Source organism: Nicotiana tomentosiformis, chromosome 9 (genome assembly GCF_000390325.3).
Source record: "Nicotiana tomentosiformis chromosome 9, ASM39032v3, whole genome shotgun sequence".
In the NCBI taxonomy this organism is placed as follows: Eukaryota; Viridiplantae; Streptophyta; class Magnoliopsida; order Solanales; family Solanaceae; genus Nicotiana; species Nicotiana tomentosiformis.
The window spans coordinates 23,685,549-23,757,637 of NC_090820.1; the positions used below are offsets into that span (position 1 = coordinate 23,685,549).

Sequence of the window (72,089 nt, forward strand, 5' to 3'; positions counted from 1 at the left end):
GGCTGCACGTCGCAGCAGTCTTTATTGATTTATGCTATGATTGGCTTATATTAGCGCTTGGGCAGGATCCGCCCCCTCCGGAGATGGCACACCGGCAGTGAGCGCATGTACCTACTGAGTGCGAGTGCCGAGTGCCGAGTGCGAGTGCCGAGAGCGAGTACCGAGTAATTTGGAGGACTGAGTGAATTGATACTCTGAGAGTATGCATATGGTTTTATCACTATGTTGCATTGCATTCAACATGCACACTTGACATACAAGTGTAAAGATGCATTTTTCTCATGTTGTACGGTATTGCGTCATTCATGACTTTACATACACATTGACATGTAGGCATAGAGATGTACTTTTCTCATGCCATTTGATAATGAATCTTACCTATTGTTGAAAGTTTTTGAGAAAAATTATAGTTTTTCAGATTCACTCATACTTGGTAATTTCAATAAAAGATTTGGATTTTCACTGATATACTTGAAAATCATGCCTACTTTCTGGAACTGTGAACGAACTGAGCATTATATCTTTGAGTTTTTTCTTGTACCACTTCTATTATATTGTTATGAGCTGTTGCTGGCTATTGGTGTTGGCCTCTGACCTTTGTCCTAGCTTGTCACTACTTGCAACCTAAGGTTAGATTTGTTACTTATTGAGTTCATGGGGTCGGTTGTACTCATACTACACTTCTGCACCTTGCATGCAGATTTTGGATGCTGACGTTGCTATGTATGGCGGGAGTTGACATTGAAGATATACATGCGTTCCGGTCATTGCTGCCTCTTGTTCTAGGTAGCTTTAGAATAATTAATCTATTCATGTATATTTCAAATAGATGATATATTTTATTTCATACCAGTTTTATAAATTCTAAATTTTAGAAACTCATGATATTTACTACCAGCCCTTGGGAATATTTGGTATAAAGTTCTATTATATTATCATTTCTTCTCTTAATGTATCTCATTTGAATTGGTTTATTGATATCTAGCTTACCTAGCGGGTTGGGTTAGGTGCCATCACGTCTAGTTGGATTTTGGGTCATGACTCTATCTCGATGCAAGCATTAGTGGCTGCTTCCATGGCTCGAACCGTCACCTATAGGTCATATAGAGATAACTTTACCGTTGCTCCAAACTTCCTCTTACCGAAAGCATTAATGGTGTAATAGAAAAGTGAACAAGTTATACTATTAATGTATACTAGAATAGTACCCGTTTTAAAAAATACAATGGAAAATGCAATTCCATTTCATTCTATGTAACGATCTGACCTGTCGTTTTGAGCTCTAGCACGTCGTTCGGCGGTTTGAGGCCTCGAGTAGCTTCACTTCATGTTTTATGACTTTTACGCGTGGTCGAGATTGAATTTCTGGAATTTCGGAGTGGTTTCGGAAGGAAAATTCTAAATTTGGATGCTTTAAGTTGGAAGAGTTGACTAAGGTTTGACTTTTGAGTAAACGACCTCGGAATCGGGATTTGAAGGTTCCAATAGGTTCGTATAATGATTTCGGACTTGAGCGTATGTTCAGGTTGAGTATAGGGTGGTCCGAAAATATTTCAGCGTCTATTATGGAAGGTTGGCATTTTGGAAGTGTAAGCATTTCTTTAGTTTGATTTGAAATGAATTTTGGTATTATTGATGTTCGTTTAAAGTTCCAAGCCTTGGAATAAGTTCATATCGTGATTTGTTACTTGCACGCAAAAGTTGGCATCATTCCAGGATGTTTAAGTATAATTCGGACGAGTTCGGGGAAGTGTGAAGATTGGAAACTTGAAAAAAGGTTTTGGCCATCGATTTGTAATTTTGATGTTATGTGACGTGATTTGAGGCTTCGACTAAGTTCATATCGTATTTTGGGATGTGTTGGTATGTTTGGATGGGGTCCCGGGGGCCTCGGGTTTGAAACGGATTGAAGACGGATTGAAATTTGAAATTGAGGAAATGCTGGTTTTGGCCGATTGTTGGTGCGACCGCATCTGCGGAAATTTGGGCACAAGTGCGGAGCCGCTGAGGCGGACTGCTCAATGCACAAGCGGGATAGGGGTGTGTGGGGAAAGTTCGCATAAGCGACGTTTGGACCGCACCTGCGATGGCGCAAGTGTGGCTTCTTAGAGCGCAGAAGCGAGGGAGCTTGTCGCACCCGCAATGTCGCAGGAGCGGGGCCATTTCTGCGGGTGCGAAGGCCGGGCTCCAGTGCTTCTCCGCAGAAGCGGAGTTTTGGTCACGCAAGAGACGCCGCAGGTGCGGCTACTATTCCGCATGTTGATCTTGTCCAAGTCATACCTCTATTTGAGGGTATGAAACGGTCGATGCAATAGTAATACCCAACAGAGAGTCGGGGTCAAATTCCACAGGGAGCTATATGAATTGTATTTAGAGGTATATATTGTGGTGAATGAGCTTAAACTATCTTAAATTACACTTCCACAAGGTTTGGTTGATTCTAGGTCTAGTTTAAACTAAGATTACAAGATAAATAATTAAAACTAAGAAATTATTTTTGTTGTTGTTTTTAAATAAAGTAAAAGGCCTAGGGCTATGACCTTCACCTAGGTATTTGCCTAATGTGTTATAAATTGTAAAGCTTGTTTCGTTGGTCGAGACGTATTATAGCTATCAACACTCAAGTACCCACTCAATACCTCTCGGTTAGAGAGTGATTTTGCCCAATTTGGCTTTCTCAAGTCCAAATGGGTATTGAACAAAACAGTTGATAAAATGCGCAAGTCGGATTTTACTATCTCTAGGTTCAACCCTTTAATTGGGACTATCAATCTCTTGATTTTATCCCAAATTCCTGTTAACCAAGTTTTCCTAGACTAAGTTTCTCTTTCTCAAGAAGAGACCAAGTCAAATAGGCATGAACTAATGTTTGCAACCATTAATTCTACAATCAAAAGCAAGAACAAGGCTAAATAATAAACTCCCAACCATAAACAAGACATAAATTAAACATCCATTAGGTTTACACACTAGGGTTGGGTCACAACCCTAGTTAGAAATCTAGTTACTCATAATGGGTATAGAAGAAAATAAAGAAAAAAAGATGATAAAACTCATATTGCAAGATTAAAAGATAAAAATCCAATGTTAAATCATCAAAGTAAGATAAAGTTGCCTAAAGAGGCAATTAAAAACGGCTACAGGGCTTTCAATATTCCAAACTTAACCTAATTTCGTGAAACTAGTCTATTTATACAAAGCTGAAATTTTCAGACAAAAATGCCCTTTTGGATGTTCTGCGGCCGCACAATTCCATGTGCGGTCGGTACTTCTCTTTAGTCTTGACAGGAGTTGACTCTGCGGCCGCACAATTCTGGATTGCGGCCACATCTCTCATATTCTGCGGTCCGTATAATTCTTGGTGTGGCCGCATAGGGCTCTTCTGCGGACTGCACATTTCTGAGTGTGGCCGCACAATTATTGTGCGTTCCGCATTTCTTTTTGAGCATGAAATGAGACTCTCTGAACTTTAGCTCTTGTATAGCTTCTGCGGCCGCACAGTAATTGTGCGGTCCGCACTTTGCACTTGGAATCTGTTAAATTTCCTTCACATTCTGCGGCCGCAGATGAAAACCTGCGGTCTGCACTTGAGCTTCTGTGCCTGATTTTTGTCCTTGAGTTCAGATCACTCCTTCTTGAGTTGGCTTTCATCTTAGTGGCTCATTTTCCATTACTCTTGCAATTAAGCATATTTCATCAGTTTTTGAGAATATTATTAAGCACTTTTGGACTACAACGAAAGCTAAAAGGCGCTAATAAGTAGTCAAAATTCCCACTTATCAACTCCCCCAAACTTAAGCTTTTGCTTGTCCTCAAGAAAATAAGATAATTCCCACCTCCACAAGATAAGAGCTATTTCAGCTAATCTAAGGTGTATCAAACACACATCAATTGGGACCAACAATTACCCACAACACTTATGAATTATCAACAAGGCAATGATTTGAAGTTTTAAGCACAAATAGTTCTAATATAACACTTGAGCATCAAGAGTTGACTTTATTCATCAAGGAAGGTCGCTCTTTCATGTAGGTCATTGTGGATCCCAAACTCCTACTCTTCTACACTCCGTTTGCACCTCACTTATGAATGTAGCACTCAATTTAATATTTTGTGAAAGGTTCGCTCATCTCTCTCAAAAGAATGTCGCAAGTACGACTTTAAGTACCATAGGTTTGCCCCTCATGTAAATCACCACTAATGTAAGCTCACTCGGCTTGAAATCAGGTAGGGCTTTTTGGGAATGTAATGAAGGCTTTTGGACTAAGGTTGGACATACTAGGATAGAACGGGTTCGTCTTTCCTTAAGCACTCTATTTTCTCTTATCGGCTCATGTTATGCCACTTTGAAGAGGCATTTTCTTTCCCATGGGGGGGTTAGAGAGACTTAGCATCACTCTTTCTTGGTCATGTTATTCATCTTCTCCTTTTTTGTTTTCTCCATGCTTTGAATCATTACCATTCTTTGAAATCCCTTCAATTTTTCAACTTATTCACTTTCTTTTTGCATCTTTTCTTTTTGTTCTTCTTTCTTTTTCTTGCCTTCCCTCTTTTTTTTTCCATTTCTTTTCTCTTTTTCTGCCTCGATGCCTTTGTCAAACTCCTCGTCTCTCCCCCAAATATATGTTTTAACCAATTTTTTCTCAAGAGTGTTAAAGAAAGCTCGGGTGCCAAGAGAGGGTCACTACATAACGGGTAAAGTCTTTTAACATAGTTAGCAAATGAGAAAGGTTTTAGGCTCAAATGGGTTGACTAGGGATAACAATTTTGGTGGGTCATGAAAAATTTCAAGCGGGTCAAGGAGAGCCTACAATCACTTCTCAAGCCAAGCAAAACTTAAAATGTCGCCTAGAAACACATTCGGGGAAAGTTTTAGACCATTTGCATGGGTACTTGGACTTACAACAAAATCATCTCACCTCTCACGCAGCTGGAATGTTAAAAAAGGATACAGTCGAGGGCCCATAACGACTATATTCAAGATTAAAAATTACTATGGCTCGACTAAACCATTCGATGATTGCCTAAGTCAACACAAGAGTTACAAGGTCGCTAATTAGAGCTACTTCTTTCCCGAGAAACCTGTTTTTAACCATAAACACGTAGTTAAGTGTGCTGGTACCAAGTGAAGCATGTTTGACTCTTTTATTCATTACTACTACTATTTTTACCTAAACATAAAAAACAGACTCAATCCCTTAATAAGGTTATCACGCCATCCATCGTTGGGAAGAATCACCTGATTCACACAAAAACTACCTTTGGAAAGCACCGTGGCATTAAGAAAACCAAAGGCTTATTAACTACTAAAAACATAAAAAGAAGCTACAAAATTAAACATAGACTAATAAGAAAATAAAATAAAGAAGCTACAAAGAAAGCTACTAAAGACATAAATGAATGTACATACTGAGAGGGGAAAATATAGAATATATACATCAATAAAGAAAGAGGAAAGAATATATATATCAATAGAGAAAGAGGAAAGAATATAAACAAAAATAAAAGGAAACAGGAAAATATTATCAGTTATTACAAACCAAATGTCAAATATCCAAATATCAAATAAACTCCACCCCCTGAATTAAAATAAGCATTGTCCCCAATGCTTAACAAAATAAGAATAAGGAAAGGTAAGAGTAAAGAGGACTCCCTATGTGGTCTTGGACATTTCTGTGTCCATAGCAGCGTCACCGCCCTCAGTCTCCTCTAACTGATCTCATCATCCCCAGCTCTGGGAGTAACTGGGTTGGTAAATATCTGGCGCACCGCCTCAGCAGTGTAGGCAGCCATGTCTGGCTCCTCAGACTGGCTAGTTGGTGCTGATGGTGCGACTGGATCTACTGGTGTTGTTGGGTCTGTCCCCATAAGTATGTCAAATGGAAGGTCACCAGCTGCTGCTATCTTAGTCACCTCTCTCATCAGTCTGTCAACTGATTTCTTGGACACCTGGGATTTATTTATTTTCTTTACCTGCTTCCCGAGCTCCTCAATCACTATGCCATGTGCTACCAGGGTGTTCATGATGGTGGTCTTGTTCTCCAAGATCTTCTTCAATGTGTCCTCCACTGTCGAAGGAATCTAGGGTGCCAAGATGGATGACTGTGCTGCAACAGCACTGGATATGCCAGTCAGCTTTGTAGTGGCTGTCTACATCCAGTTATTGGGGCTCGCCAGTGTTTGAGAGACTCGCATCGCAGATAGTGGATGAGCGGGCATGGGCACCGGCTTTAAAACCGATGTGGAAGGCACTGATGCTGAAGGACCTGAAGAAAAAGGTAGAGGAATAGCTGCTGCACTATCAGAAGGATCTACTGAAGTAGATGGCATGTCAACTGTCCTAGCATCTACCTCAGCAGGCTCATCAGACTGGCCTGCAGTAGTAGAGGACTGACCCTTCTTCTTTGGGTTTCCACCATCCATCAACGAATACCACGAGAAAGGCTTCTTCGCCTTCACCTTGGTGTCAAAATCCCTTAGTTCCACCCTCGCATATGTGAGGTACTCAGTGATAGTGTTAGGATATGGGTAGGAGGTGTCACCTTGCCTGAGAACCAAGGACATGTTGACCGACATCACGACACCCACATTGATTGGGTACCCGGCCATAATCGAGGCGACTAGCACTGCTCGCGGGATTGGTAGATTTGTTTCATTCCGGCATGGGTCTATTCTGCTACACACAAACGTCTGCCATCCCTTTGCCTCAAAATTCAGGGTGTTCCACTGAATTGGAATTCCTGCTGTAATACGTGATAGTGGTGGTCCCGGAGCTGCCAGAAGCTCAGCTAGCCATGGGCGACCTGCATCGCCCACTGCCAGCTTTTCCAAATTTGCACTGGCTCCACATCTTCCAACCTTAGGTATGTGTTCAGCGTGGTTTTGTCAAACCTAACTTTCAAGTTCCTCACTTTCGCTACTTTAGTCCCCTTCTTGATGTGTACTACGTTGGCATAAAATTCCCGGATCAAGTGCTCTTTGGCATCCACTACACTTTGAGTGAACCATTTCCACCCTTTTCTTTTCCGAAATTATCTTAACACATTTGGGTTGTATTTATCTAGATCTTTCAACACAAATTGCCGCTCAAGAGTGAGCGATCTCTGCGGCCACCACTCTCAGAATTTGTTTAATGCAGTCAGGCTCACAAACCTATCTTCCCAAACTTCCTTCTTCTTTGACCTCTCCAGGCCTGCAACTCTAGTATCCCCCCCCCAGCCATCATCCGGGATCTCATCCACTTCCATTGTAGAAGCTGGTGTGTCGGGAGCATGTGTAGATGAAGGCTCCGAAGCTTGGCTGTTTTCTTTCGACCCCTCAGAAGTACTCTCAGAAGAAGTAGGCTCATTTCTCAGTCAGTATCTATCTAGGGGCAGCTGTGGCTGTGATTGCACAGCAGACTGCCTTTGCATTGAGTCGCCCTCCGATGCTTCTCTAAACGGGACATATGAATTTGATTCGGAGGGCTGTAGCTCCGCCGTTGCCTTTTTACTGATCACTTTTTGGAGGGCGAGGGGTAAGGTGCTTTTGCCTCTGCCTCTGGAAGGTTACCCCTCCCCTTTGATGTATCACTACGACCACGTGATCTAACCATATTCTGCAAAAAATAGCAGTAAGAGTCAGTTCTAGTTAAGTGCAGGTAAGTAGAAAATTTGCAGAACAAAACATGTTGTAGGTTGTGGAAGTGCGGACCGCACATTTTTTAGTGCGGCCGCAGATGGGGTTGTACGGACCACACAATTTGAAACTGCGGCCACCGTGATGATTCTGCTCTCCGCACAATTTTAAGTGCGGACGTACATCTGAAGTGCGGTCCGCACAATTTTGGGTGCAGCCGCACATTGAAACTTCAAAAATGACAACTCTCTGAAGACAGAGAATTGCTTGATCTGCGGTCGCACACACTTTTCTGCGGCTGCGGTTCAATTTTTGCGGATCGCACAATTTCAAGTGCGGTCCGCACAATCATTTTACACCATATGCCCTAGCCTACTGATCTGCGGACCGCACAATTCCTTGTACGACCGCACAATTCAAAAACAATCGGCAGTAAACTTAGTGTTTCTAATTCACGCACAATTTAGATATGGTAGTAGCAATTTAGACATGATATACAGTTTATCCATCTGCCAAATAGCAAATAGGAAGTTACCCACACAAATTTAAGCTCATATGATGATGAATTTGACATTAGGCCTACAAATAACTAAACTAATTATGAGCAAAATTAAGAAAATTAAAAAATTTAAAGATGAATTGAACATACCAGTAATGTAGTGATGCTAAGGAAGAATCAAAGATGATGAAGTGAGTGTTAGATGCGTGAATCCGTTGAGTGCACTGTGTTTGCCTTGTGTTAATTGTTCAGAGTTCATAAAGTCTCAACAGTAGTGAGAAGGCTACTAGTTATAGTTGACCGGTTAGGGCAAGAGTTCAAGAGATGAGTGCGGCAGCACAATTTCATGTGCGGTCCGTGCTCCTTTACTTGTTACACATTTACCCTTTGTTGATCTGCGGTCCGCACATTTTTGAGTGCCACTACAAAAAAAGGCTTAAATTGCGGCGATTTAATAGCGGGGGTTAGTTCCAACCCCCGCAAATTTTATTAAATAGCAGGGATTTAGTTAACCGACACAATATAAACAAATAGCGGCGGCTCAAAACCTACGACGTCTTGAAAAGAAATTAGCGCTAATATTTCCCACACTTTTTTTTGCTTTGCTCATTTTTTTGGCTGAACAAAATACAAATATAATAAAACTTCAAAAACTCCGCCACTTCTCACTAACATTTTTCCACAACTCAAGGTAATGGTCTCAATTTTGAGAGATTAACTGAAATTTTATGCTTCTTTCTACTTTAATTTTCTTAAAATCAAAAGTTTTGTGTGAATTTCTCATTCTGTTTATAAGATTTGAACTCAATCCTCATTTTCCAATCTTTTTTCTTCGATTTTCCTCACTTTCTTTCCCTATAGCCGTGGCATATGCATCTCTATCACTCGCTCTGGCATAGCAATCGACATGTATCTTTAATTATAGTAAGTTCTTCTACCTTATTTTTGGATTTGTGTAATGTTATTTCTACATATGAGTCTTTTATCTTCCCCATTTTTGGGTTTGTAAAATTTGTAATTTTTGTGTATTTTTCAATTGCATGTGGCATTAATTTTGTTTTTGCTGCTGTTTTGGGCACTTTCTGTTAGATTTGGGTTTTCTCTATTTATTTGAAATTTTTTTGTTGAATTAGTAGGAAATATAACTGTTCTGCACCATGTTGTATGAGGATTTATACAGGTGTATGGTGATTCTAAGGTTTGGTATTAGAGCAAAAATTTAGTAAATTGTCTTTCCCAATTGTTTTCTTTTCACTTATTTTATCACTTTGGTTTTTCCTTCCAGTTGAACCTATCAATTCTACTCTCTGCTCGTTGAACTTTTTTCCTTCTACTGCTGACCCACACTAAACCCATTGAATTATTTCGGCATTTGAAAATTGTAAGTCCTTAAAAACAAAAGCAAAAAAGGACTTGAAAAAGAGGGGCATAAAAAAAGGTAAAAAATCTTTCATTCCATGGTTAGTTGACACCCCTGCGGATCCTAAGCCATGTTAATGTGTGAGAATATGTTGGAGAATATACTTATTTTACATCATATAAGAGTTACCAAAATGGTTTCTAAGAATTTGAGTTTCTCTCTCAATTCAAGCAATCGAGTCTGCTTGTTTACTCTATTGTATATTCTCGCCTCTCCCCTCGCTGTTGAAATTTACTCTATTTCGTAACCTAAAATCGTCTAAAACAAATTAGAAGAATAAAGAGACTAAAATAGATAGAAGAATTGCAAATTTATTTACTTTATTTCTCTATCTCAAATCTGCGAGTACTTAATGAAATTTACAATAATCTTTTCATAAGATATTTGGTTATGTATGTTCTTTGTTAGAATTCATTAATTTTTTCATTTTCTGTTCTATTCACATATTCTAATAGGCTACTCATTTTCTTCCTCATAAAATCTTATAGGTGACATTGTCGCACACTAATCTAATTTGACGTGTGAAGAACGTATTATGGTTGATTTTGATTACTTGGATGAACCATTTGGAGATGCGCACAACCTACTTTTAGGCTTTTGTGGAATTTTAGGGTGTGGCTGCGCTTTATTTCCAATCCATTATGAGAAATGGTCAAGTTTACCTATGTCATACTTCAACCGCGTCTTCGATCAAATTATAAAGGTATAAGCTCTATATTCTTACAACTATATCACTATTTATTTTGGAGAAGGTCAACTATATCTCTATTTTGCTTTTGAACTTTATATTTGCATGTAATAGATATGCTAACAAATATTTTATTCTTGAAGTCCAAGTTCTTCTTTAAGATAACTGCGTCAGTTGTGCGGAAACATGTTTATAAATCTATTGGAAAGAAATGGGTTGCAAATAAGCTTAACTTGTGGAGTGCATCTGAAGACCCACTTAAAAGTAGAGCTGAGATTACTGATAATGTGCCGGATGGAATTCCGCGGGATCAATAGATTTCTTTTGTTGATTACCAGTATAAAGATTCAACAAAGGTACTTAAGTAACTGCTTCTACTAGTCATCGTAATTATATTTTTATTTGTTCTTATATACTTTCAAGTATATTTTAATAAGGAAATGCGTAAAAGAAATATCGAAAAAAAAAAAAAATAGACGATTCCACACACAGGTGGCTCCAAAGCCAACACTACGAGAAGGGCTGAAATGGTGAGTAAATTAACTTACTATGTAATTAATTCTATGTATTAAATAATTCTGATTTGATTTTTTATTTATAGATGGCTCAGACTGGACAAAGATCTGGACAAGCATAAGTATACATTGCTACTCATAAGAATCAAGATGGAGTATATGTTAATGAAGAAGCAAAAGAAATATGTGTAAGTTTCTGTGAATTCTTCGCTCATCTCAAGAAAGAAATCGCGAGGAATAAGGAGTAAGGTAGATAATTGAAGCAGGTTAATACTGGTCTTTGTATCTAAAAATCTTATCATTTGAGATCACAAATGTATTGAAAGACTTATTTCATGTCTTATAGTGACTTGTCATCACCCTAAACAAGTGAATTAGCTAACTCTGTCCATTTCCTATATCACTTCTTCTATTTCATATCAGTCATAGGAAATTCAGTACCCTGCTTTTCCATTCTTGCTCATGGTGATTCTCATTGTTCGTCAACTATCAATTTGAACTCTAACTGCCAACTTACTCAAACAAGTTTAAGGAAAAGGGAGCCAAGAAATGTCTCTTTGCAAATTTCATGCTTCACAAATTGGACCCAAACTAAAAATGTACTAAAACAATTTCTCAAGAATCAGTTGGCATATCATCAGTCAAGGACTATTTAAGTGGGAGTAGCTTTTTCTTTTTTAATTCTGTAGAACATCAAAATATTACGAGAAAGAAATGCATTCCTAGACAAATGCATTCCTATTGGTTTAATTGTAACAATGAGTTTTGTATGTGTAGGAAGAAATTAAGTGTTTACCCTAAAAATTAAGTAATAATTAAACTTATTTTATGGTTTTAAGGATATGTGATTTAAACCAGTACCAATTGATAAATAACGAATTAAATAGATAAATTGGATAATAAAATAAATCAAATCGGTCTGCAAACAACGCCTTGACCTCGATTCGAGATAGTCTCGAGGTTAGTTAGTAAGAACAGTAGAGGATGGAACAAACATCAATGAACAGTAAGCAAAACAAAGAAGGTAGCGTGTGTGTATATTCGTATCAATGAAAAAAAATATTCTCCCCTACAAGTGAATGGGATCCCTTTTTATATAATAGAGGAATTCTAAATAAGGTACAACTCTAATAATGGAAGTAGATCCCATTATTGGCACTAATAACCGCTTTGATTTGATCTATTCCGAAATTTCCGCCGTGATCTTTGATCGATTACTGATATCTCGCCATTCCGTTATTACGCCTTAATCGAAGTCAGTCATGCTTGATCTTGATTGTTGTTGGCCTCGATCTCAATGAACAGTTCGATCTCCAGACTTGATGTTCTATCTTTGAGCTCTAGCCAGATCTATTATGAGGTTACCCTCGAGGCAACTCCCCTGCCAACGAAATCGAGTATGTCCGATTTTGACTGTATACAGATAGTCCCCTCATTTTTGGAGTGTAACGAGAAAAAACGAATTTGAGACTTCGATTTAATACCTCGATCAATTAAGACGACAACATGGTGAAGTAAGCGACATAAGCGATTGTAGCATCGCTTCTACACAATTTCCAAGGTCATTAATTAACGGCAGTTGATGGCCGGCCACCAAAGCTTTCAAATAATCAAACTGGGTATTATAAATAGACCACCTTCATAATCTTCTCAAACTTTACTTTCAAACTTCTTCTAATCTTCAAAAGATCTTCTATTTTCTTCAAGTTCATCAACTTTGTCGGTTTCCGTTTGCCAATCTCTTATTAAAACCCAAATTCTGCCTTCTTCTTCCTTAAACCTCATATAGAAATGACAAAAACATCAAAGATCGTTCCTCAAGAAGAAAAGGCCTCCCCATCGTGGCTGGCCGGTGACAAAACACCGGTGGATCCACATATCAAAGAGTGCATCCCCGGGCCATGTGAACTAACTTCCGACTTTAACGTCGAAAAACCCTCTTCGGTTCCTGGCCAATGCGAGCCCATGTCTAGATATATCTTTTCGATATCCAAAGGCGATCTCGAGCAGGTGAAAAAAGAATGCCACTGGGAGAATAAAGAGGTGGTGATTCCTACCCCCGAGGAGGACATCACCACTCATGTGAAAGGGTTCTTAAGTGTGTATACTTACCCTTTCACACTGGGTTCCATCGATCCTATCATAATCGGCTTCTGCCGCCAATACCGAGTAAACCTAGGCCAGATCTACCCCTCTTTTTGGCGCATTGTCATTTTGCTTAGATTCTTCTCGAGCAAGGTCGAGGGGATGTCTTTCACTCTCGATCATCTCATTAGGCTATACAGCCCCCGTCTTTAACGGGGCGGACTGATAAGGCTTGAGTGTCGGGCCACGAAGGTGCTGTTCTCGAGCATAGACTAAGACAAGGACCGAGGATGAATTGGCCGGTTTGTCCGAGTCAGGACCTCCGACTTAATCCCCATCGAGAAGATGCCATTCCCCGAAGAATGGAACATGAAGCGTAAGTAGAACCTCACCGATAATGTTTGATTACTTGTTATGTTTCCTTTACCTCTTCTCATATATATTCTTCTTTATGGTGCAGCTCCCCCTGGTTTCCTGGTGCAGTCTCGGACCTTGCAGGTTGGGTTTGACAACTGGTTTCAACCTTTTCGTATGCTGAGCGCTCGTGGCGCGATTTGGCCAAGGGTCAATGGGAGGCCAAAAATCATGGTAAGTTCCCCTGTCCGTGTTTGATGCTTTCCTGTGAAATACGGTCGAGGAGGTTCAGCCGCAGACCAAGGTGATCTCGGAGGAAGGTCCGAGCAGAGTTCCCAAGTCATCGGGTGTTGATGATGCATCCTGCTGTGATGAGCAACTGGCGGATGTGCCCGAAGGGTCTATTTCTGAGGCCCTTCAAAGAGAAGAGAATGACCCGAGTGACTCGCTCGGGAAAATTAACATTGATGATTCGCTGCCCAGCCCACATTTTATGAGGGGCAGTTTTGGGATGCCCGGTCAATGGGGACCCCCAATGTGGGGACGGCCCCCGAAGGGGTTGATATATTTCGCGGCTGCTTCGCGGGGGTCGATGATGTTCCCGACCTGGATGCATCACTCATTTTTTATAAGGCTCAGCGGCTTCTGAACCAAGTGAGATTTAGCCCATGTTACCATGCTTGCGTTTATTCTTATTTCTCTAAGTCTGATTTTCTTTCTTTCTATACAGGCTACGACGCTCCATCGAGAAATGTCCTCCAAATACCAAGCTGAGCTGGACCGATGTGAGGCTGATCTCAAAAAGCTTACGGAGGAGAGAGACGCCCTCAAACTCCTCTATGTGCAAAAAGAAGAGTAGATCATGAGCATTCGAGCGGAGCTGACAAGAGCTCATCAAGATCAGACCAAGCTCATTGAACGGGTAATGTAAATTTTTGGGAGCTTGTTATATATTAACTTGATATTGGTGACTAACACTTTGATCCTGCAGGTTCAGCAGAAGGCCGAATTGGTTGAGCAGCTTCGTGAGGAGGCCAAGATGAAAGAGGCAGAGACTTTGGGGTGGAAGCATAACATTGACCATCTCGCCTCGGAGAAAGATGCGGTTCGGGCCTAACTGTCTTTGGTTGGGCATACACTCTAAGGTGTGAAGGGGGAGAACTTAACTCGAGCCTAGAAGGTTGAAGAGCTCGAGACTCGGTTGGCCACTAAGCTTGCAAGGGCCACATCCGAGGCATAGGCGCTCGTGGCCTCCTATCGAACCGACACTGAAGCCTCTAACACACGGGCAAAGGAAATATCTGACATTGCTAAGGTTAGATTGTCCCATGTTGCCGAGCATGCTAGGCACTAGTCTTGAAGAGAGACTCTTGAGGAGGTGCATGCTCGTGGCTTCGACTTCACGACTGATATCGAGAGTGCGAAGATTTTGGAGGACGAGACCGGAGCTTTGCTTTCCAATGATGAAGACTCTACGAGTGGATCCAAGAGCATAGGAGATGAAGATGAAGCTCTCGAAGATGCGACTCCCGAGGCGGACTAGGCACTTAGAATTTTTGTCTCCTTTTGTTTTTTGTGTAAGATCCTGTGTGGTCTTTGTAAATACTTTGCATATATGAAAGACTCCTTTTCTTTCCGTTTCGCCTCCGATTTCTGATTTATGCTAAATTCTGTTTTGCAGGCCTTGTGAAAACTTTGTGGCAATCGGGTTGTTGTAGCCTCTGTAATCGAGTGAGCAATAGCTCGAACTCAGAGTAGAACAAACCCTTAGGTTTTTTAGTTAAACAAGGGCGAGTCCCCGAGCCCAACAATATGTTCGAGATTTTGATTTCGGATGGCTTGATTGAAGCCGTAATTGTACTGTTTTTATAGCTGAGTATGTTTCGAACTCACAGTAACAGACTCCTTAAGGTTTTATTTCAAATAATGATGATTCCTCGAGCTATATTCAAGGCAGTTTTATGTGAGCTCGGAATAGTGGAACCTTTAGATCCGAATTTTGTGAGAACAAAATCTCGAACTCTAAGTATATTGGCCCTTAGGCTCTTTAGATTGGGCCAATATGTCTCTTAAAGATGGCTATTTTTTCCCTTTTTCGGCTTAGAAGACTTAGTAAAAAATTTCTTTATGCCTTAACACGTATTCTTTACCCATTGTGTTTTTTGAGGGTTCGATGTCGATTGAAACCCCTTTATTTTTGTGCCTGAGTACGTTTGTGTTAAGATAATTTGATACCTCTTAAGGTTTTTCGAGAGCTGATTTTATCGAAGCCCTTTTGATTACTTGCCGAGGGTAGCCTATTTTAATCAATTTTTTAAAGAATTCGAAGGCCTATTTTTATTGCGGGATTTGGACGTCTCCGAGCCGCCTTAATTTGGCCGAAGCCTTTGGGTATGCCTCTTGGGCTTACTTCCCAATAACACTTCGAACTTGTTTGAAGTGTTAGTCCCTGAGAATGATGGCCTAGGCCTATAGAACGAGGGGTGCCTCTTTGAGGTCTTATGAATTTGAGTTTAGATTACTGGAATACGTCGATGGTCGACGGCAATCCCCGAGTGCACGAGGTATATTTGCACTTGTCCCTTGAGCCATTTCTCACAAAATCATAAGTATGGAGCTTGTATAGTAGAAGATTTTCTTTGAGACACAAGATGTTTGATATAGAAAGAATGCTTCTTTGTATAATTTATACATGCATACATGTTTTGCCATCGGGGCTCGATTAATCTATACGGACACGGTTCATTCGACCGTTTGGCCCATTACAAAGTTTGTCTATCGAGACCCTTTGACACGGAGTATTTTCCTTGAAAGTGTAACATCCGAGGGTGATGCCCCCCCAGTATTCGAGGTTGACTATAAAGAAGCCTTTGATACTGTTGAATTGTCCTCAGGTAGCACATAATTGTTGACTCGTTAAAATCCTCGCCGAAAAACCCACTTGGGACAAAAATCAATCTAAGGGAAAAAGAGTGCAACGCGTGCTTTAAAACCTGAGGTCTCGATGTCTTCGATCGAACACCTGCAGTGAGTTAGTGTTGAATATATAAATGAAAAAGGGGGTAAAGTCATACCTTAGCAATAATACCGTTTGAGAAGCGATATTTTCCAATTATTTGGCAGTTGTTTGCCGTCCATCGTGCCGAGCTTATAAGATCCCTTTCTGACAATGTCGAGAACTTGGTAGGGTTCCTCCCAAATTGGGCCGAGCTTTCCTTCATTAGGATCTCGAGTGTTGATGGTGACATTCTTCAGGACTAAGTCCCTGACTCTGAAGTGGCAAAGGTTGGTTCTCCTATTGTAGTATCTTTCGATTCGTTGCTTTTGTGCGGTCATTCGAACGGGTGCGGCTTCTCGTTTTTCATCCAATAATTCGAGGCTAGTATTTATAGCCTCGTGATTTGACTCTTCTGTTGTATGTCGAAACCTGGCACTGGGTTCCCCGACTTCGACTGGAATCAAGGCTTCGGAGCCATATACTAAGGAGAACGGGGTTGCCCCCGTACTGGACTTTGATGTTGTTTGATATGCCCAAAGGACTTCGGGTAGAATTTCTTTCCATTTCCCCTTAGCATCGTTTAACCTTTTCTTTAGGTTTTGAATGATAGTCTTGTTCGTCAATTCGGCCTATTCGTTCCCACTAGGGTGATACGGCATTGATAATATTCTTTTTATTTTGTGGTCTTCGAGGAATTTTTTACTTTGCTGCCGATAAATTATTTTCCATTATCGCACACTATTTCGGGTATCCCAAATCAACATACGATGTGATCCCAGATGTAGTCTATAACCTCTTTCTCTCTTACTTTTTTGAACGCCTGTGCTTCAACCCATTTAGAGAAATAGTCAGTCATAAATAAAATGAACTTAGCTTTACCTGGGGCCGATGACAGAGGGCCGACGATATCCATTCCCCATTTCATGAATGGCCGTGGGGATAGGACTGAATGAAGTTGTTCTCCGGGCTGATGGATCATCGGTGCAAACCTTTGACATTTATCACATTTTCGAACAAACTCCTTAGTGTCTTTTTCAATGCTATCCCAGTAGTATCCTGCTCTAATGATTTTGTGAATCAGTGATTCGGCACCGGAGTGGTTCCCATAAGTGCCTTCATGGACCTTTCATAGAACATAAATGGTGTTTCCTGTTCCTAAGCATACTGCCAATGATCCATCGAATGTCCTTCTGTATAATGTTCCATCTTTAGCCAATGTGAATCGAGCAACTTTGGTTTGTAGGGCCCTCGACTCTTTAGGGTCCGATGAGAGCTTTCCGTTCTTCAAGTATTCAATATATTTATTCGTCCAATCCCAGGTTAAGCTTGTAGAGTTTATCTCAGCATGACCTTCCTTGACCACGGATCTCGAGAGTTGAACGACAGTCCCCGAGATGATCTCATCTTCCTCGACCGATGACCCCAAATTTGCAAGTGCATCAGCCTCATTGTTTTGTTCTCGAGGTACATGCTGCAATGTCCATTCCTTGAAACGGTGCAAAGTTACTTGCGGTTTGTCCAAATACCTTTGCATTCTATCCTCTCGGACTTCGAAGGTTTTGTTTACTTAGTTCACCACCAGTAAAGAGACACACTTGGCTTCAATGACTTCTGCTCCCAAGCTTTTATCTAGCTCGAGACCAGCAATCATGGCCTCGTACTCGGCCTCTTTGTTAGTCAACCTAGAAGTTTTGATAGATTGCCTAATCGTGCTACCTGTGGGTGGCTTCAAACCGATGCCTAGCCCGAACCCCTTCACATTCGAAGCACCGTTTATGAAGAGGGTCCATACCCCCAAAGATGTAATCGATTTTAACAAGAGTTCCTTTTCAACTTCGGGTACGAGGGTTGGCATGAAATCGGCCACGAAGTCCGCTAAAATTTGAGACTTGATGGCCGTCCGGGGTTAATATTCAATATCGTACCCACTGAGTTCGACGGCCCATTTGGCCAATCCGCCTGATAGTTTGGGCTTGTGCAAAATATTACGAAGTGGGTAAGTGGTTAATATGCATATGGGGTGACATTGAAAGTATGGTCTTAACTTTCTAGAGGCGCTTATCAGTGCAAGTGCCTATTTTTCCAAGTGTGGATATCTAGTTTTTGCTTCTCCTAAGGTTCGACTTACTTAATAAACGGGAAATTGCATACCTTGCTCTTCTCGAACTAGGACACCACTTACAGCGATTTCCGATACTGCCAAGTACAAATAACGTTTCTCATCTGCCTTTGGAGTGTGAAGCAGTGGTGGGCTTGATAGGTATCGCTTCAATTCCTCTAACGCCTGTTGGCATTCCGGGGTCCAGGAAAAATTGTTCTTCTTTTTTAGTAGAGAGAAAAATTTGTGGCTTCGATCCGACGACCTCAAAATGAATCGGCCTAAGACAGCTATCCGTCCAGTTATCCTCTGCATGGCTTTTACACTATCCACAACGGTGATGTATTTGATGGCCTTGATTTTATCGGGGTTGATCTGGATCCCCCGATTCGATACCATGAAGCCAAGGAACTTGCCCGGACCGACCTCGAAAGCACATTTCTCGGGGTTGAGCTTCATGTTGTATTTCCTTTAAACCTCAAACGTTTCCTGCAAATGAGCCAAATGGTCCTCTGCATGTAAGGACTTAACTAGCATGTCATCAATATAAACTTCCATTGATTTACCTATTTGTTCTTCGAACATTTTATTTACTAGGCATTGGTAAGTAGCTCCTGCATTTTTTAGCCCGAAGGGCATTACATTATAACAATATGTTCCATACTTGTGATAAATAAAGTCTTTTCTCTGTCCTCCAGGTTCATTTGGATTTGTTTGTACCCGGAATAGGCATCGAGAAAAGTAAGGATCTCGTGGCCGGCCATGGCATCGATCATGCGATCGATGTTAGGTAGTGGAACAGAATCTTTGGGGCACGCCTTGTTTAAATCCTTATAATCTAGACGCATTCTAAGTTTGTTTACTTTTTTAGGGACTACAACTACATTGGCTAACCATTCAGGATATTTCACCTCCCAAATGGACCCTATTTTGAGAAGCTTAGTTACCTCGTCCTTTATGAATGCGTGCTTGACCTCAGACTGGGGTCTTCTCTTCTGCTTCACCGGTTTGAACATAGGGTCCAGGATTAACTGATGCGTCGTTATCTCCGGTGGGATCCCTATCATGTCTAAATGGGACCAAGTAAAACAATTTATGTTATCAATAAGAAATTGAATAAGCTTTTTCCTGAGTTTGGGGGTTAATCCTGTTCCCAGGTATACCTTTCGCTCGGGGAGGTACTCGGTCAATATAACTTGTTTCAGCTCTTCGACCGTTGATTTGGTGGCATCAGAATCTTCGGGAACAATAAAAGTTCAAGGGGTCAGAAAATCCTCCTCTTCTTCTTCTATCTCCTGCTTCCTCGATTCGGTCGAGGCTGGTAGTTGTGATTGCTATTTGACTTCCTATTTACCTTTGATGCTCGACCTTTCCGAGGTTGATAATGTCGATATCAGTGTTACCTCATCGACCGCAAACATTTCCTTTGCAACATGTTTCTCCCTGTATACTATTTTTACACTGTCCGACGTCGGGAATTTCATTATTTGGTGGAGAGTCGAAGGGACTGCCCTCATATTGTGGATCCAAGGCCTTCCGACCAGGGCATTGTACCTCATGTCGCCCTCGATTACATGGAACTTGGTATCTTGAATGGTTCCAGCCACGTTCACAGATAGAATAATCTCTTCTTTAGTTGTTTCACTGGCCATATTGAAGCCGTTTAAGACCCGAGCTGTGGGCACGATTTGATTTTGTAGGCTGAGCTGCTCCACGACCCTCGCTCGGATGATATTCATCGAGCTACCTGGATCCACTAAAACACGCTTAACTTGAACTTTATTTAATAAGATAGAAATTACCAGAGCATCGTTGTGGGGATGAGAAATGCTTTCTGCTTCTTCGTTGTTAAATGATAAAGTGCCTTCAGGCACATAATCTCAGGTTTATTTTTTCCTAGTGATTGATACCTTAGTGCATTTGAATATGGGTCCTTGTGGAATGTCGACCCCACCAACGATCATATGAATGACATGTTGGGGTTCCTCCTGTTCATTTTTCCTGTTGGCGTCCCTTTCTCTGAAATGATTCTTGGCTCGATCGTTGAGGAACTCTCGAAGGTGGCCCTCATTGAATAGACGGGCTACCTCCTCCCTTAATTTCCTGCAATCCTCGGTCTTGTGACCATGCGTGCCATGATACTTGCACATCAAATTTGGGTTTCTTTAAGAAGGATCGGTTTGTGTGGGTCTGGGCCACCTAGTATCTCTGATCCTTCCGATTGCTGATACAGTGCCCGATGCATCGATGCTAAAGTTATATTCCGATAACCGAGGTACCTCTGTGGGATCGGCATACTTGTCAAAACCACTTTTGCTCATAAGTCCCCGAGAATTCTGTCCTCGATCACTTCTTCGATCGTTCTGGGTGGAATTGCATCCTGAACCATTGTTCCTTCGATCTACGGTATATGGTTGATATCGGTCTCTATTCGACCTTGGCTCCCTGTCGATGTCCCCTTGGTTTTTAACTACTGACCTGTTTGGATGTACTAAACTAGAAGGGGCTCCTAATTGGTCGTCCTCGACCCTAATCTTGATTGATATCGATTGTGCACATCTGCCCAAGTTACAGCTGGATACACGATCAAATTTTGTTTCAACTGACATGATGCAATCGAACTCCGCTCGTTCAACCCTTGGGTGAAATCTTGAATAGCCCAATCATCTATGACCGGTGGCAACTCCATGCGTTCCATTTGAAATCGGGACACGAACTTCCTCGGCATTTCATTATCCCTTTGTCTTACCTTGAAAAGGTCTGATTTCCTCGTTGCGACCTTTACGAAAGAATATGCTAACATGGCAAATGAGTCGATGGAATTTGGTGGTAGGTTGTGATACTAAATCATTGCTCCATTTGAAAGGGTCTCTCCGAAGTTTTTCAACAGCACAGATTCGATTTCATCATCTTCTAAATCATTACCCTTGATTGCGCATGTATATGAAGTAACATGCTCGTTGGGATCAGGTGGTCCCATTATATTTGGGTATGTAACTTTGAGGAAACGACTTTTGTACAAACTTCTTCGAATCCATCCCTTTCAAGATTGGCGGTGCCCCCGGTATCTGATCAACTCGAGAGTTGCATGTCACCACTTTTTTATCGTTGGCTTCGATTTTCTTCTCCCGTGATTCAATTCTTTTGGTGATCTCCTCGAGAATTTTCATTACCGCAGGATTAGTCCCCGATTCGTTACCATTCGACTTTTCTGGTACTGGCTAAGTTCGGCGAGTAATTTCTGGCTCAACTCTATTCGGAGCTCTATGTTGATTTTGTAACTGATCAATAGTGCCTTGCTGATCCTGAAGCATCTCGAATATCACTTGGAGACTGACTCCTTCGTCTCCTCTGCCCTGTGTTCCTTGGCCACAAGAACGGCCTTCTATGCGTACACTCCCATCGAGATTTGCGCCTAGGTCGGCGTTTAGAGCAACGTGCGAACTGACATCGACTTGGTTGGCAACCGGTGCTCCCCCGAGATTAGCCTACGGCACCTCGACTCCTGGAGCAATCACATTTTCGTTTTCACCGTGGAATCCGAGGCCATTGTCACCGTGTGTTTATGCATTTTGTGAGTTCGAAATATTTTAACCTGAAAGCAAAGATACTTGACAAGAACAAGCGTAAAATAGTGTATTTTACCAGAATCAGTACTGAACAATCACTATTATCCTTAGACCCACGGTGGGCGCCAAACTGTTTACCCTAAAAATTGAGTAACAATTAAACTTATATTGTGGTTTTAAGGATATGTGATTTAAACCAGTATCAATTGATAAAAAATGAATTAAATAGATAAATTGGATAATAAAATAAATCAAATCGGTCTGCAAACAACGCCTTGACCTCGATTCAAGATAGTCTCAAGGTTAGTTAATAAGAACAATAGAGAATGGAACAAACAACGATGAACAATAAGTAAAACAAAGAAGGTAGCGTGTGTGTATATTCTTATCAATGAAAAAACATATTCTCCCCTACAAGTGAATGGGATCCCTCTTTATATAATAGAGGAATCCTAAATAAGGTACAACTCTAATAACGGAAGTAGATCCCCTGATTGGCACTAATAACCGCTATGATTTGATATGTTCCGGGATTTCCGCCGTGATCTTCGACCGGTTATTGATATCTCGCCATTACGTTATTATGCCTTACTCGAAGTTAGTCATGCTTGATCTCGATTGTTGCTGGCCTCGATCTCAATGAACACTTCGATCTTCAGGCTTGATGTTCTATCTTCGAGCTCGAGCCCGATCTAATATGAGGTTACCCTCGAGGCAAATCTCGTGCCAACAAAATCAGGTATGCCTGATTTCGACCTTATACATTGAGTTAGCTTTGAGCCAAAGCACCATGGACGCGTCACAAATTTTGCCAAATGATGCCATTGGTAAGGTGCTAGGAAAAGAGCACTCTGGAATGGTGAGGTGTTTGGGATTAGGACTTGTCCCCAGTAGAGATTTTAAACAAGTAAGACCTCATTTTGGTGGTACAAGTGCTTCAAGTAGTGAAGGTTCATGTTCGTCCCAATGCCAACAGAACCATAATAAAATGTAGAATGCTCACAATCAAATGATGAATGCTTTCAAGGCATATATGATAATGAAAGAAGGGACAATACCAGAACAGTTTGCGGGGTTCTTTGCTTCTCCTTCGACGGTTTCTCCTGCAACAGTAAGTAAAGTTCTTCAAGTCTTTTCCACTTAAATTTGTTTTTTTGCAAAGATAGAGTGGCTTAGGTTAGTACTATTGTTGTAGAACCTAGAGTACTGCATTGTCCTTAAAATTAGGAGCAGAATGCAATATAAAATTAATCTTTTATTTGGTCATGTTTATTAGTTGCTAGTTATTATTGGTTTTACTGACTTGTATACATTACCAATACTTTTTGACTGCTCCAATAAAGTATATATGCACAAACATCTCTTTTCTCAATCCAATAAAGAAAAGAAAGACTGCAATGTTGATCTAAATTTGAATTTTAAGTACAAAGGAAACTTGAAGAGTTATACTTATTTACTTACAGTACTTAGTAGAACCTAGAGTAGTTGCAATGTATGATTCTTGCATGATTTTTATACTTTGCTTTTTCTTTTCATGCAGCCAAGTGATGCAGCTAGTAGACCCCTTTCGCCCATGGACTCAAGAAGATCATGCGGTGATAGTAATTCTAGTGACAACCGTTGATTTTATTGAAAATTATCTTAGATAATTAATTCTGACAATATAGTTGGGTGGTTGGAGCGGATGTTAGAATGTTGGAGTGAATGTTTTGTGTTTAAATTTAGTTTTTGAGTCTAATGATGCTACTTAATGTTGACAATTTAGTTTTAAAGACTAATGATATTTTATGACAATATTTTATGGTTTTACGATATGTTATCGATTTCTCTTAACTTTAAAATATTTTGTTTCTTTGATTATGATTTACAGCTTAGTTAGTGATTTTGTCAATAATATATGAATTAAAAGAATTCAATGAATCTATGGTTATGACTGCCAGGAGCTTTAAATATAAGCAAATAAAAAATTTAAAATATTATATTGCAGAGGTTTCAAACCACCGCAATTCGTAATCGAAAATTATTTTAGAAAGATTAAAATTATAGATTTGCGAGGGTCAACCGCCGCGAAGTAACTGCCGCTACTTAGTTCTAGCGGTCAGCAAAAAACTGTCGCAAATTGATTGCGGCGACTCTTATTGTGGGGGTTTTAGCGACTGACGCAATAACATATTGCGAGGGTTTTAAACCGCCGCAAACCTTAAAAATAACCCCCGCAATTAGGCCTTTGTTTGTAGTGTGCGGCCGCAGATTTTGGTGCGGGCCACACATTTCCTTGTGCGGCCGCACTTTGGTCATTTCTCTGATAGGCAAACTTCAGAGAGTTTGCAATTTTTTTGATCTCCAGGTGTGCGGTCTGCACAAGAATTGTGTGGCCGCAGATCCCTTTCTTCTGTGGCATTCAAAATTGTGTGGTCCACACAATAATTGTGCAGTTCGCACACTTTTCACACTTAGCCATGTTTTTTGAGCAAAGTCCTTGTAAAGCACAATCATTCCTGCAACACACTTCAAAACCAGTTAGCACAAAATAAGACCTATCTAAAGAAGAAGAAAAAAAACAAGAAAAAGAAACATGGGTTGCCTCCCAAGAAGCGCCTGATATAACGTCGCGGCACGACGCAGATTACCATCATCACTTGAAATAAATCACTGCCACGACGTAGCCATCACCAACATTTCCCAGATAGTGCTTCACCGGTGACCATTGACTCAAAACACCTCATCATATTTGTTCTTCAAGTCCAATGCACCAAAAGGTGTCACACTCATAATCTCAAACGGGCCACTTCATTTAGACTTCAACTTTCCCGGAAATATCCGTAACCGAGAATTGAACAACAACACAAGATCACCTTCTTTAAACTCCTTGTTCCGAATGTACTTGTCATGGAGGTACTTCATCTTCTCCTTGTAGAAAGAAGAACTTGTATATGCACGGTACTGGAATTCATCTAGCTCATTCAAATGTGCAACCCGCAATGCAGCAGCTGCATCCCAATCAAGATTTAACTTCTTCAAAGCCCACATGGCCTTGTGCTCAAGTTTCACCGGAAGGTGACGAGCTTTGCCAAACACCAACCGGTATGGAGACATCCCGATAGGAGTTTTGAAAGCAGTCCGATAAGCCCAAAGTGCATCATCAAACTTGTTTGACCAATCCGTCTGATTAGCATTTACTATTTTGGAAAAAATACTCTTTATCTCCCGGTTGGAGACTTCCACTTGACCACTTGCTTGAGGGTGATAGGGAGTCATAACTTTATGAGTGACACCATACTTGCTAAGCAAGGTGTCAAAAGCTTTGTTACAAAATTGTGACCCCTCATCGCTTATGATAGCCCGCAGAGTACCAAACCTTGTGAAAATGTTCTTCTTCAAAAATGCCGCCACACTTCTTGCTTCATTGTTGGGTAGAGCAACGGCCTCAACCCATTTTGATATATAATCAACAGCTACCAAGATGTAGGGGTTTCCATAAGAACTCACAAAGGGACCCATGAAGTCAATACCCCACACATCGAAAATATCAATCTCCAAAATGGTGGTGAGGGGAATTTCATTTTTCTTTGAGATTCTATCGGCCCTTTGATATTCATCACAACGCTTGACGAGATCACTTGCATCCTTATAAAGAGTGGGCCAATAGAAACCGCAACTTAACACTTTGGTCGCCGTTCTTGCTCCACCATGGTGACCACCATATGGCGAAGAATGACAAGCCCTAAGAATTTCACATTGTTCCTCCTCCGGTGCACATCTTCTAATCACTCCATACGTACAAATCCGGAAAAGGTACAGTTCATCCCAATAATAGTCTTGACTATCCCGTTTGAGCTTCTTCCATCGGTTTGAAAAGAACTCAGCCGGGATAATACCACTGACAAGAAAATTTGCTAGATCCGCGAACCATGGCACCTCTTTCATTGAAATGGCTAAGAGTTGCTCATCAAGGAAGGAGTCATTGATTTCAAGGCTATCATGCGGCCTCCACTCCTCCTCCAAATGAGACAAGTGGTCCGCCACTTGATTTTCACTTCCTTTTCGGTCTTGGATGTCTATGTCACACTTGCAATAAAAGCACCCATCTATGAAGTAGTAGTTCACTCGATTGATATTTAGATCATTTGAATCTGATTGTTTCCTTGTTCATATGTTTATTGGACCATGATGTTAATTTTAGAGTTGCAAAGTTTTGTTTTGAGTTGATTTAACCGGATAAAGGGTCTATTGAATCACTGTATATTGGCTTGTTTACTAATTTTGTTCATGAGATTGTGGTGTCATTAGTTTTGTTTAAGAAATATACAGAATATGGGATATTGGGTTGGATAATTTGCTTAGGCCACGATTTGTTTCTAAGGAAATTGGTTTTTGGGCTGTTGGAGAAGAAAAGATTTTGGGCCAAAAGATTTAGTCTCATCAGGCCCAAAGTAATAAATAACATAGCTGGCTCATCTTTCTCTAAACTAGCCCACTTTTCTATAAATAATAAATCCAATTCTTCCACAAATAATTACATACCTCATGACCTTACAATAATCTCAAAATTAGTAATTGAATAATATTCGAACATCATAGCTTGCTTTAGGCGCGATTAATAATAAATCATCGTGACTGTGGGTACGGTTCTCGTGGCATGGTCACGATACGTAATCCCCAATTCGAGTGTGCGTTTCACGTGACTCGACCACAACTTCAAACAATAATAAATAAAATTAAACACGTTGTAGATTGCGGGTGCATTTCACGTGACGCGATTTGCGATGTGTATAAACAATGAGTGTACGACAACGTAACTCGTCTCATATTAATTCCATAAAATTTTTAAAATGCAGTAATGTAATAAAAGCGGTAAAGGGAATAAAATGCATATATAGGTTTAAAACATGTATTAAATTAGATAACTAGGCCAATTATTAAGAGTTGAGCTACCGTGCTAAAATCACGGAACTCGGGAGTGCCTTACACCTTCTCTCGGGTTAACAGAATTCCTTACTCGGTCTTCTGTGTTCGCAGACCATAAATAAGAGTCAATTTTCCTCGATTTGGGATTCTAAAATAAATCGGTGACTTGGGACACCATAAATTATTCCAAGTGGTGACTCTGAATAGATAAAGAATCTCATTTCGAATAATATCACTTAAATTGGAAAAACTCCCTATCCCCTATCCCCTCGGGAAAAAGAATTCAGCACGGTGATGCCAGGGATGTTACTATTGGGGATGATGGGGTATTGAGGATGCATGGTCGTATTTGTGTGCCAAATATAGATGGGGTGCGTGAATTGATTCTTGAAGAAGCCCACAATTTGCGGTATTCTATTCATTCGGGTTCCGCTAAGATGTACCAGGACTTGAGGCAGCACTATTGGTGGAGAAAAATGAAGAAAGATATAGTTGTGTTTGTAGATCGATGTTTAAATTGTCAACAGGTGAAATACGAGCATTAAATACCAGGCGGATTGCTTCAAAGATTGAAAATTCCGGAATAGAAATGGGAGCGTATTACCATGTACTTCGTAGTTGGACTCCCACGGACTTTGAGAAAGTTTGATGCTACTTGGGTAATTATGGATAGGTTGACTAAGTCCGTGCATTTTATTCCAGTAGGTACTACTTATTCTTCGGAGCGGTTGGCTGAGGTTTATATCCACGAGATTGTTTGCCACGGTATGCCAGTGTCCGTCATTTTAGATCAGGGCACCCAGTTTACATCACAATTTTGGAGAGCAGCACAACGAGAATTGGGCACACAGATTCAGTTGAGTACAACATTTCACCCTCAGACGGACGGATAGTCCGAGCGTACTATTCAGATATTGGAGGATATGCTACGTGCTTGTGTCATTGATTTTTAGGGTTCTTGAGATCAGCTTATGCCACTCGCGGAGTTTGTTTGCAATAACAGCTACCAATCGAGCATTCAGATGGCTCCGTATGAGACTTTATATGGGAGACAGTGTCGGTCTCCGGTGGGTTGGTTTAAGCCGGGTGATACTAGGATACTGATTTGGTTCAGGAGCTTTGGAGAGGGTGGGCGGAACTTTTCAATAGCAAACACAATGGCAAGGAACTTTTTTCGGTCATAGTGTAATTGATTTAGGCAACATTCATTGTCTTACTAGCATAGTAGACCGGATGAAAGATCTTATTGATACGTTGCCCCAAAACTGCTCCAACCGCCACATCACTAGCATCACACATGAGCTCAAAAGGAGTGCTCTAATTCGGGGCGGTGATAATGGGAGTAGTTGTCAACTTGAACTTGAGCAATTCGAATGCTTTCATGCAATCATCATTGAAGTGAAATTTAGCATCTTTCTCCAAAAGCTTGCACAAGGGGTTCACCACCTTAGAAAAATCCTTTATGAAACACCGGTAGAACCCCGTGTGACATAAGAAACTTCTCACTCCCTTCACGGATGTTGGAGGTGGAAGTTTAGAAATCACCTCTATTTTCTCCTTGTCGATCTCAATCCCCTTCTTTGAAATCTTGTGGCCAAGGACAATACCCTCCTCGAACATGAAATGGCATTTATCCCAATTCATCACCAAGTTCGTCTCTTCACATCTTGCCAAGACCTTATCCAAATTTTCCAAGCAATCATCAAAGGAATCCCCAACTACCGAAAAGTCATCCATGAAGACTTCATGGTAATCCTCTACCATATCTGTAAAGATCGCCATCATACACCATTGGAAAGTTATCGGTGCATTGCATAAGCCAAATGGTATTCGCTTGAAAGCGAAAGTGCCATAGGGAAAAGTGAAGGTTGTTTCCTCTTGATCTTCTGGGGCAATAAGGATTTGATTGTAGCATGAATATCCATCTAGAAAGCAATAGAACTCCCGGCCTGCCAACCTATCAAGCATTTGTTCAAGCAAGGGTAATGGGAAATGGTCTTTCCTTGTGACTTTGTTTAGCTTCCGATTGTCTATACACACTCTCCACCCAGTCACCGTTCTTGTTGGAATCAAATCGTTCTTATCATTGGTGACCACAATTAAGCCCCCCTTCTTTCGGAACGCATTGCACCGGAGAAGTCCACGAACTGTCAGAAATGGGGTAGACAACCCCGACATCTAACCATTTATGATCTCCTTTTTTACCACCTCTTGCATTGCTTCATTGAGTCTCCTTTGATATTTAATGGAGGGTTTGGCATATTCCTCCAAATTAATCTTGTACATGCAAAATTCAGGGTTTATTCCCCGAATATCCGCCAAAGTCCACCCAATAGATTTCTTCCGCTTGTTGAACACCGCCAATTTAGAGTCAACCTGCACGTTATTCAAACAAGAGGAAAGAATAACCGGTAAAGTAGAACAAGGGACAAGAAATTCATACATGAGATGTGGAGGCAATGGCTTCAACTCCAAGATAGGAGGCTCTTCAATTGCAGGCTTTGTAGGAGGAGTTTTCCTATTTTTGAGATCCAAGGAAAGTTTCCGAGGTGCATAATTGTATGACCCCATCCCTTGCAAAGAATTTACACATTCCATGAAGTCATCCATTTCCTCATCATCAAAATTTATCAAAACGGCCTCCATCATGTCACCCACATTAATCGTGGCACTTGTATCATAAATAATAACATCGGTCACCAAGTCCACGAACGAACATACTTCATTGCTATTCAGTTGCCTCATAGATTTGCGCACGTGGAACATCGCCTTTTCATCACCCACCTGGAAAGTGAGTTCACCAGCTTCCACATCAACAAGAGACTTTCCCGTAGCAAGGAAAGGTCTACCAAGAATAATCGGCACCTCATAGTCCACTTCACATTCAAGAAAAACAAAATCCGCTGGGAGAATGAATTTATCTACACGAACCAACACATCATTAATTACACCAAACGGTCTCTTCATGGTACGATCCGCCATTTTTAATCTCATAGATGCGGGTCTTGGTTGCCCAATTCCCAAAGTCTTGAAAATCGAATAGGGCATCAAATTGATACTTGCCCCAAGATCACAAAGAGCTTTAGCAAAGTTGGAACTTCCAATAGTACAAGGGATTGTGAAAGCGCCGGGATCTTCCAATTTAGGAGCCATTGAATGCACAATTGCACTCACTTGATGAGTCATCTTTATAATTTCATAATTCATCGACCACTTCTTTGTCACCAAGTCCTTCATGAACTTTGCATAACCGGGCATTTTCTCCAATGCCTCAACCAATGGCTCATTAATAGATAGAATCTTCATCATGTCAATGAACTTTTTGAATTGATTTTCGCCATTTTTCTTGGCAAGCCTTTGAGTATATGGAGGAGGAGGCCTTGGCATTGGTGCCTTAGCCTTTGGCAGTACCGGTTCCGGTATGTCAACAATGTGCTCCCTAGACGGGTTTACTTCCTCTTGAGTCTCCTCCACATTGTTATCAATATCAATTCTTGCTTCATCATTTGCTTGATCCACATTATTTGGGACCTCATCTTCTTGTACCACTTGCTCATCATCCATAATTTTCCTTTGACTTGAGGTGGGTGAATCCCCACCTTTTCCACTCCTTGTAGTAACATCCATGGCATATCCCGTGTTGTTCCCACCCTTTAGGTTCACCACCATGTTACTTGGTAGTGCCCCCTTAGGATGAGTGTTTAAAGCTTGCGAGATTTGCCTCAATTGAACTTCCAAATTGTGAATTGAAGTGTTGTGAGAGACTAGTTGGGCATCAGAGTTGGCATTCTTCTCCATCATTTGTTTGAACATGTTCTCAATTCGTCCCATCTCATTGTTGGAAGAGCTTGGACCATGGGATGGATAAGGAGGCAGGTTTCTCGGTTATTGATACATCGGGGGACTTTGAAAGCCCGACCCCCGATTTCCTTAGTTATTGTTCCACCCCCCTAGTTATTGACTCCCAAATATCCTTGACTATTGCCACTCCAATTGCCTTGGTTTGTTTGGCCATTCCAATTTCCTTGATTGTTTTGATTGTTCCAATTCTCTTGGTTGTTACCACCATTCCAATTACCTTGGTTGCTAGAATTCCAATTCCCTTAATTACCATGAGGTCGCCATTGTTGTTGATTCGAGCCTTGAGAGTTGTTTCTTTGCCCTTGGAAGTTGTTCACATACTGTACTTCCTCTTCTTGTTCATCGTAAGATTCATCTTGATCAAACCCACTATCTTCTTGCACATAATATTCCGCACGGTTTTGCACGTTAGGTCCCTTTTGCCTTCTCTTGTTTACCATCATATTAACTCCCTCAATTGCATTGACTTGCTTAGGACCTTGCACTTGTTGAAGTTTAGCCTTGTCTAATTGATTCATTGTGGTGGTCAACTCGTCAATTGCTTCCGCTATTTCACCTAAGATCTCACAAGCTTCCACATATGGCGTTGTCATGAAATTACCACCGAAAAGTTGGTTGACCACGCATTGATTGGTACTATTGATCCCCCTGTAGAAAGTTTGTTGAATCATAGCCTCCGTCATGTCATTGTTTGGGCACTCTTTAACCATAGTTCAGTACCTCTACCATATTTCATGCAACAGCTCGTTGGGTTCTTGTTTGAATGCTAGAATCTCATCTCTAAGAGTAGCCATATGCTCGAGAGAAAAGAACTTGGAAATAAATTTCTCCGACAATTCATCCCATGTATGGATGGAATGGTTTGGCAACCTTTCTAACCAATCCAAGGCTTTCCCCCATAGAGAGAAAGGAAATGGCCTCAACCTTAAAGCATCCTCGGAGACGTTTGTCTGTTTACTCCCCCAGCAAGTGTCCACAAACCCTTTCAAGTGTTTGTACGCATTTTGATTCGGATCCCCGGTGAAGAATCCCCGTTGCTCTAGCAATGGGAGCTTAACATTTGTGATTTGAAAGTTGCCCGCCCTAATGCGGGGCGGGACTATGGCACTTGCATACCCTTTATTCGGCAACACCAGGTGTGGAGCCGCTCTTGGTGGAGGTGGAGTGGAACAGGAATGTTGTCTTGAGGAAATCGACCTCGTCTATTTGCTTGAGGTTCAAGAGGAACCTCTTCAACTTGGTCATCTTCCACGTCCACATCCCCCAAAGGCATGTTTCCGAGAGGATCATTGTTGTTGAGAGCCATTATTTCACCTACAATTGTTTCACCAAAAAGATTAGTAATATGGAGGAAAAGAAGTCAATTCACACACAAAACCAAATATATAGCTAAATCTGTTTTTAGCTCCCCAGCAATGGCGCCAAAAATTGATCTCGTCCAAGTCACACCTCTATTTGAGGTTATGAAACGGTCGATGTAATAGTAATATCCAACAGAGAGTCCGAGTCGAATTCCACAGGGAGCTATATGAATTGTATTTAGAGGTATATATTATGGTGAATGAGCTTAAACTATCTTAAATTACACTTCCACAAGATTTGGTTGATTCTAGGTCTAGTTTAAACTAAGATTGCAAGATAAATAATTAAAACTAAGAAATTATTTTTGTTGTTGTTTTCAAATAAAGTAAAAGGCCTAGGGCTATGACCTTCACCTAGGTGTTTTCCTAATGGGTTGTAAACTGTAAAGCTTGTTTCGTTGGTCAAGGTGTATTATAGCTATCAACACTGAAGTACCCACTCAATACCTCTCGGTTAGAGAGTGATTTTGCCCAATTTGGCTTTCTAAAGTCCAAATGGGTATTGAACAAAATATTTGATAAAATGCTCAAGTCGAGTTTTACTATCTATAGGTTCAACCCTTTAATTGAGACTATCAATCTCTTGATTAGCCAAGTTTTCCTAGACTAAATTTCTCTTTCTCAAGAAGAGACCAAGTCAAATAGGCATGAACTAATATTTGCAACCATTAATTCTACAATCAAAAGTAAGAACAAGGCTAAATAATAAACTCCCAACCATAAACAAAACATAAATCAAACACCCATTAGATTTACACACTAGGGTTGGGTCACAATCCTAGTTAGAAATCTAGATACTCATAATGGGTATAGAAGAAAATAAAGAAGAAAAGATGATAAAACTCATATTGCAAGACTAAAAGATAAAAATCCAATTTTAAATCACCAAAGTAAGCTAAAGTTGCCTAAAGAGTCAAGTAAAAACGGCTACAGGACATTCAATGTTCCAAACTTAACCTAATTTCGTGAAACTAGTCTATTTATACAAAGCTAAAATTTTCGGACAAAAATGCCCTTTCGGAGGTTCTGCGGCCGCATAATTCCATTTGCGGTCCGCACTTCTATTTAGTCTTGACAGGAGTTGACTCTGCGGCCGCACAATTCTAGATTGCGGCCGCATCTCTCATAATCTGCGTCCGCACAATTCTTGGTGCGACCGCACAGGGCTCTTCTGCGGACCGCACATTTTTGAGTGCGGCCGTCTAGCTGATTTCTGTGGCCGCACAATTATTGTGCGGTCCGCATTTCTTTTTGAGCTTGAAATGAGACTCTCTGAACTTTAGCTCTTGCAGAGCTTCTACGGCCGCAAAATAATTGTGCGGTCCAGACTTTGCACTTGGACTCTGTTAAATTTCCTTCACATTCTGCGACCGCAGATGAAAACCTCCGGTCTGCACTTGAGCTTATGTGCCTGATTTTTGTCCTTGAGTGAGATCACTCCTTCTTGAGTTGGCTTTCATCTTAGTGGCTTATTTTCCAATAATCCTGCAATTAAGCACATTTCATTAGTTGTCGGGAATATAATTAAGCACTTTTGGACTACAAGGAAAGCTAAACGGCGCTAATAAGTAGTCAAAATCCCCACTTATTACATGTGCGAAAATATCGCTGGGCAGAATTATTTTAAGAATGGGATTTGGCTCTTCTTCTTTCATTTTCACTTGGGTTAGCCGGATTTGGGGAGCTCTTTTGAAGGGATTTTCATCGAGCAACACGAGGTAAGTGATTCCCATCTATTACAAGTTAAATACTTGGATTATCTATAGATTTTAACATGGAAATTAGTAGAAATTTTGAGATTTTGAAGAAAAACCTAGAAATTTGTATTTTTGGGGTTTTAAGATGAAATTGGACATGGAATTAGGAATAAATTATATATTTGAGTTTGTGGTGTTATATGTAAATTTTATCTTCAAAATATTTCGAAATCTGGGCACGTGAGCCCGAGAGTTGACTTTATTGACTTTTGGAGCGTAATTGGAAATCCATATAAATTGTTAAATTGTTAGTATTGGAGTATATTTTGATATATTTACATGTTGTTTGGCTAGTTTCGGAATGTTTGGCTTTGGGTTGAGGTGTTAGAGAGGCGTTGGAGCCGGTTATGGATCTTCGAAGCGAGGTAAGTCTCATGTCTAACCTTGTGAGGGGAAAACTAACCCTAGGTGATGTAATTGTTATATGCTACTAGTTGTGGGTGCTACGTACGCACGAGGTGACGAGAGTCCATACGTAGCTAAAGCATGTTTATGTCCGGGTAAACTTAGAACTTTATCATGTAATATTTGAATTATTTAACTTCATTCTACTAGCTTAATTAATTGAGTTTATAATTTAAATAGATTTAGAAATATATGTATCTATTAGGCCGAGTCGTATCACCTTGAGTTGTTGGCAAGGTATTTGAGAAACGGTAAAGGTTATATTCACTTTGTGCTCATGTACTGTATTGTAAGCACGTGTCTCAAAATTCGATAATTTCCTTCCTTTATTGTGGAGCAAGCCGAACGCCTCGGCAGTATAATAGATGCATCTATGGTTCGTGTCGCTCAACCCTCGGCAAAATTGTACGTTATATCGCTGGCAGTTCGAATATTCACGAATTTATCTTCCCACCGATGCCTGTCATTTTATATGGTATTCCTTATCCGTTGGATACTGGCACTTGATACATCTGAGCTGTTGAGGTAGAATACGAGATTGAGAAATTCATACCTTTTAAAGAAATAATTGGAAGATTATGTAACTTACAGATTTACCCCATTTTGCTTTGCTTCGTGCTTCATATCTGCATATGATTTATTATATTGCTTTATTGGACCTCTAGTAAGTGTCGATGTCGATCCCTCATTACTACTACTCCGGGGTTAGGCTAGATACTTACTGGGTACGCGTTTATTTATGTACTCATGCTACACTTCTCCACTAAATGCGCATGATCTGACAGGTTCAATTGGTGGTTATCTTGGCGTGTAGGCGCAGGATCTGAGGAGACTTTATGGTGAGCTGCATTCCAGGCTACGTATCGCAGCCCACAGACTCCATTGTACTATTTACTTTATCATGTCTTACTTACATTTCAGATAGAGGTAGTATTACGATTGTACTCCTTAGTAAATGCTCGTGCACGTGTGACACCGGGGTTTGGGATGTTAAGAAGTTGTTTGTGATTTTGCTTAGAATTTACACACTTTTATTTTCTATTCTATTTAAATTGTAAGTTTCCATGATTTTAATGCGTTGATTTTGTTATCTAATAAAATTCACCATTTTAAAAATAATAAAATGCATAATTAAGTTGGTAGTTCACCGTTGGCTTACCTAACAGCGACGTTGGGCGCCATCATGGCTTATAGTGAGTTTTGGGTCGTGACAACTTGGTATCAGAGCTCTAGGTTCACTTGGGTCTCACGAGTCATGAGCAAGTCTAGTAGAGTCTTGTAGATCGGTACAAAGACGTCTATACGTATCTTCGAGAGGCTACAGGGATGTTAGGAGCACTTCCCTTCTTGATTCCTCGTCGTGCGATTTGATTCCATCGAGGCTTTTGCCTTTATTTCCTTCCTACTCACTCTTACATGATGTTGAGCGTTGGTTATCAATGGGGCATCGAAAAGTTACAGTGGTACTACAGATGTAGTGCATGATGCATTTCACTGCGTATTCGAGCCTTGTATTAGTATTGCTTATGGTTTTTAGGCTACGCATGGATTGTTATAATTTTCATGAGTGGTTATCGTGCAGTGTTAATGTAAATGGCAGGGTGCTAATTTCTGGATCACGGCAGTGAATGACTCAAAAGGAGGATTTCTTAGTTCATGGTTTAGAGGTTCGGCATTTAATTCCAGCGTAGGAAAGGCAATCAGACTATGGATGTTTAGGCTTTGGTTGATGGAGTAACGAGACTTGATATTTTCGAGCATGGTGGAATTTTAATTTGTGATGTGGTGTCTTCATCCTTGTTTGAACACATTAAGGTTCACCGGTGTTATGGTCTTCTATGATTGGCCTTCGGGGCAGGGTGTGGTGAAATAGTGTCTAAGAAGCGGTTGTCAGAAATGGCGGTGTGTAGCAGTTTCAAAATCAAATCAGTGTTTCGAATGCTGATGGCTCGAGAAAGATGATTTCGAGGAGGCTTAGAGTTGGTAGCAATTTATTAGTTCATATGCTACATAGATGGATTTTGATTTGATGTATCATTTGGGTAGCGAAGGATGAGGAAGGACACGGCGGGAGGTGTCTCACAGTGGTTGAATATCTAGCAGGCCAATTATGAAAAGCAGAGGTCAAGATATCACTTAAAGGAGATAGTTTAACCTAAGTGGGAGTGGCAGTGTAGCACATGGATTCTGTGGTAGGATAGCCACATGCCTTGAGGAAAGTTTAGAGCGATTTGGGAATCATGGTGGATAGTGACTAGGTCTACAGATTTTATTTGGGGTGGCGGCTACTGTACTGAGGAAGATTGAGTATAGCAGAGAGGGGGTTTGCTTGAAATGAAGAGGGGTGTGAAAAACTTGCTTATCATTTTTGGGATGCAACGTGATTTCGAGTTTATGTATTGTCGGAATTTCAATTGATGTCTATGGGGAATGAATAGACTCTAACAGCTAGCGGGCGATCATGGACTCAGGAGGGTTTACTGATTTCGTGGTAGTTTTACCCTATGAGCGTCATTGGAAGATGTCGGTACAGAATTCCACAGGTGGGCTATCTCCTGTGGACAGGTTAGCGGTTGCATGATTTTGATAAAGTTTCTACGAAGAGTTATACTTACTACCCGGCAGAAGGTCGAATATGCAATTACGGTTGATAATTTGGAATGTTCATGAAGAGTTTAACAAGGGACTACGAGAAATTTGGCGAGTTGACGGTGCGAGAACCTGTAAATTGAGAAGGAGGAATCCTTGTGGGTTCTACATTATTTGATGGTAGCTTAAAGCTAAGTGGGGGAGTCCACTGTCTACGATTGGATAGCATGGTTGTTTCCTTATGCAGCTTCTGGTTATCTGTGCATTAGTGGATTATTTATGACTAAGAAAGGAAAACATCAGGGGGTAATTCGAGCAAAGGAATTGATGAATGTGTGCTATATTTCTCTTTATCGATTCATGCGCAGGTTTTGGGAAAGACTCAGAGTTTATGCTTATTGTAGATGTGATGTACAAGGAAAATAATTCATCCGGTTGCTTCTTTGGGAGTGTTTATATGCTGACAACGCACTAGAGTTTGGCTTATATTCAGGACCAAGTCAGAGTGGGTGACTCTGAACAGTGGTTCTAATGAGTTCGTTATATGGCTGAAGACCGGGATTTTGTAGCAGAGCGTGAAGAATACTTGGGGAATTTTCTATATTATCATCGAATCTGCGGGGCAGTATTGGAAAAATGGGAGATCAGATTCGCAGAAGGTCTTTCAGAATGGGTGTACAAGTTTATGATGCTATCGTGTGCATGAGGAGGGTATGAGATGGTTCATGGGTATTGAGACAATGTGGTCTCGTGAATTGGGTCACTCGGGAGGAGTGTTGTTGAGTTTCGTTATGTTCTCGAATGGATATATTATTATTTCTAATGCAAGTCAAGAGTAAATTGAAAGAACAAGGGTTGGTTAATAATGGTTTGAATCAGCATGATTGTGGCAATGATTAGCTCCTTCGGCGTGTTAAGTTATACAAGTGGGTTGTGGTTGTACGTACGGGCTCGATAGCTACCATAATTTGCTTGATTTGGGAGGTATTTGATTCAAATGGCCTTGTTGTGTAAATAGATTTCAGGAAGGGTAATGGCAGTTTAGACCACGATTTGAGGTTTGTATTTTCTCTGGTTATGGGAATTCAGTCGCGTGTTGCAATGGTTATTCTGAAATGAGTTAAGTGAAAAGTTTCTAGATGATGAAGTGTTTATTTTATTGGTGGTTAAGGAGTGATGATGAATTCTTGCACTCTCGTGTAGCAGCATGGTAAGTGCAGCGGACAGTATGGAAATTTGGAGGTTGAGGACCAAGGTCAAGGTTTGGTGTTGATAAGAGTGTCACGAGCTTGGAGGAGCGGGGGGAAGAATTAAGAGGTTCAGAGTATGCTAGCATTATTTTCGGGCAGTCTGAGGATGGTCTGTTTGGGAAGAAGTGTTGGGTATTGAAATGTGGATGCTGGACTAGCACTATGGGTGTAGCATGGTCGATGGACATTGATGTTCAGATTTAACTACCTGGTGGGGAATGTTGTGGGGGTATATCCCACAAGAAGATCGTATAAAGGTGACGTGTTAGTCATTCGATTTTTAGAGATTTAAATCAGATATGGAGATTTTGGTACTATCGCCAATAGGAGAGGTTATGATTGGGAGGCGCTCTATTCCTTTGGTTGTGGACCGTGTGACTTTGTTCTGGATTAGACGGTTGTCCTTATGTGTCATAAATAGGGTTATTGCGGATCCTTGAAAAGTTATTGGCCCAGTATAGGATAAACGAAATTAGCTTGAGGTCCGTTGGTAGATTTATATCAGATCGGATATGTTCATTCAGCATAGTACTGTTATGGAGGAGTCTCCGGGTGTTGGATGTTATTCGTGTCGTCAGCTATCCTATGTAATACTATATTATTCTATGTGGGTTGTGAGAGGACTTGATTATTCACACATGTATTGTGATCCCGTGTAGCTTGTGGTGTTATATGTGTAAGATGGCTCTCGAGATATAGGTCATTTATCGCACCTTAGTCGTGCTTGGGTTTTGTAGCGTATGGCGCTATCCGTCTCCCCATGGTATGTATTATGCACTTGGCGTGTTTGTGGTCGATATTTTGGAATTATGTAAGTATAAGAATTACGACTTGTTGGGTGTTTCCTTAGTGATTGTTATGTTTGGATCGGGTGGCACGCTGCCACGGATACGTTGTTTGGATCGGGTGGCATGCTGCCACATGTATGTTGTGTGGATCGGGTTACATACCTCAACAGTGGCGTAGTTGGATCGAGTTGCACGCCGCAACAGTGATATGTTGAGTACGGTTCCCTATATCTATTATTGTGTATTTTGTTTCTCATTCTTTGAGAAGGGTTCATAGCATCTTTTCGGTTGTTTTATTCATTACGCGGCTGGATAGTTCGTTTCCAGAGTTCGTTCTTCCCTCTGTGTCATATTCCAATTATAGCATATTGGCGCATTGATAGCGTCATATGAGATCTTGGTCAGTGTTTGAGGTGGCTTACTGCCTGAGCAGCTTGTACTGGGTGAGACGAGGTTATTGGACCTGAAATCGATGCGATCAGATTTATGCAAGGTGTATTAAAGAGGAAGTGTCACTATTCGATTAAGAATGAGGTAACAGTTCTTGTCAAGCGGAGAAACTCTGTGAGTTATTGAATTGACAGGTGGTTATGAGTTCATGTGCATCCCTTTCATCATTGCATTATTGTGAGGGTTTATACCGGGCTTATATGGGTTATGAGTTATATTACAGGCGTCGGGTGAGTGAATTTGCAACTGTTGTGCTTGGAGGAGGTTACCATAGGCAAATGAGTTATACGGTGCATTGCGTGATGTCAGCATGGGTGCATGATCATGTATGGGTTCAACATGTGGATATTGATACGTTGTTCGTATATAGAATCAGGTCTTGTAGAGAAATTCGGAGGTTGGAATTTGGGTTGTGGTGGCACGAGTAGGTGCACAAGGTGTTGAACAGTGATTTTGGGACAACTCCGAAACAGTTCTTAGCACGTTCAAGGATGAACGTATGTTTAAGTGGGGGAGAATGCAATGACCCGACCGGTCGTTTTGAGCGCTAGAGTGTTGTTCGGCAGTTTTAGGCCTTGAGTAGCTTATATTCATGTTTTATGACTTGTACGCATGATCGGAATTCAATTTCAGGAAGTTCGGAGTGGTTTCGGAAGGAAAATTCTAAATTCGAAAGCTTTAAATTGGAAGAGTTGACTAAGAATTGACTTTCGAGTAAACGACCTCGAAATCAGGATTTGATGGTTCCAATAGGTTCGTATGAGGATTTCGGACTTGGGCGTATGTTCAGGTTGAGTATCGGGTGGTCCGGGAGCATTTCGGCGTAAGTTTAAGAATTTCTTAAGTTTGATTTAAAATGGATTTTGATGTTATCGATGTCCGTTTGAAGTTTCGAGCCTTGGAATAGGTTTGTATCGTGATTTGTGACTTGCACGCAAAATTTGGCGTCATTCCTAGATGTTTATGCATAATTTGGACGCGTTCGATGAAGTGTGAAGGTTGGAAAGTTGAAAGAAAGGTTTCGGCCGTCGATTCATAATTTTGATATTGTCTGACGTGATTTGAGGCTTCGACTAAGTTCGTATCGTGTTTTGGGATGTGTTCTTATGTTTGGATGGGGTCTCGGGGGCCTCGGGTTTGAACAGATTGAAGACGGATCAAAATTTGAAATTGAGGAAATGCTGGTTTTGGCCAATTGTTGGTGCGACCGCACCTTTGGAAATTTGAGAGCAGGTGCAGAGCCACTGAAATAGACTGCTCAATGCAGAAGTGGGAGAGGGGTGCGTTGGTTCGCAAAAGCGATGGTTGGACCGCACCTGCGATGGCGCAGGTGCGGCTTCTTGGAGCGCAGAAGTGAGGGAGCTTGTCGCACCCGCGATGTCGCAGGAGCGGGGCCATTTCCGCAGGTGGAAAAGGCGGGCTCCAGTGCTTCCCCGCAGAAGCGGTGTTTTGGTCGTGCAAGCGACGCCGCGGGTGTGGCTACTGTTCCGCAGGTGCGAAAATATCGCTGGGCAGAATTATTTTAAGAAAGGGATTTGGCTCTTCTTCTTTCATTTTCACTTGGGTTGGCCGAATTTGGGGAGCTTTTTTGAGGGGATTTTCATCGAGCAACACGAGGCAAGTGATTCCCACCTATTACAAGTTAACATGGAAATTTATGAAAATTAGTAGAAATTTTGTGATTTTAAATAAAAATCTAGAAATTAGTATTTTGGGACTTTTACAACGAAATTGGACATGGAATTAGGAATAGATTATATATTTGAGTTCGTGGTATTATGGGTATAGCTTATCTTCAAATATTTTGGAAATCCGGGCACGTGGGCCCGAGGGTTAACTTTATTGGCTTTTCGAGCGGAGTTGGGAATCATTATAAATTGTTAAATTGTAATCATTGGAGTATATTTTGATTGATTTTCACGTTGTTTGACTAGTTTCGAAACGTTTGGCTTTGGGTTGAGGTGTTAGAGAGGCGTTGGGGCCGGTTATGGAATTTTGGAGCGAGGTAAGTCTCCTGTCTAACCCTGTGAGGGGAAAACTACCCCATAGGTGATATAATTGTTATGTGCTGCTAGTTGTGGGTGATACGTACGCACGAGGTGATGAGAGTCCGTACGTAGCAAAAACATGTTTATGTCCGGTTAGACTTAGGACTTTGTCATAAAATATTTGAATTATTTGAACTCATTTTGCTGGCTTAATTAATTGAGTTTATAATTGAAATAGATTTAGAAATATATACGTATATTGGGCCGAGCCGTATCACCTTTAGTTGTTGGAATTCACTTTGTGCTCATGTACTGTATTATAAGCACGTGCCTCAAAATTTGATAATTTCCTTCCTTTCTTGTGGAGTGGGCCGAACGCCTCGGCAGTATAATAGATGCATCTATGGTTTGTGCCGCTCGACCCTCGACAGTGTACACATTATTCTAGATCGGGCCAAACGACCTCGGCATAATCGTGCATTATATCACTGGCAGTTCGAATATTCACGAGATTATCTTTCTACTGATGCCTGTCATTTTATATGGTATTCCTTATTCGATGGATACTGGCACTTGATACATCTGAGCTGTTGAGGTAGAATACGAGACTGAGAAATTCATACCTTTTAAAAAAAATAATTGGTAGATTATGTAACTTACAGATTTATCCCATCTTATTTTGTTGCGTACTTCATAGCTGCTTATGATTTATTATATTGCTTTATTGGACCTCTAGTAAGTGTTGATGTCGACCCCTCGTCACTACTTCTCTGGGGTTAGGCTAGATACTTACTAGATACGCATTAATTTACGTACTCATGCTACACATCAGCACTAAATGCGCAGGATCGATCTGACAGGTTCAATTGGTGGTTATCTTGGCGCGTAGGCGTAGCCGCTGAGGAGACTTTATGGTGAGATGCATTCCAGGCTACGTATCGCAGCCCATAGAGTTTCCATTGTACTATTTACTTTATCCTGTCTTACTTACATTTCAGACAGAGGTTGTATTATGATTGTACTCCATAGTAAATGCTCATGCACTTGTGACACCGGATTTTTGGATGTTCTAGGAGTTTTTTGTGATTTTGCTTAGCATTTACACACTTTTATTATCTATTCTATTTAAATTGTAATTTTCCATGATTTTAATGAGTTGATTTCATTATCTAATAAAATTTACGATTTTGAAAATAATAAAATGCATAATTAAGTTGGTAGTTCACCGTTGGCTTGCCTAACGGCGACGTTGGGTGTCATCACGGCCTACAATGAGTTTCGGGTCGTGACATTCTATTTTAATCTGCCTGATTCATATTTTATAGTTGACAAATTTTAATTCTAATAAATAATTAATAAAAAAACATACACATGTAAAGTAGAAATATTAAATAACAAGGTTTGAACTTTAAAAAATATAAAAAATTAAAATAATAGAACTTGATTCTAGAAGTTACTAACCGTATATAAAAAACAAATTCACTACTTTTGTTTGCTTGTTGTAGTGGTTGAAAATGAATAACAAAGAGTGTGCAATTTAATTTATTCAATGTCCTTCAGCCCTTGTTTGTGAGAGCATAGATAGCTTCGTAGGAGGAAGGAAGAGAGTAAAACGTACGAGTTTTATTATGAAAAAGCATTATGAATAATTAATGGTGCTTCAACAAAAAAAGGAATTAACCTAAATACTTGTTCACCTAACCGCTTGATATATAAATAGTTAGCAGATATTATAGTATGCGTATAATCATATGTTATTAGTATATATTTATGTATACAAACGAGAAAAAGTCAACAGTAAATCCGCCTGACTATTTGTGTAAAGATCCCTTAAAAAACAGCAGGGACCAAAGCAGATGTGTGATGACCTGAGAGATCATTTATAGTTTTACCCTTCATTTCTATGTCCTGACACCTCGAATAGCACCATTTAGCCTTCCTCGATTTGTATGCGCAGTCCGTGTCCTTTTTCCGAAAGTTTTTTATGAGAAAATTGATAAAAATGCGAAATCGTGCCTTAAAAACTCATTTGAGTTGACTACGGTCAACGTTGTGTAAACAGACCCGGATTAGTATTTTGATAGCAAAGGTGGATCCGTATCGTAATTTTGGAATCAGGCGTATGCCAGCAATCGAATTCGGAAGTCCCTTACTTGATTTATCATAATTTGTTGAAAACTAGAAGTTTAAAGGTTTAAAGAATTCCTAAATTTGACCGTGAGATGACTTTGTTGGTACCGGTACAGATTTTGATTCCGAAACTTGGTATAGGTTCGTTTCAGTATTTATGACTTGTCTGCAAATTTTGGTGCAAAACGCAGTTGATTTGACGTGATTCGAATGTCTGGTTCAGAAATTGCATGTTCTTAAGTTTCATTGAAACTTTCATTCATTTTGGTATCTGATTCGTAGTTCTAGGTGTTATTTTGATGTTTTGAATGCGTGAGCGAGTTTCTATGATATTGTTACACTTGTGTGGATGTTTGGTTTGGAGCCCCGAGGGCTCAGGTGAGTTTCAGATAGGTTGCGGATGTTTTTGAACTTAGGAAAAAAATGCTAATTTAGCTTCTACTAGTATCTGGTGCATGCTTCTTCGCGATCGCAAAGATACTCCCTCGATCGCAAAGAGTAGTTTGGGGACTGGGGATGAGTTGTTCTTCATGAACGCGAGGTTATGGTCGCGAACGCGAAGTGGAAGGGGGCTTTCCCTTCGCGAACGCGACTGTTCCTCCATGAACGTGAAGCATTGTGGGATTCTGGAGGTGATGGGCTTGTGTTCTTCGCGAACTCGATCATTGGGTCATGAATGAGATGGCCAGGGGGAAGAGCCATCGCAAATACGAGGAACATTTCGTGAACGTGAGGGCCATTTGGGCCATAGTGCTACACGAATATGGCAGGTCCTTTGCGAACGCGAAGAAGACCTAACGCCAGTGATTTAATATATCCCAAAGACGGGATTTCACCCATTTTCACCATCTTTTCATTAGAACTCGGACTAGAGGCGATTTGGAGGAGCAATTTCATCACCCTTTGTGGAGGTAAATCCCAAGAAGATTGAGGCAGTTCAGAGTTAGCCTCGTCCTACCATGGCAACTGAGATCAGGAGCATCTTGGGGTTAGTAGGTTATTATCACCAGTTTGTGGAGGGCTTCTCATCTATTGCAACACCTTTGACTAGATTGATCCAGAAGGGTGCTCCGTTCTGATGGTCCGATGATTGTGAGGTGATCTTTCAGAAGCTCAAGACCGCATATACTTCAGCACCAGTGTTAGTGATGCCTTTCGGTTTAAGGGTGTATACTGTGTATTGTGATGCTTCATGCATTGGTTTGGGTTGTGTGTTGATGCAGGAGGAACGAGTTATTGCATATGCTTCACGACAGCTGAAGCCCCACGAGAAGAATTACCCTGTACATGATTTGGAATTGGTCGCGATTGTTCATGCTCTTAAGATCTGGAGGCATTATCTTTATGGTTGTGTCTTGTGAGGTTTACATCGATTATCGCAGCTTGCAGCATTTGTTCAAGCATAGGGATGTCAATTTGAGGCAACACGGGTGGCTTGAGTTACTAAAAGATTATGATATTACCATCCCTTATCATGCAGGCAAGTAGTTGCGGATGCCTTGAGTAGAAAGTCGGAGAGAATGGGTAGTTTGGCATTCATTTCAGCAGAGGAGAGGCCATTAGCTTTGGACGTTCAATCATTAGCTAACGGACTTGTGAGGTTGGATATTTTAGAGCCTAGCCGAGCTTTTGCATGCATCGTCGCTCAGTCTTCACTATTCGAAAAGATCAAGGCTCACCAGTACGAAGATACGCACTTGTTGGTCCTTAGGGAGACGGTACTACAAAGTGGTGCCAAGGAATTCACTATCGGTGAGGATGGTCTTCTGCGACTCTAGGGTCGCCTATGTGTTCCTCATGTTGATGGCTTGAGGGAGAAGATTCTATAGGAGCCACACAGTTCTCGGTATTCTATTCATCCAGGTGCTACGAATATGTATCGCGACCTGTGGCAGCATTATTAGTGATGGCGGATGAAGAAGAACATAGTAGAGTACTTAGCGAGGTGCCTTAATTGTCAGAAGGTTAAGTACGAGCATCAGAGTCCAGGTGGCCTTCTCCAGCAGATGGTTATACCTGAGTGGAAATGGGAGCGCATTACTATAGATTTCGTAGTTGGGTTGCCACGGACCTTGCGGAAGTTTGATGCAGTTTGGGTCATTGTCGACAATTTGACCAAGTCGTCGCACTTCATTCCGGTTGTGACCACTTATTCTTCAGAGAGGTTAGCCCAGATTTAAATTCAGGAGATTGTTCGGTTGCATGGTATGCCTGTCTCCATTATAATAGATATAGTCCCTCAGTTTACTTCTCATTTCTGGAGGGCAGTACAGAGTGAGTTGGGGACCCAGTTAGAGCTCAGCACATCCTTTCATCTGCAGACCGACGGGCAGTCAGAGCGGACAATTCAAATCTTGGAGGATATGCTCAGAGTATGTGTGATTTACTTCAGAGGGAAATGGGATCGATTCTTGCCTTTGGCCGAGTTCGCTTACAATAACACTTATTAGTCCAGCATCGAGATGGCTCCATTTGAGGCTTTATATGGTCGGCGATGCCGTTCGCCCATCGGACGGTTTGAGCCTGGCTAGGCTAAGTTATATTGTACTGATTTAGTAAAGGATTCCTTGGAAAAGGTAAAGTTGATTCAGGAGTGACTACGCACAGCACAGTCCAGACAGAAGAGTTACACGGATAAGAAGGCGCGTGAGTTATCATTTATGGTGGGCGAGAAGGTTCTGTTGAAAGTCTCGCCGATGAAGGAAATCATGAGGTTCGGGAAGAAGGGCAAGTTGAGCCCAAGCTTTATAGGTCCATTCGAGGTGTTGAGACGAGTTGGAGAGGTTGCTTATGAGCTTGCTTTGCCTTCCAGTCTATCGGGAATTCATTCGGTTTTCCATGTGTCTATGCTCCGGAGGTATCATACCGACAGGTCGCATGTGTTAGACTTCAGCATGATTCAGCTAGATGAGAGCCTGGGTTATGAAGAGGAGCCAGTTGCCATTTTTGACAGACAAGTTAGCTAGCTAAGGTCTTAGTAGATTTTTGCGGCAAATGTTTAGTGGAGGGGCCAACCAGTCGAGGAGGCGACTTGGGAGGCTGAGGAGGACATGCAGAGCAGATATCCACACCTATTCGGCACTCTAGGTATGATTCTAGAGTCGTTCGAGGATGAACGTTTATTTAAGAGGTGGAGAATGTAATGAACCGACCTGTCGTTTCGCTTTCTACATCCGTGTCCCCCTAAATAAGACCCTCCGTATGTTCTTTTACTGTTTTATGACTTGCGGGGATGGTTAGTTTGGGTTTGGAATCGAGTTGAAATCGGAACACTCAGTTCCTTAATATTGGCTTTAAAAGGCTAAGTATGACTTGGGTCAACATTTCTAGTAAACGACCTCGGAATCTGGATTTGACGGCCCCAATAGGTTCGTATTATGATTTTGGAGTTGGGCATACGTTTGGATCGGGTTTTGGATGATCCGAGAGTGTTTCGGCGCCTAGAGTTGAAAGTTGGTTTATTAAAGGTTTTAAAGTTCTTTAAATTTGGTTTGGAGTGGGTTTTGATGTTATCGAGGTCCGTTTGATATTACGAGCCTCGGAGTAGCTCTGTAAGGTAATTTAAGACTTGCACGCAAAATTTGGTGTCATTCCGAGTAGTTTGAGTATGATTCGGTGCTTTCGGAATAAATTGAAAAAATTTGAAGTTCATAAGTTGATTCGATTTGGTTTGGAGTGTGATTCTTAGTTTGGTGTTGTTTTTCATGTTTCGTGAGGTCGAGCAGGTCCGTTTCATGATTTCGAACTTGTTGGTATGTTGGGGCAGGGCCACGGGGCCCCCGGATGCCATTCGGATGAGGCACGAAACTCATTTGGACTTGGAAGATCAGCTGAAGCATCTGAGTTCTAGTGCAAAAGCACCTGCGGAGTTAGGAATCGTCCGGGGATGAATTTTAGGAATCTTTCAATTGGGTTGGGTAATCAGTCTAATAGTTAGAATATTAACTTTTGAACATGTATTGATTAATTTATATGACATTTGACTAGTTTCGGGTTGTTTGGCACAAAGTTGAGGATTTAAAGCATATTTGTGGATCGGAAGCGAGCTTTGAGACAAGGTAAGTCTCTTGCCTAACCTTGTAAGAGGGAACTTACCCCATAGGTGATTCAAACTACTATTTTCTTCTAATTGTGGGGGCTATGTATGCACGAGGTAACGAGAGTCCATGCGTAACTACTAATGATGCTTATGTCCGGGTAGTTTAGGACCCAAATCATGAGATAGTTGTAATGTTTGCACCCTATTTGTTAATTAAAGTGTCTAAATTATATTTGAACTTGATAGAGAAACTGTAAAAGACCGACTTCCACTTACTTGAGTTTTGGCGAGATACTTGACCGTTAATAGAAATTCTGCTTCTTTGTGTATTAGCCTTGCAATATCTTTTAACCGAATATTTATAAAGTATCCTCTCTTCTTGTGGAGCGGGCCGAACGCCTTGGCAGAAGAATAGATGCATCTATGATTCATGCCGCTCGACCCTCGGCAGTGTACGCGTTATTATGGATCGGGCCGTACGACTTTGGCATAATCGGGCGTGATGACACTCGAAACATATTTATATTTGATATTATTTTATGGCTTGAGAGGTTGAAATTATATATGACATAAACTGACTTGAAATTTACCATTAGTGAAAGAATTATTTATTTTCGGCTTGTTATTGAGTTATTATTATTATTTACATAACTCATGCTTATTTAGAATTTCTATATTTTTATTGTTAGCACATAGTAAGTATCGATGTCGACCCCTCGTCACTACTCTTCGAGGTTAGACTAGATACTTACTGGGTACATGTTGTTTATGTACTCACGTTACACATATGCACTAACCGTGCAGGATCTGAGGCAAGTGCATCTGGCAGTCATACCGGCACGCACCCCCGTTACCCTGAGGCCTTGTGGTGAGCTGCTTCCTGAGCCATTCTGCAGCACCTAGAGTCTCCCTTTTGCACTTATTTTCTGTCTATTTTTATTTCATACAATAGTTAGAGTTTTGTATATTCTAGTAGTTGCTCATACACTTGTGACACCAAGTCTTGGCACACATACTAGTAGACATTATGGTTTTGGAGTATTTACATCACTATGATTGCCACTCATTTCCCTTCATTTTTTTTGTTAAATTTTTTACTCCTAAATTCCTTAATAAATAGAATTTAATTACTTGGAAACTTATTAAAAGGAACAATCACACGGTTAGTTCACCGTTGGCTTGCCTAGCGGCGACGTTAGGCACCATCACAGCCTATAGGAGAAATTGGGCCGTGACAACATGGTATCAGAGCATTAGGTTCATGTAGGTCTCACAAGTTATGAGCAGGCCTAATAGAGTCTTGCGGATCGGTGCGGAGACGTCCGTACTTATCTTCGAGAGGCTATAGGGTGTTAGGAAACTACTCTGTCTTCATCTCTTATCGTGCAGTTGATGTTGTGCTAAGTATCTTTCTCTTATTCCCTCACAGATGGTGAGAATGCGCGCGGCGGATGTACACGATCATAGAGGGGTTGCTCCCCCTATTGCTAGAGGCCGAGGGAGGGCTCCAGCTCGTGGTAGAGGACGAGGGCGTCCCAGAGTTGCTCCAGTTATGCCACCAGTGGATCCAGCAGAGGATCCTATTATTGAAGAGCAGAGCGAGGTGCCTATAGCAGAGCCAGCCCCAGTGGATTTCATGTCCGCATCGGGATTTCAGAAGGTCATAGGCCATACGCTGCAGTTTATGGATTCTATGACTCAAACTGGTTTATTTCCAGCAGACCCAGCCACATCTCAGGCGGAAGGGGGAGTGCAGACCCCTACCGCTCAGGCTCTTGGGCATGTAGTTATCGTATATCAGACCCCGGGTGCACTACCTGTAGGTGGAGCCTAGCCAGTGGCGGTAGCTTTACCTGAGCCCAGACCAGTTGTGGCCGGCGAGCCGCAGAAGCGATTGGATAGATAGACCAAACTTCATCCTCCTGTCTTTGGAGGTGAGCGACATGAGGATCCCCGGGACTTTATTCATCGGTGTAGGGACAGAATGCACAACATGAGGATATTGGAGTCCCACGGGGAGAATTTTACTACTTTTCAGCTGGAGGGAAGGGCCCATAGGTGGTGGCAGTCATATCTTCTCGGCAGACCAGCAGGTTCTCCTCCCATGACTTAGGATCAGTTCACACGCCTCTTCTTGGACAGATATATTCCACCCACTCAGAGGGAAGAGGTGCAGTTTCAGTTTGAGTAGCTCAAGCAGGGTCAGATGTCGGTGACCGACTATGAGGCGAGATTCTCTGAGTTGTCTCGCCATGCACTTATGATACTTCATACCGATGCAGAGAGAGTGCGGAGGTTTGTTGCAGGTTTGCACTCTGGTATTCAGGCCACTATGGCCCGAGAGGTTGAGATGGGAACTTCTTACGAGCTAGTTTTGGAGATAGCTCAGAGGATTGAGGGTGTACATCAGCGTAGCCGGGAGCAGGCCACGAGGGATAAGCGGTTTCAACATTCTGGAGAGTTCATAGGTGCCCCGGCTTGGGGCAGAGGTCAGTTTGTAAGGGGTCAGTCTACGAGGCTCACATATCCAGCATCGCCGCCTCCTCGGGGTGCTCTAGTGCGGCCCTATTTTAGCGCCATGGTAGAAAGTTCCTATCGCCCACCGGCTATTCTGGGTCCCTCCAGTGGATATTCAGGATAGAATTGATATATTAGTTTTGTCAAACATTTGAATAATGTTATGACATTATATTTATAAATATTAATTTATTTTATCAAATATGAATTCCATGATGTTCTTACGAAACGTATGTTTTTAGTTTTTGTAAGTATCTAAACTAAATATTATTAATTTGGAATATATTTAAATTATTTGTACAATATTAGCTATTAATATATGATTACTAATTGATGTATATTCATGAAAAATATACATCTTAAATACCAAATATAATATTATTTAATACTTATAAAAATTTACAGGCATATTTATTATATTAATTTTTTATTTTTGATAATTATTTCATTTAAAATTTAATCTAACTGTGTAATTACACTTATGAAACCAAACAGTAAATTTATAATTGCACTGTAATTACACTATGACAAACAAACAAGTCATCGTAATTACACAACTGTGTAATTACTATGCTGTGTAATTATTACCCTAGTAATTACACCAATTCCAATTACCTGTTGGCTTTCCAAACAGGCCCCGAGTGTAATTCCTAGTACTCCATTATTTGGTCCAACAAACATGTCAAAGTATGTAATTACACTCAGGGCCTATTTGGAAAGCCAACAGGTAATTGGAATTGGTGTAATTACTAGGGTAATAATTACACAGAATAGTAATTATGCAGTTGTGTAATTATGACGACTTGTTTGTTTGTTATAGTGTAATTACAGTGTAATTACAAATTTACTGTTTGGTTGCATAAGTGTAATTACACAGTTAGATTAAATTTTAAATGAAATAATTATCGAAACTTAAAAATTAATATAATACATATGCCTATAAATTTTTATAAGTATTAAATATTATTATATTTGTTATTGAAGATGTATATTTTTCGTGAATATACATTAATTAGTAATCATATATTAATAACTAATATTGTAAAAATAATTTATATATAATCGAAATTAATAATATTTAGTTTAGATACTTACAAAAACTAAAAACATACGTTTCGTAAGAACATCATGGAATTCATGTTTGATAAAATAAATTCATATTTATAAATATAATGTCATAACATTATTCAAATATTTGAAAAAACTAATCTATCAGTTCTATTTGGCTTATCTAGCTTATGTTCGGGATACTACTACAAAGACTTCGGCGATTGATTGAGTGCCCGTGGTCCGAGTGTTCTCCGATGTGTTTCCTTCTGATCTTCCATGCATGCCACTAGATTGTCATATTGATTTCTGTATTGATTTGGCTCTAGGTACCTACCCAGCCTATCACTATCTGTCACGATCCAAAATCCCACCACAGGCTTCGTGATGGCACCTAGTCTTAAGCCGATTTTTATTACATTTTGAGGCCATTGTTTTTAAACTAACGGAAATAATTACAATATACAACCAAAACTAACAGAGGAATATATATGAATATAACACCTCCCAAGACTGGTAGTACTGAATCACGAACTCTAACTAAATACATGAATTGATCACCAGGACCGAATATACAATACTGTTTGATTAAAATTTAACAGTACAATGAAATGAAAAGACTCCAGGGCACTACGACGACAAAGCAGCTCTACCTTGAATCCTTACGGTCCCGCTTTAACTCTGCTCAAGTCTGATATCTCCAATACCTGGCTCTGCACAAAAATGTGCAAAAGTATAGTATGAGTACACCACGGTCGTTACCCAGTAAGTATCAAGACTAACCTCAAAGGAGTAGAGACGAGGTACAGTCAAGACACTCACTAATCTAATAACATGTGCAATATAATATACAAAATACTAGAAAACAGATAGCAATAAGGGCAGGATAAAACAGCATGTGGTATGCGCAGTAAGACAACAAGAATACCAAAAATATCACTCAACAATTAACAAATACATGTACGCTCAATTAATTCAAGTTATTCAAATAAATATCTTTCACATATAATTCTTCCAAATAACTATCTTTTAAATGTAGTTTTCTCAAATAATTATTTTTCAAATATAATTCTTTCAATAAATCTTTTCAAATATAATTTCCTCAAATAAATATCTTTCAAATACAATTCTTTCATATAATTCTTTTTGAATAAGAAAACTTCCAAATAAATATTTTGAATAAAATTCTTTCAATTAAAAAGTTACCATGTGACACCTCATTTCATAATCATAAAAATACGGGTCTTAGCCCATTTTCATATTTTTCATAAACACGGGTCTCAGCCTATTTTCATATTTTCACGGCACCTCATGCCCATAATTAAATCATCATATTTCCCCGGCACCCCGTGCCCTCATTTAATATCACAACTGCACGGATAATTCACGTCCCAATTATCATTATCATTTCATCACAGCACCTCGTGCCCACATTTTATATCAAAACTGCACGGATAATTTACGTGCCAAATATCATTATTATTTACTCACGGCACCTCGTGCCCACATTTCATTTTATAATCCGCCTGGCAATAGCCACAGGCTCTCAATTTCAACATAAATAAGATTATTATCAATTTACCAACAACAAGACAAATTGCCCAAGGTATAAAAGTAAACACAAAAAAATCACAACATCACATGAAAATTATCAACACCGCAACCCCACATCATCACATATCTTCCCTGACAATAGCCACCATTATCGCTCCTATTGCCACCCTTATCACTCCTATAGTCACCCTTATCGCTCCGCCCAGACAATACCAATAGCCACCCTTATCGCTCCTATTGCCACCCTTATCGCTCATATACCCACCCTTATCGCTCCACCCAGACAATATTCCAACAAACACAACAGTGAAATGCCACCCTTATAACCACATAATATCAACGGTGAAATGCCACCCTTATCTCCCCAAAATAACAACTCACACAACACAATAATTTATACGGAAAATTATATAGTCATAGATTCATGAGATATAAAAACTTTAGGATATAGAACACTTACCCCAACCAAGCTTGTGAAAACTCCCTCCAGAATCGCCCAAATCGAGCTCCAAAAATCCAAAAACTAAAATGGCAAAAGGACCAATTTTTGGTCCTTAACATTCTGCCCAGATTCGCACCTGCGGTACTGTTCACGCACATGCGAATCACTGTTCATGTTGCTGCCCAGAAAATTCCAGCAGCTTATCTTCATGTCCGAATTGATCCGTTAACCTTCCGAAATCAACCCGAGGCCCTCGGAACCTCAACCAAATATACCAACACTTCCCAAAATATAATACGAACTTAGTCGAGGCTTCAAACCATGTCAAACAATGCCGAAATTACGAATCGCGCATCGAATCGAATTATAAGTTTTTAAATCTTTCAACTTCTATATTTTGCGCCGAAACGTATTAAATCAATCCGGAATGACATCAAATTTTGCACACAAGTCATAATTGACTTAATGGAGCTATTCCCATTTCCAGAATCAAAATCCGTCCTCGTTATCAAAAATTCACCCTTCGGTCGGACTTTTCCAAAATCTTATATTTTTCAACTTTCGCCAAAATATGTCGAATTGTCCTACGGACTTTCAAATCCAAATTCGAACATATGCCTAAGTCCAAAATCATCATACGGAGCTATTGCCATCATCAAAATTTCATTCCGGAGTCGTTTGCTCAAAAGTCAACTCCCCAGTCAACTATTTTCATTTAAGCTTCAAAATGAGAATTTTTCTTTAAAATAAATTCTGAATCTTCCAAAAACCAAACTCGACCACATACGCGGGTCACAATACATATTGTGAAGCTTCTCGAGACTTTAAGTCACTGAACGAGGCTTAATTTCTTAAAACGACAAGTCGGTTCGTTACATTCTCCACCTCTTAAACAAACGTTCGTCCTCGAACGTTCTAAGAATTATTCTGAGTTTACCAAATTGATTATTCTACTTTTACACATATACTCACGGTTGATTCCACACTACCGCATTTGAGATAAGTGTGACAATAGCATCTTATTTGAGTTTATTTCTTTTATCCATATTATTAAGCTTTAAGATCAATTTCTTACACTCCAAACATTTCAAAAGGTCTAATTTTTTATTTTTACAACAACGCACGGTATTAGTCTGAATTGGCTATTGCAACTCGTGCCTATGCACACATCAATTTTCTTGATAGTGTTGAAGTACTTCAAAAAAGTTTCTGGGGTGTTACTTTTTCCCCCGCTTAGGATCATTCGCCCTCAAATACATAACATAACTTATCTCTTCCTTTGCAAATCTCAATCCTCCAAATTTTACTAACTCCCAAATTCTTTTTCAGAAATTTCGACAGAGTCTCCCCTTTAATTGGGCCTATCGACCTGCCAGAGTAACACCAAAACAACTCCTAACAACACATCAACAACCCAACACAAATACCACAAGGTATATATCAATAACACCAATCTCAGCATTACAAGCACTGCATTATCATAATGATATCAGGACATGAAGCACATCATATGTATGCTCATCACCACATCTATGGTCTTAAAAGTTGTTCATAATTAATTCCAGCATCATCAATTAATCTCATATTAACCACCACCTCATTTCGAATTTTCACAATACTTACAACATAATGTGAGGCATGAAGATCTCATTATTGCTTACTCATATTAATGAGTCACAGTTAACGCCACCTAGGCACTCATCTCATAGGTTAAAACTCAATGTTTACTGCACCAAAATGGCTGAATATGCACAGAAAAATATACAAGAATTATCAAATAAGCCTAACAAGCATGACTCCCTATTAATACTATTGTACAATTAAATTTCACAAAGGGAAATTTTTTTAAAACTCATAAATATTTCACCACAAGGACCTCGTCCTTACATAACTTCCATCATGGCTTGCAGCCCGATTTAAATATTTCACACCATGTAAAAATGCGAGAATCTCGTCCTCAAATCCGAATCACAATTTTTGTTGCACATTGTGCAAACTAAAATTTTCAATTTCCTTTATTTCTTCTTTTCAATATATTTCATAAACAATTTTCACAACATATAATGAACCCTCATACTAGTAGGGCATATAATTCATAAAAATTAGAATCAATTATTCTGAAACACATTTAACCCGCTATAATGAATAATAAAAATTACTTTTGGGCTTATAGCTCTCAATGGTGTACCAAAAATAAAATGACATACACGGGGTCACATCTTTAAATCTCCCCACAGGGATAAACATATAAGTGGGTCACAAATTTACGAAGCTCATCCATAAGTGGAGCATAAGAGGAGGACTCACCTCAATATTCAGAACCGAATCAAATTAAGGAAAATATCCTTTTATAATAAAAATCAGGATCGTACCTGTAATGACACCATCTGGTGTATTGGCCTCAGCCAAATCATAGTGATTAAATCAACGGGTCGGGCCTCCACCTCTTAGGCACCCACTACCCGCCTGTCCTCCACCTCTAGCTGACTGTGCACGTGGAGTATCAACTGGAATAAAGCTTGTAGCTGGAGTGTTCTGATGAAATCCACCGCTCCCAAGTCTGGGACAATCTCTCATGATATGCCTAGTATCACCACACTCATAACAACCCCTATGAGGTCGCGGCTGCTCGTACCGAGTCTGTGCCGAATAACTAGAATAACCACTGTAAGAATCTCGTGTCGGTGGTGCACTATAAACTGGAGCACCCCGAGTAATCTGATGTGCAGACTGAGCTGACCGGCTGTTCGAGCCTCCGCTATAATGGGTTCTAGCTGAAGAGTAAAATCCACTGAATCCTCCAGACCTTCGAGACCTTTTGACCTCCTTAGACTCCCTTTCCTCGTCTAAAACACCTTCAATCTTCCTTGAAATCTCCACTACTTATTGAAATGGAGCATCAGTTTGCAACTCTCTAGCCATGCATATTTTAATATCATAATCGAGCCCCTCAATGAATCTACGGACCCGTTCTCTGATTGTCGAAACTAAGATAAGTGCATGACGGGCTAACTCACTAAACCTGATAGCATATTCTGACACAGTCATAGTGCCCTGACGCAACCGTTCAAACTCTGTGCGCCACGTATCTCTGAGAGTCTGGGGAACAAACATTTTCAAGAACATTTCTGAAAATTGAGCCCAAGTTAGGGGTGTGGCATCGGCTAGTCTACCTTCTTCATAGATTTGCCACCATCGATACTATGTGCCTGACAGTTGAAATGTAGTAAAGGCAACTCCGCTCACCTCCACAATACACATGGTGCGGAGAATACGGTGACAAATTTCTAGAAATTCTTGGGCATTCTCTGTAGCTGTGCCACTGAAAGTAGGTGGACTATACCTCTTAAACCTTTCAAGTCTCTTTTGTTATTCTTCTGATGCCTCTGGCCTAACCTCAGGCCGAACCAGAATAACAGGTTGTACCCGTACTACACCCGGAACCTATCCAACGTGAACCTGTTACTCTAGAGTTGTGGTAGGAGTCTCAGCTACTCCCCCAATCTGTGGAATGTTTGGTGCAACAGATATCAATCCCGCCTGAGTCAATGTACCAAACATACTCAGGAATTGTGCTAAAGTCTCCTGAAGTCCTGGGGTATCAACAGGTGCTTCTAGTACCTGTCCCCCAACTAGAGCTACTTGTGGCTCCTCAACTGTTGTTCTGACAGGTGCTCTAGTCGCAGCACGTGGACTTCCTCGACCTCTACCTCGGCCCCGGCCTCTTGCAGCCCTAGCAGTATGTGCGAATGCCTGCTCAGCTAACCCAGTAGCACGTGTCCTCACCATCTGTGAGAGAATGGAGATACAAAGGTCCAAATTTCAAATTCAACAAATTCCGCACGACATGAATGAAAAAAATGGAAATTTCCTAACAGTTCTGTAGCCTCTCGAAGATAAGTACAGACGTCTTCGTACCGATCTGCAAGACTCTACTAGACTCGTTCGTGACTCGTAGAACCTATGAACCTAGAGCTCTAATACCAAGTTTTCAGGAACCAAAATCCCACCACAGGCGTCGTGATGGCACCTAGTCTCTAAGACTAGGTAAGCCGATTTCTATTACATTTTGAGGCCATTTTTTTTGAAACTAACAACGGAAATAATTATAATATACAACTAAAACTAACAGCGGAATATATATGAATATAACACCTTCCAAGACTGGTAGTACTGAGTCACGAACTCTAAATAAATACATGGAATGATCACGAGGATCGAATATACAATGCTGTATGATTAAAATTTAACAGTACAATGAAATGAAAAGACTCCAAGGGACTACGACGACAAAGCAGCTCTACCTTGAATCCTTACGGTCCCGCTTTAACTCTGCTCAAGTCTGATATCTCCAATACCTGGCTCTGCAGAAGTGTAGTATGAGTACATCACGGTTGGTACCCGGTAAGAATCAAGACTAACCTCAATGGAGTAGAGACGAGGTACAGTCAAGACACTCACTAGTCTAATAACCTGTGCAATATAATATACAAAATACTAGGAAATAGATAACAATAAGGGCAGGATAAAACAACATGTGGTATGCGCAGCAAGACAACAAGAATAACATAAATATCACTCAACAATTAATAAATACATGTACGCCCAATTAATTCAAGTTTTTCAAATAAATATCCTTCACATATAATTCTTCCAAATAACTATCTTTTAAATGTAGTTTTCTCAAATAATTACTTTTCAAATATAATTCTTTCAATAAATCTTTTCAAATATAATTTTCTCAAATAAATATCTTTCAAATACAATTCTTTCATATAATTCTTTTTGAATAAAAGAACTTCCAAATAAATATTATGAATATAATTCTTTCAATTAAAAAGTCAACACGTGACACCTCATTTCATAATCATAAAAATACGGGTCTCAGCCCATTTTCATATTTTTCGTAACCACGGGTCTCAACCCATTTTCATATTTCCACGGCACCTCGTGCCCATAATTAAATCATCATATTTCCCTGGCACTTCGGGCCCTCATTTCATATCACAACTGCACGGACAATTCACGTACCAATTATCATTATCATTTCATCACAGCACCTCGTGCCCACATTTCATATCACAACTGCACGGACAATTCACATGCCAAATATCATTATTATTTACTCACGGCACCTCGTGCCCACATTTCATTTTATATTCCGCCTGGCAATAGCCACAGGCTCTCAGTTTCAACATAAATCAGATTGTTATCAATTTACCAACAACAAGATAAATTGCACAAGGTATAAAAGTAAACACAAGAAAATCACAACATCACATAAAAATTATCAACACCACAACCCCACATCATCACATATCGTCTCTGACAATAGCCACCCTTATCGCTCCTATTGCCACCCTTATCGCTCCTATAGCCACCCTTATCGCTCTGCCCAAATAATACCAATAGCCACCATTATCGCTCCTATAGCCACCCTTATCGCTCCGCCCAGACAATATTCCAACAAACACAACAGTGAAATGCCACCCTTATAACCACATAATATCAACGGTGAAATGCCACCCTTATCTCCCCAAAATAACAACTCACACAACACAACAATTTACAAGGGAAATTATCACAGCAATATAATAAAATCAATTCATATCACAATTTGCCCAATGGCCACCACCAAATTCCAAAGATATAACAAAAATCAATTAATTTCTCAATAAATAGCCCAAGGCTCCACACAATGTATATAACACCCAAAGAAAATCAATAGAGATTGAAATTACTCATCATAAAGCAAAACCTTCATTAATGCAAATTTAGATAATTATATTAACGCTTATTCGTATGCTCGCTTAAATTAATTATTTGCATAAGAAAATTCATATTGGAATTAATTTCCAAAAAATATTAAACCAACAATACTCACGAAATTTCATAAATATTTCAAGTAACAATCACATCAAATTATCATATAAAAACAAATTCAACAATAAGGATCTAGGCATGGCAAACAGATGATTTAATAATTTTCCACAATTTCCCAATTTACTACACAATATTGCCTAAGACTTTAATTCAATGAATTTTGCACGTATAAGCCCGAGTACGTACTCATCACCTCGCGTACACGGCTTTTCACATTTCACAAATGGCACATAAGACTCAATGCCTAAGGGGTAATTCCCCCACTCGAGGTTAAGCAAGACACTTACCTTTTTGATGTTAGGCCGATATTCCAAAATAGCCTTCTTGCTTGAATTGGCCTCCGGACAGCTCAAATCTATCCAAATTAATTGTATAACTTCATTAAAATTCATCGGAAACAATTTCGGATAATAATATGTCGACTTAAAATTTTATTCCAAAAAGTCAACAAAAGTCAATGCGGGGCCCGCCCCTCAGAACCCGACATAATTTTCATGAAATCTGAACACCCATTCCGATACGAGTTCAACCATATCATTTTAATTGAATTCCAATAACAACCCGACCTCCAAATCTTAAATTTTCGATTTTGAAAGATTTTACAAAAATCTTTATTTCTTCCATTTAAATCCGAATTAAATGATGAATATAATCATGGATTCATGAAATATAAATACTTTAGGATATAGAAAACTTACCCCAACCAAGCTTGTGAAAACTCCCTCCAGAATCGCCCAAATCCGAGCTCCAAAAATCCAAAAACAAAAATGGAAAAATGACCAATTTTTGGTCCTTAACATTCTACCCAGATTCGCACCTATGGTACTGTTCACGCACCAGCGGTACTGTTCACGCACTTGCGAATCACTGTTCATGTTTCTGCCCAAAAAATTCTATCAGCTTATCTTCATGTCCGAATTGATCCGTTAACCATCCGAAATCAACCCGAGGCCCTCGGAACCTCAACCAAATATACCAACACGTCCCAAAATACAATACGAACTTAGTCGAGGCTTCAAACCATGTCAAACAATGCCGAAATTACGAATCGCACATCGAATCGAATTATGAGTTTTCAAATCTTCCAACTTCTATATTTTGCGCCGAAACGTATCAAATCAATCCGGAATGACTTCAAATTTTGCACACAAGGACCAAGAGGTCAACTCTTTCCATTTAAGCTTCACAATGAGAATTTTTCTTTAAATTAAATTCCGAATCTTCCAAATACCAAATCGACCACACACGTAGGTCACAATACATATTACAAAGCTTTTCTAGACTTTAAGTCACTGAACGGGGCGTAATTTCTTAAAACGACAAGTCGGGTCGTTACACTATCCCACCGTACCGCATGGCTTCGAAAAAGTTAAAGGAATTGAAGGAACAACTTGAGGAGTTTCTAGCAAAAGGATTCGTCATGACGAGAGTGTCTCCTTGGGGTGCACTGGTGTAATTTGTGAAGAAGAAAGATGGCACTATGCGGATGTGTATTGATTACCGCCAGTTGAACAAACTTACCATTAAGAACAAGTACCCGTTGCCACGTATTGATGATTTATTTGACCAGTTGCAGGGTGCCAGGGTGTTCTCTAAGATCGACTTGAGATCAGGTTACCATCAGTTGAAGATTCGAGATTCGGATGTTCCGAAAATAGCTTTCCGGATTAGATATGGTCATTATGACTTTCTAGTGATGTCCTTCGATTTGATTAATGCCCCGACGACATTTATGGATTTGATGAACCGGGTGTTCAGGACATATATTGATTTTTTTGTCATTGTCTTCATTGATGACATTTTGATCTACTCGCGTAGCATGGAAGAGCACGAGCAGCATTTGAGAGTAGTGCTTCAGACCTTGCGAGAACAGAAGCTATATGCTAAGTTCTCCAAGTGTGAGTTCTGGTTAGATTCTGTGGTATTCGTGGGGCATGTTGTATTAGGTGAGGGTATTAAGGTAGATCCCAAGAAGATCGAGGCAGTTCAGAGTTGGCCTCGTCCTACCACGGCAACTGAGATCAGGAGCTTCTTGGGGTTAGCAGGTTATTATCGCCGGTTCGTGGAGGGCTTCTCATTTATTGCAACACCTTTGAGTAGATTGACCCAGAAGGGTGCTCTGTTCCAATGGTCCAACGATTGTCAAGTAAGCTTTCAGAAGCTCAAGACCGCATTGACTTCAGCACCAGTGTTAGTGTTGCCTTCCAGTTCAGGGGTGTATACTGTGCATTGTAACACTTCACGCGTTGGTTTGGGTTATGTATTGATGCAGGAGGGACGATTTATTGCATATGCTTCTTGACAGCAGAAACCCCACGAGAAGAATTACCCTGTACATGATTTTGAGTTGGCCGCCATTGTTCATGCTCTTAAGATCTGGAGGCATTATCTTTATGGGTGTCCCGTGAGGTTTACAACGATCATCGTAGCTTGCAGCATTTGTTCAAGCAGTGGGATCTCAATTTGAGGCAACGTATGTGGCTTGAATTACTAAAATATTATGATATTACCATCCTTTATCATCCGGGCAAGGCTAATGTAGTTGCGGATGCCTTGAGCAGAAAGGCGAAGAGAATGGGTAGTTTGGCATTCATTTCAGCTGAGGAGAGGCCATTAGCTTTGGACAATCAGTCCTTAACTAACAGACTTGTGAGGTTGGATATTTTAGATCCCAGCCGAGTTCTTTCATGCATCGTCACCTAGTCTTCACTGTTCGAGCAGATCAAGGCTCGCCAGTACGACGATCCACACTTGTTGGTCCTTAGGGAGACGGTACTACAGGGTGGTGCCAAGGAGGTCACTATCGGTGAGGATGGTGTTCTGCGACTCCACGGTCTCCTATGTGTTCCTAATGTTGATGGCTTGAGGGAGAAGATTCTAGAGGAGGCACACAGTTCTCGGTATTGTAAGGACCCGTAAAAGAATTTAAACCAAAAACTCAAGGTTTCGTGGTGCCAAGATAGAATCCTGCATTATTATAGGATTGAATAGTACCCCATGGACTTAGAGAAAAATGTTTCTCAAAAGGACGCATTTATGCAGCCCATATTGCGGCCGCATAATCACTCTACAGACCGCATAATGGCCGCAGAGTGAAGCAGTACGTTGGCCAATTTGAGGTTAGCTTTGCGGTCAATTATGCGACCGCATAACTACTATGTGGACCGCATATCGATCGCATAACCCCTCTTGGGTTTTTGCGGAGGGTGTTCTGCGGTGTATTATGCGACCCCAGAATGAGTATGCGGACCGCATACTGGTCGCATACCTGGGTCGTAAGTTCAGGCCCCTAAGGGCCATTTCTACGGTCACTTTGCGGACCGCATAACCATGATGCGGTCGCATATGCGACCGAAGACCTGTGTCGGGGCACCATTTTTCTTAAATTAAACCCGACCCTCATTCCGTTAAAACACCCATTTAGTCTATTTTGAAGCTTATTTCTAAGATTTCTAGTGTGAGAGAGAGAGGGTTCTAGAGGGAGGGCCTAATTCCCATCAATTAATCTTCAACCATCACTCAAAGCTTGGAAATATTCAAGTAGAGTACCAAATTCTTCATCCAAAAAGGTAAGACTTCATCACCCCAGCTCTTAATTTCAAACATAGTTATAATGGGGTATTAATAAGATGGTCCATGGGTGTGAGGGTTGTTTATCTTGCATGCATGTGATAAAGAGTGTGGGAAAAATAAGAAGTGAAATAGAACAATGAACGTTTTCCTAATTTTGGGTTCAATTTGTATATTGATAAATAGATTGAGGTTGCTAAGGGTTCCGGATAATTGTAGAGTATAAAGAAGCGCAATTGAGGTATGTATGGCTAACTCTTTTCTTCCTAGAATCGAACTCCTGGTGTCTGAATAATTGGTGTAAGTTCCGACTTGATCTTACTAGAATTATTTGCCTTAATGTGTTGGGTTGAAAGATTTATGTTCCCTAATTGTTTTAGATATTTACCATGTCATCATGCTATTTGAAGAAGGTAGTTGGGGATCCGTCCGCTATCGTGCCAGTTGAGACCATCGAGATTAGTGAAAAACTGTAATACGAAGATATTTTGGTTGCTATTCTTGATAGACAGGTCCGAAAGTTGAGGAATAAAGAAATTGCATCCGTAAAGGTATTATGGAAAAACCAGCAAGTCGAAGAAGCTACTTGGGAAGCCGAGAATGTAATGAAAAAGAAGTACCCTCGTTTGTTTGAATAACCATGTAATAGCTCTATAAATTTGTTCCCCTTAAGTTTTGTATCACTTGTTCGGCTAATATAAAGACACTACTTTCTAGTTATATGTCCCCCATGAGGCTTCGGTTGGTGTCACTTTGTATTCTGTTGTGTCATTTAATTCTATATATGTTGCTAAGGTGTGTTTCGGGGGCTCTCTGACAGGTGGATAGGCCTAAATACAAAGGAAACTCTGGCAAAATTTTCAGAAAGATAGGAAGTTAGGCAAATTTGGGGGTAATGTTATGTGGTACAACTGAAACTGTGTTAAGCAAACCTTGATCCTCATTCGAGGATGAATGATCTTAAGTGGGGAGGATGTAAGGACCCGTAAAAAAATTTAAACCAAAAACTCAGGGTTTTGTGGTGCCAAGATAGATTCATGCGTTATTATAGTAAAGATAGGTTCAGACTTTTTGGATTGAACAGTACCCCACGGACTTAGAGGAAAATATTTCGCAAAAGGACGCGTTTTTGCGGCCCATTATGCTGTCGCATAATCACTCTGCGGAGTGCATAATGGCCGTAGAGTGAAGCAGTACGTTGGCCAATTTGAGGTCAGCTTTGCGGTCGATTATGCGACCGCATCACCACTATGCGAACCGCAAATCGATCGCATAACCCCTCTTGGGTTTTTGCGGAGGGAGTTCTGCGGTGCATTATGCGACCGCAGAATGAGTATGCGGACCGCATACAGGTCGCATACCTGGGCCGTAAGTTCATGCCCCTGAGGGCCATTTCTTCGGTCACTTTGCGTACCGCATAACCATTATGCGGTCACATATGCGACCGCAGACTTGTGTCGGGGCACCATTTTTCTTAATTTAAAACCCGACCCTCATTTCGCTAAAACACCTATTTAGTCTATTTTGAAGCTCATTTCTGAGATTTCTAGTGTGAGAGAGAGAGGGTTCTAGAGGGAGGGCCTAATTCCCATCAATTAATCTTCAACCATCACTTAAAGCATGGAAATATTCAAGTAGAGTACCGAATTCTTCATCCAAAAAGGTAAGACTTCATCACCCCAGCTCTTAATTTCAAACATAGCTATAATGGGGTATTAATAAGATGGTCCATGGGTGTGAAGGTTGTTTATCTTGCATGCATGTGATAAAGAGTGTGGGAAAAATAAGAAGTGAACTAGAACCATGAACGTTTTCCTAATTTTGGGTTCAATTTGAATATTGCTAAAATAGATTGAGGTTGCTAAGGGTTCCGGATAATTGTAGAGTCTAAAGAAGCGCAATTGAGGTATGTATGGCTAACTCTTTTCTTCCTATAATCTAACTCTTGGTGTCCAAATAATTGGTGTAAGTTCCGACTTGATCTTACTAGAATTGTTTGCCTTAATGTGTTGGGTTGAAAGATTCATGTTCCCTAATTGTTTTAGATGTTTACCATGTCATCATGTTATTTGAGAACGTAACTGTGATTTTTCCAAGCTCCTTCCCTTATGTGTGCAATGCCTTATGTGATGGTACTTATCGACATGAATGATGACGTTATTTGAATGAATAAAAGGGGAAAGGCTTGAATTGTAAAACATGCCAAAGTGCCAAGAACTACGTAATAAATGAGGTTGTTTGTACCATGTAACGAAAGATGGGAAAGAGATGTGAATTGAGTGAGCAATTGAAAGAGGTTATGTCTCAAGTGACATGGCTTGGCCGATTGGGCCGAGATCGGATGCCATGTTGTACAAATGGTGGCATTTGTGTTGGAATTATTGATTTACATTATGGATATGGATGTCTCACTTGAGATGGCTTAGCCGGTCGGGCCGAGACCTGACTCCGTGTAAAAATACGGTGGCATTTGAGTTGTGTCTTTGGCACTAAAGATTATTAACCTAACAGATGGAAAGATTGAATTGGAAATTATGTAATCCTTACTTGGTGTTTCTTTGTATTTATATGAAGTACTTATTAATTATTATGACTGCCTTCTCTTTGTTTCACTGTTCATTTTACTAAGATTGGTGTTTGCCTTACATACTAGTACTATTCGACAGTACTAACGTCCTTTTTACCGGGGGCGCTACATCTTTGAATGGATGTAGGTGCTTCCATCGCAGATAGCGCTGATCGCAGATAGTGGTGTTCTCCCTCACACTCATCACAGCAGTCTTGGTGAGCCCCATTCCTTCCTGGGGTCATGTAGTCCTTCTTTTGTATAAGTTTTCATATTTTGAGGTATAGCCGGGGCCTTGTTGCCGGCATTGTCATGTTGCTCTTTTGTACCCTTAGAGGCTCCGTAGATATTTATGTGGGTCATGTATGTATGTTGGGGTGGTCGTTGGATCGAGTTTTATTTTGGAAACTTAACTATGACATAATGTATATAATAAAAAATGAACTAGCAACGTTTATATATTTATATAACTGATCCCTCCCCTATTTTACAAATGGTGATGCGTTCCCTTTTTGGATTATGAATGAGTCGGGTAGGAAAGGTCTAATAGGCTTGCTTGACCGAGTTCACTCGGTTGAGCACCGGTCGAGCTCCCTAAGGTTGGGGCGTGACAGGTATTCTATTCATCCAGGTGCTACGAAGCTGTATCGTGACCCGAGGCAGCATTATTGGTGGCGGTGGATGAAAAAGGACATAGTTGAGTATCTAGCGAGATGTCTTAGTTGCCAGCAGGTTAAGCACGAGCATCAAAAGCTAGGTGGCCTACTCCAGCAAATGGTTATACCTTAGTGGAAATAGAAGCGCATTACTATGGATTTCGTAGTTGGGTTGCCACGGGCCTTGCGGAAGTTTGATGCAATTTGGGTCATTGTTGACAGGTTGACCAAGTCGGCGCACTTCATTCCGGTTGTGACCATGTTTTCTTCATAGAGTTTGGCCCAGATTTACATTCGGGAGATTGTTCGGCTGCATGGTATGCCTGTCTCTATTAGATCAGATAGAGGCCCTCAGTTTACTTTGCATTTTTGGAGGGCAGTACAGAGTGACTTGTGGACCCGGGTAGAGCTCAGCACAACCTTTCATCTGTTGTGTTACACCCCATGTTTTCGCATAAGTAAATTGATGAAAGACGGAAATTCGATGTTACATCCCTCATTTTCATACGTTAATGGTTCGTTGTAAGTTAATCGACGTAAGTTCGGGAATGAGATTATTTTGAGATTATAAGTATTGTGCTATTTCAAACAAGTGATAAGTAAATTCGTGAAAGTGAGAGGGTAATCAAGTCAAAGAAAATGAGTTTCATTGGTGATTATCAATTTGGGATAAAAATACGGTCCGAGCTATAATACCCGGTATTTATGGACTAGTGCCATAGAAGGTACCACATTACCATGATAGTAAGATGTATAAAGTGTGTTAAAAGGGAGTAGTATTTTAAGTAATTAGAGATAATTCTTAATTATGTGGGTAATTGATTAATTATTGGGTAGTGGGAGATGACCTAGTTAATTAAAGAATTGTTGGGTGATTAATTAAAGACTTTGGATAATATAAGGACCCCCCCCCCCCATGTGGCAGCACACCATCCCCATTTAGTGATTCTTAAATTAGGTTGAAAGGTGGCACATTTAAGAGGGTTATGTGACACCAAGTCTTACAAAGTGGGGCCCACACCACCAAGACTTAAAAGCTCTTTAATTCACAAAAAATGGAGATATTTACATCTACTAAGCTTGCTAACGGATGAAGCTCCCAAAACCAACAATTTTTTAAGAGATTCTTTACCTCGTCAAGGTGATGCTAATCTTACGGATGGAGTTCAAGCAATTTGTTTGAAACTTCCTAATGTGATAAAGCGTGAAATTTGCAATAGCAATGTGAGTTACTTCAACAAAATTCATACGAGATTTCATAGCATAATAGCAATGGGATTTTGCGATTCTAAGGGATTACTGTGCAATCTTTCTCAATAATATCATACAGATTTTTCCCTACTCCGATCCGCCATTACGTGTTTCATTGCGACTGACGTGTGTTAGAGGGATTGGCAAGAGAATCGGTCCAGGTATGTTAAGGCTATCCCTTCTTTCCTTATGGCATGATCCAAATGATACAAACGAAATGAGCAAAATACGCAACTTTCATAAATGACTCTATTCATAGAAGTACTAGGGGTGTCTATATTCTTAATTCCCCATGTGAATTATTATTATATCTTATGTTCATGGGTCTCGAAAAAATACGTAGTTGATAAAGTTTATCCGAATGGCATATTGATTTTATGACATTCTGAGAAATCTTATTAACGCACTTCTTATGCATTTCATGCATTTATACATGTACATTTACCCATGACTAGATGGGGTTATATACGCATATATTATATGTATATGGGATATAGGAAAAGGTTATGGAGTTATATACGCACCACCACCTGATCAGTTGGTATACGTTGATGATTTGCCCACAGTGGCCGAGATGATATGATGGAATACCCTCAGAGGCTTGATGATGTTATAAACGCATATACTTATGCATGGTATGACAATTATACGCATATGCATGGTATTATAAATAAGAAATGATTCACAGAGCTATTCAAACTTACATGTTGAGTCTTTTACTCCATATTTCTCTATGTATTTTATTTACTTATTTTCATTCCTTACATAATCGGTACATTATTTGTACTGACGTCCCTTTTGCATGGGGACACTGCGTTTCATGCCCGCAGGTCCCGATAGACAAGTTGAGAGTCTTCCAAGTAGGCTAGGTGTTGGTGTGCTCCATTTGCTCCGGAGTTGCTTATTTGGTCTGTATGATTTGGTCATGTATTGATTAGTATGGCGGGGCCCTGTCCCGACCTTTATGGTATTTATCTACTCTTAGAGGATTGTAGACATATGTCAGGTACGTGGAAGATTGTATGGCCTTATCGGCCTATGTTCAGTGTACGAGTGATCATTTTGTTCTTATAGGCTCGTATGTCATATGTATAAGTTTGTATTACACGTTGGGTCATCCAATGTTGAGTATTTCCTCATGTTTTATTCTACTTATCTCAGGACACCCTCTCCGGCTTATTTACCTATGATAGTATGATACGAAAGATACATTACGTTGGTACTCGATTGAGTAAAAGCGGTATCAGAGCAGTTCCGTCCTAGGGAGTCTACAAGTCGTGTCTGGTAGAGTCTTGTTTATGGGTGTGTTGTGCACCACACTTATAAACAGAAGGCTACAGGGCATTTAGGACTGTCACTCTTTCTTCTTAATCTAGATTGTGTGGTAGAGCTCAGTTATAAGAACTCAATTTCCTAAACTCTATTTTATTTGTAATACAACGATACCTACATCTAGAAAGACGGTTGGCAAGAGATACAGCTGTGGAAGAGTTGTGTCGGAGGAACTCGATTTTGCATGATGCTTATGATGAGTAAATGTAAGGTCTTCAGCAGATCATGTGTGTACTAAGACGTGTAAGCTTCTTGTTAAGGAGCCTTAAGGAAGGAATATCTATCTACCTATATAGTGAAAAGCAATGAGAGATTCAGAAGGTAGATGCGTGTTTCAACAAGTAAAAGAAGCAAGGTGAAGAAGGGAACGAGGCACCCAGTTAATGAAGATTATCAATAGTTACAATTCAGGCAAAGAAATATAAGCATTTTGAATTACTCTCAACAGTAATAGATGTATGTACATTTGGCCATACCTATCTCAGTTATGCCTATGGGAGCTAACATATATGGTTTAAGAGAAGGACGGGATATCAGGATCCGACTGGGGTAAGAATAACCCAAAATGGTGGATAGATTATTTGCTTTAGTTGACATTTACGAAGGATATTGCAAATGTGCTAATAGATCTCCTTGTGAGACACCCAGATGGTGCACTCTAAAATAGTACAACTAGATATGATTATTACAAAGACAGACATTGGAAGCCTGGAAGGGATAAATATTATCTTAGTGTGACTCCTGTCCCTAATAGAGGTAGAATGTTAGGCAACTCGAAGAGCCAGTGGATGGAGCAAAGGGGAGCTAAAAGCAAAAGGATGTCTTGTTGAAGTTTTCAGAATAAGGTGATAGACAGAAATGTTAGCAGGGAAATAAGAAGAGAGTTAATGAAGCACTATGAGTAAGATGTGATACATGGATGATAACGGTAGATAAAAAAAATGACAGTATTACAGAGTCTATAGTCAATGGAAGGAAAAGATGAGAGGCGATAGGCCTTGAGACAACAAAAGAGTATAGGACATAAAGTCATATCCTCATTTTGAGAAATAAGTTCGTGACTTTAACATGCGTACCAGAAGGAAAAGTTAGACCCCCAGAGTAACAGAAATCAGTATGGGCTAGTGAACAAGATATACTGAACATGAATTAGGGATTGAGTGATTTGATAATTGTTGGAATCATGAGAATTTCAGAGATTGCATTATGGCTATAATAGAATAGACGACAGAAGAATAACCTTTAAAGGTCATTCAGGAAAATGCTTCCCTAAAGCAAGAATTGTGAGCAAAGTTAAGCTTAAGGGACTATGTGTGCCAGTTATACAAGGTGTCACCTCGTGAGTAAGGAATTTTGTTATCCCTGGTACAGAAGGATTTACGCAAGGTAAGTAAGGGTCATTCATGATGTGAAAAGACGCCAAAGATGAAGAGGTAAAACAGCTATAGGTAGATCGTCGTAGCACTAAATCTTAGTATTCCCCTAAAGGGGGGATATGGAGTGATATGGTATTAAGTCAGAATTAAGTGGTTTTAGTAACTACGGAATGGTAAAGGAAGAATGCGTTGAAAAGGCGAAATGAACGAGATTGCATTTATTCAAATCCTACAGATATGCTACGATTCCAGAATATTATGCAAATACGACGTCAAGGAGAGGAAGTAAGGGTTCCTGCCCGAGATGTTATTGACAAATAAGGAGCAAGTGCGAGACGTAAGTTAAGACAAAGGAAATACCCAATGAAATATTACGCGGAATATTGATATGAATGGGCCAATGAACAGTTAGCAGTTGATTCAGGAAGAGCCTAGTTATGGCTAGACAAGAGAATACAGACAAATCAACAGATCATGCAAGATAAACATAGTAAACCCCAACATGGGGAATTCAGTCTCGCAGATATGACATCATGACCCTTGAGAAATATTCAGCTAGGAATTAGGGTAGTTAAAGGTACCGTATGAGTGTTACGGAAATAAAAGAGAGTACCACTGAGAAGACAGTCAAAATATTAGTTCAGGAGAAACCCTACAAGCACAAGGGCGTGGAGATAAGTAACTACGGATCATTATAGGCGAGGAAGGACATCAAAAATTCCGTCAAGTATACGATGTAAAAGGCTCACAGTGAAATAAGGAAAGACTAGCTGAGGAAATAAGGAAGAAGGATTCAACCTAAGCACAGTGACTTAAAGAGGAAATGGTCTTGTAACAATAGTTTCACAACAACAATGTACGCACTCCATAAGAAACTAGCACCTATCGTGGCTAATGAACAGGAAGAAGAAAAAATCAAAAGTTAATATTCAAGATCATATGAGTTGTACAAAAATTTAGGCATGTGTGGGAACTAAGATAAGCTAACTATGCATGCAACAAGGGGGATAAAGACCAGGAAAAGTAATAGCTTACGTTTAAAGAAAGCTGAGAAGGAACGAAAGGAATTATTTGATCAAAGATCCAGAGTTGGTTACGTTATGAATGCACTTAAGATTTCGGAGTATTATCCATGCAACATATATGTTGACAATCATACAGCCGTAGAAAACTCAGGTATAAGTTAAAAGAAAGAATTGAGTCCAGGTCATAGACAAAGGGTTGAATTGTTAGAAGGTTTTATCAATGATATTCCATAGCGCCCATGAAAGGCTAAAGAAATAACTAATACCGGGAGCTGCAGATCGGAATATAGCTTAAGCCTAGATAAAGGCTGATAAGAAGGAAGAGGAAACTAAAGAGTTACATCAACCAAGTAAATCAGGAGTTTTATTATTGGACCCAAAAAATTATAGAAATCGTGATTGAGAACATTGCAGAATCACTTTAATATCAGAGGTACAAGAGAGATAGTACAGTAGCCATATTCTATAACGGCTCTACAAGAAAGCCTGTTAGAAGAGTACAAGCCTCATAAGAAGTTAGTATGAAGCTCCCACCGAATTGTGTATGCGCCAGAGGTGCAAGTATTATAATAGAGCTTCAAGTTGTGGATGTGAATTATACCTATGTGTAAGGGAGGTCATAAAAGAGATAGAAGATGTGATGCGAGATTTTAAGGTAAGTAAGGTAAAGGTGAACAACGTACGAGATACTCAGGTGCATAAGGTTGTGAATAATTTATACTTCAGATAAAGGGCAAGAAGCATTGGGATTCAGTATCCAGGAATGATAGCGGCGTCGTCAGTGGCATGTCTTCCAGCCTATGGTTTCTAGGTATCGAGAAGTCTAATTAAGAGAGTAAAGAAGAGTTAGAGACGATGTGATGTCTCGCTTGATGTTCCAGGATGACATAAGTAAATCTATGGTGCAAGCAAGTTGAAGGAAGGTTGTGAGTAGTATAAATAGATATGTGTAGGTCGCAAGCTAAAGTATGGTAGAGCGACAAGGTTTTAGGAAGACATTAGTAAGGATAAAGAAAGGCGAGTGAGAAGGTGACGAGAATGGATAAGTCCTCGGGATTATGCCCATGAAAACAAGACAGACAAGGTCAGAGTCGTACAGGTTGCATGATAGAAGGTAACAACAGTTACGAGATTCAAAGGATTCTGACCACAAGTCGTGGTGTGAGAAAGATTCCTAGAGGGGGAAATGACCTGGCCTTTGAATTTATTTACAGAACAATTTCCTTTGCCTAGGTGGCAAGGAGAGTACTAAAGTATTTGCAAGAGCTATAGGCTATTATAATGATAAGTGCATCAGTCAACATTCGAGGACGAATGTTCCAAAGGGGGGAATGATGTTACACCCTATGTTTTTGTATGCGAAAGTACGACATAAGTAAATTAATGAAAGCCCGAAAATTTAATATTACATCCCGCATTTTCGTACGTTAAAGTTTCGTTATAAGTTAATCGACGTAAGTTCGGGAATGAGATTATTTTGAGATTATAAGTATTGTGCAAT

At 40.3% G+C, this 72,089-nt stretch overlaps 2 protein-coding genes and 2 long non-coding RNA genes across 4 annotated transcripts; 1 reads left to right on the plus strand and 3 right to left on the minus strand.

Moving 5' to 3' along the window:
• The first annotated feature begins 10,053 nt into the window (after nt 1-10,053).
• On the plus strand, nt 10,054-10,575 carry LOC108945823 (uncharacterized). The gene is made up of 2 exons (XR_011411003.1): nt 10,054-10,239; nt 10,368-10,575. It is a non-coding gene; the product is annotated as an uncharacterized lncRNA (long non-coding RNA).
• Nucleotides 10,422-22,709, minus strand: LOC138899414 (uncharacterized). Its single transcript, XR_011411004.1, has 2 exons — nt 22,607-22,709; nt 10,422-10,592 (listed from the first exon to the last, which is right to left on the minus strand). It is a non-coding gene; the product is annotated as an uncharacterized lncRNA (long non-coding RNA).
• Nucleotides 22,710-24,633: 1,924 nt separating this feature from the next.
• LOC138898477 (uncharacterized) lies at nt 24,634-24,939 on the minus strand. Its single transcript, XM_070184545.1, has one exon. It carries the CDS (start codon nt 24,937-24,939, stop codon nt 24,634-24,636), a length of 306 nt encoding a protein of 101 aa, XP_070040646.1.
• A 3,129-nt stretch (nt 24,940-28,068) lies between these two features.
• LOC138898478 (uncharacterized) lies at nt 28,069-30,582 on the minus strand. Its single transcript, XM_070184546.1, has 4 exons — nt 30,205-30,582; nt 29,341-30,051; nt 29,036-29,127; nt 28,069-28,708 (listed from the first exon to the last, which is right to left on the minus strand). The coding sequence occupies exons 1-4, from the start codon at nt 30,580-30,582 to the stop codon at nt 28,069-28,071; spliced, it is 1,821 nt and encodes a 606-aa protein (XP_070040647.1).
• Nucleotides 30,583-72,089: the final 41,507 nt, after the last annotated feature.

What these genes read in the sequence shown, in the direction of transcription:
- LOC138898477 (XM_070184545.1), bottom strand. Translation starts at nt 24,939, where the DNA reads ATGTCTCCATACCGGTTGGTGTTTGGCAAAGCTCGTCACCTTCCGGTG.
- LOC138898478 (XM_070184546.1), bottom strand. Translation starts at nt 30,582, where the DNA reads ATGGGACGAATTGAGAACATGTTCAAACAAATGATGGAGAAGAATGCC. An exon ending in TGGAGGAGACTCAAGAGGAA is followed by an intron (nt 30,052 to 30,204) that starts GTAAACCCGTCT and finishes GACATGATGAAG; the next exon opens with ATTCTATCTATTAATGAGCC. An exon ending in TGGATGACTTCATGGAATGT is followed by an intron (nt 29,128 to 29,340) that starts GTAAATTCTTTG and finishes AATAACGTGCAG; the next exon opens with GTTGACTCTAAATTGGCGGT.